Source organism: Fringilla coelebs (genome assembly GCF_963513975.1).
Source record: "Fringilla coelebs genome assembly, chromosome: 16".
NCBI lineage: Eukaryota > Metazoa > Chordata > Aves > Passeriformes > Fringillidae > Fringilla > Fringilla coelebs.
The window spans coordinates 16,056,429-16,118,046 of record NC_140042.1 but is presented as its reverse complement, the minus strand read 5'-3'; the positions used below and the strand labels follow the sequence as shown (position 1 = coordinate 16,118,046).

The following is a 61,618-nucleotide window of genomic DNA, read 5'->3' as shown; positions in this document are numbered from 1 at the left end:
ACTGCATGAAATTTTGAAGAGTCTCAAAAGTGAATAGAATCTGCAAAAATATTTGCTTGTCCCACTCTGTGATGGTCAGTTCTGTTGTGCTCCTCCTGCTGAGCAGTTCTGCCAGCCATTCCAGCCAGGAGCGTGGTCCTCAGCCCATCCTGCTTTGCCTGGGCAGAACACTTTGCAGTGTTAACTCCAGGCTCATAGCCCTGAGTTCTTGTTCTGAGCATCACAAATCTTTTCTTTTTGTCTGTTTTATTCAAGTTTTAAATTAGAACGTGGTTGTTTGGTAATTTTTCTACACATCATTCCCTATAACTGAGCACAATTGAGCTCCCAATAGTTGTTCAGTATTTAAACTACTCCAGACTGCAACAGGAGAATTCCAGTGTGAGGTTAAGACTTTTTTCATGATTTTAATTTTGATTTCTGAACATCAGTGTGGAAGTTGTGACTGTCTATAGGTTGCAGCTACAGCAGGATGGGCACATGATAAATGTTTATATACATGCAAACATAGAATCATGGACTGGTTTGGGTTGCAAGGGACCTTGAAGACCATCTAGTTCGACCCACCCCTGCTTTGGGCAGGGATGCCCACTATTCCCAGGTTGCTTCAAGTCCTGTCCAGCCTGGCCTTGAAGACTTTCAGGGATGGGGCAGCCACAGCTGCTCTGGGCACCCTGTGCCAGGGCCTGCCCACCCTCACAGGGAAGAATTTCTTCCAATCTGAATCTCCCCTTTTGCAATTTAAAGCAAAGATTGTCCCCCCCCTTGTCCTGCCCCTCCAGGCCCTCATCCCAACTCCCTCCCCAGCTCTTCTGGAGCTCCTTTAGGCACTGGAAGATGCTCTTAGTTCTCCTCAGAGCCTTCTCTTCTCCAGGCTGAACATCCCCAGCTCTCTCAGCCTGTCTCCAGAGTCGACATGTAACTGCTGTTGTTTAGACATTGGTGTAAATCAAAGTCCACAATATTTCCTTAAGGTTGGGGTCATTTAGCTCAAGAACTGACCTTTGTGTGTCAGCCTGCTTCTGCTCCTTTCCATCTTCACACAGCTGCTGGAGTCTCTGTTACAGTCACCCCATTCCCAGCGTAATGATGGTTTCCCCTTTCACACTCCCCCTCCTCACATCTCACTTGCCTTCCAGGTGACACAATAACAGCTCTCCTTTTCTTTCCTGTTTCCTGCAGTGAGGCTGTCTGGGAGAACATGGCCCGCATGTGTGTGAAGACTCAGAGGCTTGATGTTGCCAAAATTTGCCTGGGGCACATGGGTCATGCCAGAGGAGCCAAGGCACTGCGGGAAGCTGAGCAGGAGCCAGAGCAGAAGGCCAGGGTGGCTGTGCTGGCCATCCAGCTGGGCATGCTGGTAAATCCCACAGCCAAGCTGTGAATGGTTTATATCAGACTCTGAAAAATTACTCCGTGAAAGAAACTGCTGACTAAAGGAAACATCTTTTAAAGATTTTTTAATGTGTGAAACATTTGACAGAAATCTGCTTTCGTGGAGCATAAGCCTCTTCCGAGCTTAATCATTCTAGGTTTCACTGGATTTTAAAAAGGCTATATTTTATTATAGTTTAAATGCTATAGTTTAAAGGCTATATTTTATTATAGTTTAAATGTTTCAACAAACATGTTTTAAGCTTTGATATGGAGCTCTGATATTTAATTTCTGATATGGAACACAAGTTCCAATTTGAACTTATTTGTTTCTAGAAAGGCTAGAGCTGTGTGCTGTCACAGTGATGGCTGACCTGAGGTTGTTGAAGGAGTTCAGGGAAAATAGACTTTTCCTGTGGGGCTGGAGAGCTCTGGTCAGTCACATTCATTGCCTGTGCTGTCCCAGGGATGCCTAGACACCCAGATTTCTATCCTGATTTCTCCCACTGTGTGAGCAGGAACTTGGCTGGATCCAGCTCAGACAGAGGACAAGATCTGGTGGTTCCACCATCTGGAGCCCAACCTGGCAGCAAATACACCCCAAAGTGGACCTTGTGTCTCATGTCTGTCTTCATTCCCCTTGACTGCCAGTAGAACTGAAATCTAAGCTGGGTTTGAGACCAGCATTGTCATATGGATTGAAAATTGACTGCTGCTGGTTAGAGAGGAATTAGTATTCCACAAATTTAATACTTTTAGCAATGATCCATAAGAAAACCAGAAATATTTCATTTGGGAACCGTCAGAGATCCAGGCATATGATCTGTCAGATGGAAAAATTGGAAAAGAATTTATGAAATAACCCACAGTCTATAGGAAATACTGAATTAGATTAAAAAAAGCTATGACAGCAAAAATCAGTTTGGGGCCATGTTTGAGGAGATGCCAAATCCTGGGGCCTGGATTTGGTAACTCCTGTCTGTGTATTCAGGGCAGCTACCACTGGAATGATGACCTCCAGCCTTTAAGTATCTCATTACAGAAAAAATAGTTGATGAACTGTGAAAGGTTCAGACAAAGTCAATGCAAATTTCTCAGCTCTTGGAAAGATTTCACAGAAAAGGAAGTCTTGAAAATGGCCAAATAATTAGAATTTGGCTGGAAAAGGTATTTAGCAATCTATAGTTACTTGATGACTATGAGAGCAAGAAAGAGAGAGAGAGAAACTATTCTGAGTTAAAGGTAAGGAAAAAAGGAAAATTCAAACGAAATGTTTGTAAAGGTTTCCTGGCAGAGAAAACTATGAGGCTGAAAAGTGTCAGCGTTTCTTCTCTTGCATATTTGGATCTGTTTGGAGACGTGGAAGGGAACTACAGCAAAACAAATGCAGTTCTACTGCTTTTTTTCCATCCGCTGCAGAGTCTTAGGGCAGGCATCTTCCTTTTCCACTTTCTGTGCTTTTTTTAATTTGAAACAATACAAGACAGAAAGCATTTTTCTGTCTTGGACAGATAATCTCAATTTACTAAATATAGTGTTCAGCTGGACAGCAGTTGGGTGGAGCAGGAAAGTGCTCCTTCCACAGGAGTTAGAACCTCTCAGAGAATAAAAATAATAGTTCCAAATTTGCTCGCCCTTGCGTCAGCACCAGCAAAACCCTCCTGTTCTAATTCTGCAATAAATTATTAACATTTATTCCCAGGAATGGAGCTCAGTTGTCCACAAACAGCATTGCTACCTCTGAGATCAGCTGGGAGGCCACGGGGGTTCCCTGGCTTGCAATACCTTAATTCTCAAACCCTGAGTGCCAGGATCTTCACTTAAGCCCCACCCCTGGGTGGGCAGCATGATCATTAGCTGTACCCCCACCTAAGCATGTCTCCATTTTTGGTGATTCACACTCTTGATGACAGCGTTTGATCACTGATGACTTGATTGTGTCACTCCCCTCTCTCCCAGGCAATCCTGTACAATAAATGTCAGGATCTGAGCGATTTCCTTATTTTTACATAACCATCCTGTCTCCCAATAACATGCTATCCCAGGCCACGTATATTTAGCTGGTTAAACCTTCTGACTGAGTGATTGTTGCTTTAATTGCATTGCGATGCCCTGCACCTAATACACTGTTCCAAGGAGTGCCTGGTGTGACTGACATGCAGAGTGGTCAGGGCTGACGGGGATTTCGGGTGTTCCTCTCCCCCCAGGAGGATGCAGAGCAGCTGTACAAGGACTGCAGGCGCTATGACCTCTTGAACAAGTTCTACCAGGCCTCCAACCAGTGGCAGAAAGCCATCGAAACGGCCGAGGCTCACGACCGGGTTCACCTGCGCACCACCCACTACAACTACGCCAAGCACCTGGAGGCAACGGGGCAGCAGAGCCTGGCAGTCACCCAGTAAGCACCAGCTGGGTGTAGCTGGGGGACTGGGAGCTCTTTCTCCTGTGAAGATGGGTGAAGGAGGATGTTTGATGATGACCAGTAAAAATAATTTCATGTCTTTTCCTGTTTCTGGTGCCTTCTATCTCACAGAGTGAAAGCATTCCCAGTGAAACCTCCCAGCACCCTCCCATGCAAATAATGTGTAGTGTCTTAAAAAGTCAAGAGTCTGTCTGGGCCAGTAGTGAAAACCCATCATATCCAGTCCTGTGTTTGTCTCTGGAAGACCACTGCCATCTTTTCCTTTCTTTTCCATGAAAAAACCAATTATTTGCTTTTCCCAAGAGTCCCAGACACAACTGCTGGAGCAGAATTTAGTTTGATTTGGTTGCTTCTGGTGGCTGATGTTCTCCTGTGACTGCCAAGTCCCATGAGAAATTAGGAGAGGGTATTTTTGATGTCTTGTATTTCTTGTTTGAGATCTTGTTTTTATATGAGTTTACCAATATGAAAGTTCCCATCATCACCATCCAATAAGGGCAATTCTGTTCAGAATGAAAGCAGAACTCTGCTGTGCTCAGGCAGACCCACTGATGGCCATGGTGGGCAGTGGGGTTAGGAGACGTGCGTGCTGGGGAAGGGAAGTGACCTCTCAGCAGTGGCACCTGATGTTGCAGTGGGTGGTACAATGTGGAGCCTGGGCCATTTGTGAACTGTCCAGACAGGTGTGCTTGATGCTTGGGGAACTTTCTGGAATACTTCTTTGGGCCATTACTGGCACTTTTAAAGTATTTTGTGTGCTGTGAAGATCATACCTCCCTGCTTCCAAGTGCCTGGCAGTACCGTTGAACTTTTAATTGTTGATGGTGCTGGTGGACTGCAACTGGTCTTACAGTGAACTTGCTTATATAGCTGAAGCAGTTGTTGCCAGTGTTGTCTGTTGATGGCTGGCAAACATGATTAAATAGATTAATAGAGAGCTAATAAGGAGGCTGACATTTCACATGTAGTATGTCCTTCTTCTCTACAGCTATGAAAAGTCAGACACACACAGGTTTGAGGTACCTCGAATGCTCTCTGAAGACTTACAAGCCCTGGAGAACTACATCAACAAGATGAAAGACAAGTCAGTGCTATGCTTGTTCCTTCCACACATGCTCTCAGGTCTGACAATTTGTGACGAGTGCGAGGATGACAGAGTGTGAATCTTCTCAGTCTCATTCTACCCCTGCCTTATCCACTATGATCCTCCAACAGCTTTTCAGGTTTATGCTGCACTTGCATAAGAACTGCCACATTGTTATCCAGGCTAACATCAGTATAGTGCAGATCTTGGCAATGTCACACTTGGGTTGGGGTAAACCATGAACACACTAAGAAGTGTGTTCAGTCTTTAGTTCAGGCTCTCTAGGAGTGACAAACAGCATCTGTCAGTTCTCATTGCTGCAGTTAATATTGTTGCTTTTCCAGGAGCCTGTGGAAGTGGTGGGCACAGTACTTGGAGAGCCAGTCAGACATGGAGTCTGCATTAAAATACTACTCACTGGCTCAGGATTATTTTTCCCTAGTCCGTGTTCACTGCTTTCAAGGCAACATTGAGAAGGTAAGGCAGCCTGCTTCCACCTGCTTCCAGAGCTCTCATTCCTGGGAGGAGCATGGACCTGAAGTAAAGCTGTACAATTCCCTCTGCAGGCTGCTGAAATAGCAAATGAAACGGGGAATGGGGCAGCCTCCTATCACCTGGCACGCCAGTACGAGAGTCAGGAGGACATCAAGCAGGCCGTGCACTTCTACAGCCGGGCCCAGGCGTTCAACAATGCCATCCGCTTGTGCAAGGTGCGCCGAGAGGTGCAGGGTGCCACACCAGCACAGGCTTCTGCCCTTTGGGAGTGTCAGGTGCTTGTGTGCCTGTTCTGTCCCATAAGACACTGCCTGCTCTCGAACAGCCCATGATGAAACTGGTCCTGGTTTCCACTGACCCCTTCTACCAAAGGTGGATCAATAACGCCTTGGTGGTTTGGAAACTTATTTTCTTTAACAGCTCATCGGAAACCCCCTGAAAGAAATAATCATAATCAAAGCTAAAAATCACTTGGGTTGTAGAGGTTTTACACAGAAGGGGGTGAGAGTTTAATACTATGGGACAGCATAAAGACACAGACTTGCCAGAAGTTGGAATTACAAAATTTTTGTGTGCACACCCAGAGCCAAACCTTTGCTTTTGAACAGGCGAATAATTTAAATGATCAGCTGATGAACTTGGCTCTCCTGAGCTCACCAGAAGACATGATAGAGGCAGCCTGCTATTATGAGGAAAAAGGGGATCAAATGGACAGAGCTGTTATGTTATACCACAAGGTAAATGTTTTTTAGTAAAAACTCCCAAACTTTACACTGAAGCAGTTCCTACAGTAAAGGAATGTTAAATCAGCTGTGGTCCTTACTATGTCCTGCTTTTTAGTAACTTTTTCATGGTGAGTAATGCTTTATTAAGCCAGGGAGTCCTGTGAACTGGTAGTGCTGATTCTAGTCTTTGCAGTCTCATTCCTAATTTTGCAGGCAGGACACTTCTCCAAAGCCCTGGAGCTGGCCTTCGCCACGCAGCAGTTCGGGGCCCTACAGCTCATTGCTGAGGACCTGGATGAGAAATCTGACCCAGCCCTGCTCGCCCGCTGCTCCGGGTTCTTCATTGAACATGCTCAGTATGAGAAGGCAATGGAGCTGCTGCTCACAGCCAAGAAGGTGAGCTGAGCCCTCTGTCCCCTCTGCACAGGTAGAGCAGCCTAACAGGTGTGTACCTGCACACAGCCATTCATCTGTGCAGATAAACAGGTATCAGAGACACTTGTAAAGTTTCAAGATTCCTCCTAAGCCAGTGATTCAGAGGCACTGGTAGCTCAGCCTCGACAAAATGCTGGACACCAGACCAGTCTGTGCTCACTCCTCGTTAACAAGCTCCCATGGCAGGCTTTTTTCTACACTTTGCAAGGGTACCATAGCCCTTTTCTGGACTACAAGCTTTTGTATAGCCTACTCAGAATTTGTTCCTATATGGGAAGTACCAAAATATTTAACAAAATCTTTCAATTTATTTGTATTTGCTAAAAATGTTACTATTGATCATGCTTAATAAACCTGACTGGTATGTCTCTGAAAATCTCATGTTCAGAGTCAAAATGGCTGAATCTTTAATGGCATACTTGTGTGAGAGCAATGTCGTCATGGAAGAACAAACATGTTCTTCTTAGCAAACAAGTGGGGCAGTGTGTGCCTGAACAGGGGCTGATGTTTAGACACGTAACTAGAGCCCAGTGTTCCAGACAGAGCATCCTCAGCTACTTGTGTATCTAGCTGATTCCTGTAGATTACACAAGCAAGGGTGAGGTATCATGGTAGTGTTTGCAACATCTCATTGCTCTCTTGCTCCCATCAGTACCACGAGGCTCTGCAGCTCTGCCTGGAGCAGAACCTAACCATCACCGAGGAGCTGGCCGAGAAGATGACAGTCTCCAAGGAATCCCAGGATCTCTCCGAGGAGTCCCGGAGAGAGCTGCTGGAGCAAATTGCTGACTGCTGCATGAGACAAGGCAACTACCACATTGCCACCAAGAAATACACACAAGCAGGCAACAAGTTAAAGGTCAGCCTGGATAGCCTCAAAACAAGGGTGTTTTGAAGAGTAAACCTTGAAGCAGACTTCCTACAGTAGCTACCCAGATGAAACTTCTGAGCCATCTTGGTGGTGTTTTTGCATTCACAATATTTTCCCTCTCTCCCTCTGTGCCACTCTTTCCCTTGCCAGGCTATGAGGGCATTACTGAAATCTGGAGATACTGAGAAAATTATCTTCTTTGCGGGTGTTTCCAGACAGAGAGAAATTTATATCATGGCAGCCAACTACCTGCAGTCACTGGATTGGCGTAAGGACGCAAAGATTATTGCGAATATCATCAGCTTCTACACCAAAGGAGGGGCCCTTGACCTCCTGGCAGGTTTCTATGATGCATGTGCTCAGGTACTGCCCTTTCTGTCACTGCTGAAGGTGTTTGGTTTATTGGCTCTGGAGCAAAACCATCTCCCTTCTCCTCTTGCAGGTAGAAATCGATGAGTATCAGAACTATGAAAAAGCCCACAGAGCACTGACAGAAGCATACAAGTGCCTTTCCAAAGCAAAAGCCAGAAGCCCTGTGGAACAGGAAAGCAAACTTGGTCACCTGCAGAGCAGGATGAGTCTGATGAAGCGGTTCATCCATGCTCAGAGGTGAGCTGCAGCATGGATAGCACAGAAACTATCATACCAGAAGTTGTAACAGCACCTAAAGTTTAACAAATAATTTGCAGCTTGCTGCAAAAAAAAAGCTACTGATACATTTTTCTAGCAGGGAAACCATAATGTGATTTTTAAAAATGCATTTAAAATGTTGCATTAAAGATGAAAAGGAAGGATAATAGACCAAGGGAGGTGTAGCTAGAAAGGTGATTATCATCAAATCACAGAATCAGTGACTGGTTTGGGTGGGAAGGTACTTTATAGATGTCCTGGTTTGAGAGGAAGTGGGTTTTTTGGGATGCTGTGGTCATCCCAATAGGTGCTCAGATTTGAATATTGACACCTGGTGTGGCCACTGAGGACATGGATCCGCCTGTGAGAACACAGCGGGTTAAAAGCTGAGAACTCCGGGAGGAAAACTCTCTTGGTTCTGTTGGTGAAAGAGCTCAGAGCTGCCCTGCCCGGCTCCGAGCTGGGCGGCAGAGGGGAAGCCAGGAGGCCTGAGTGAGGTGGGCCAGGCCTGGACAGAGAAGGGAGGTGAAGGCCCCTGCAGGATGGAAGGGTGGAAGAACCCCGAGAGACATCGGGCAGCCACCTCCAGGAGAGAGAGAGAGAGAGAGAGAGGGCTGGTGTCAGGAGAAGGCAGAGTGCGGTGAGAAGGTGCCGGCAGGGCAGCCGGAGTTCTGCACAGGCCGAGCCTGAGATTTTAACCCTTTTCTTGGATGATGGAAACCTTACAAATGCTGATTCCTCGTGGAGTTGACTGAGAAGAGAGAAAGAGATGGGATCAGAGGAAATGGGCCATGAGAGAAGTTGAGAAGAATCCTAGGTGGGAGGAGGTGATGGAGTGGCCTTTGGCTGGACTTTTCTTGTATAGCCATGGACAGAACCATTTTTCCTGTGACACAGAGACTGCATTTAGGGGGAGGCAATGGCTTGGAGCCAAGAGAGTGCAGTGATGTGATGTGAAGGAGTGGCGTGAACAGAGACAACAGGCGACAAAGGTGGTGGTGGTGCCCTCCATGTTCAGGGAAGAAGAGGATCTCTGTTCTCGAGACCCCTCGGCCCCAGGGGGTGAAATCTGGGGGGGACAGGGGTCCCAAAAGTGAGAGACTGTGCTTTTTTTGGAACTGGGCAAAGCATCCTTGAAAAGGAAAGCCCTGGAAGCAGCTCTGGTCCATGAGCAGTGGTGAGAGCACTGGGCATGGAAGGAAGAGGTCACGCTGGCAGATGATCTCTGGGCAGTGCCACGTGTGACTGGGAAACACAAGAGGTTTCAACTGTGCTTCCAGGGGAAGCCTATGGCACAAGGCTCTCTCCTTGATGAACTGAGAATTGATTATCTAAAGGGTGGTGATGGGCTGAGAGTTGATGATCTGAGGGGTGGATGTATTGGAAATTTGGTGGGGGGAGGAGGAAGAATGTTTTTGAAAGTTTTCATTCAGAGTTCTGTGTGTTTCTCTTTATATAGAGTTGTAGGTTAATAAACTTTTTTCCCCCTTTTATTCCTAAGCTGGAGCCTGCTTTGCTCTATTTCTGATCACATCTCACAGCAGACACCAGGGAGAAAGTGTTTTCATGGGGGGCACTGGCATTGCACCAGGGTCAAACCATGACAACAGACCATCTTGTTCCAAAAGCCTGCCATAGGCAGGAACACCTTCCACCACCCCATGTTCTTCTAAGCCACATCCAACCTGGTCTTGAACACTTCCAGGGAGGGGACAACCACAGCTTCTCTGGGCACCCTGTGCCAGGGCCTCCCCACCCTCCCAGAGAACAACTCCTTCCCAATATTCCATCTGACCGCACCCTCTGGCAGTGGGAAGCTATTCCCCCTTGTCCTGTCCCTCAGGGCCCTTGTCCCCAGTCCCTCTCCAGCTCTCCTGGAGCCTCTTTAGGCCCTGGAAGAGGCTCTAAGGTCTCCCTGGAGCCTTCTCCTCTCCAGGTGAGCACCCCCAGCTCTCCCAGCCTGGGTCCAGAGGGGAGGGCTCCAGTCCTTGGAACACTTTCATGGCCTCCTCTGGACTTGCTCCAGCAACTCCATATCCTGCCTGTGCAGGGACCCCAGGGCTGGAGGGAACTCTGCAGGTGGGGGGTCTCATCTGAGCAGGGCAGGGTAGAATCTCCACCTCCCTTGCTGCCCACACTGGCCAATCAGCCCCAGGACAAGGGGGGTTTCTGGGTTTTGTTTGGACTTCTGTCATGAAACCTTATGCAGTAAAAACTCTTCCCTGTCCTTGGCCGGATAAGCTGAATGCTCTCCCTGGGCTGTGACACTTCCTTTTCCCCTTTCCTAGAGTTTACCCTGAAGACACTGAAGAAGCAGTCAGGCAGTGTGAACTGCTCCTGGGTGAACAGGACTTGGACAATGCCATCCGGCATGGTGACCTCCTGGGATTTTTGGTTCAGCATTATGCACAAGTGGAGGAATTCCATACAGTAAGTAAAGTCTTAATTCTTCTAGCCTACAGAAGCCATATTGTCCACTGGTGCAGCTTGGTGGAGCATGGCTCCCACACAGGAAGATATTCCATGGTAGGAGCCTAAAAGCACAGCAGGGTGAGGTACAGCTCAGGAACTTTACCTCTCTTTTTCATTCTATGGGACAAGCAAAAAGGAAAGCTACAGGACACAGAGTGTAAATGGTGGCAGAATCTTAACCAATCCCAGTAATTCAATGAAAACAGAAGGTAAGTCTGGGTGCCTCAGCAATGCCACCACACTGTGTTTGTGGCCAGAGAAGAAAACTGTAAAATGGCAGTTATTTGAGGAAATAGTGAATTGCTTCTTCAGGGCAGATGTGCCACACACCCCCTGAAAAGGTCCAGTGCTCCAATGAAACATGAGGGTGCCAAGTGCGAGTTCCTCCAGCTGTGCTGATGAACTTCACTTTTAATGTGCAAAGTGCAAGAAATGGTTTACTGGGGCCCCTGTAGCAGTGCTCCCTCTGACAGTGATCTCTGCATTCCTTTAGGCTTATCGCTACCTGGAAGAGATGGAGAAAAGTATTCCAGCCTCGAATCTGAGCTACTACGTGTCCCCACAGACCATGGAGGCTGTGCACCGAGGAGCTGGTGTTCCCATGAGCCGAGCCCAGGCCCCAGCACACTCTGGCCATGGCAGCATGGACAACAGGGAGGAGGAAGAAGTGGCTGATGAAGTGGAAGACCCCTGACAACGATCATTTACCAAATGCAAAGCTGACTTTGTTATCAGCTCATTTATTCCATCCTCATTAGGGGGCCCAGATCAGTCACATACTGTTGCCACACAACTTTTTGGTTATTACCAAGAAATTTATTTTTCCTGCTTGACTGTACAAGCAACAGTATTAGAGTTAATATGTTCTCTCAAGCACGGCATACAGCAATTCACGTGTACATTCTGTTAGAAAGCTGGTTTTAGTATTTTAATAAATATGAGGCAGAAAAACCCAGTAAGAACTGCATATTGTAACTTCACTTTTTCTCAGTACAGAAGAGCTGAGTAACTGAGGTGGAAACTGTGAGTTGCCTTTCAAGTACAGCTGTGATCTGCTAAGGTGCAGATCAGTGATTCCTTAGAAGTGAAACCTTCTGAAAACAATCCCCATCTCATTTGGGTAGGAGCTTGGTTAAAAGTCAAACTACCCACTCCTGCAGGCTGAAGGCAAAAAAAAGCTTCTCTGTTTCAATACATCAGAGGGTCATGTGGACTAGAGCAATTCTTTACAGACATCTGGGGTAAACCTCACAGTCACAGAATGCCTGGGTTGGAAGGGATCCTGGATGCCCCCTAGTCCAATCTCTGCTCAAGCTGGGTCACTGAGTGAGTGAAGCTTCGTTCTTGCTTTGAAGCTCCTTCTCTTCCAGTTACATCAAGACACTCTGTACTAGTCAGATTTTTGGAGGTCAGTTTCTTCCCTGGCACAAGCATGACTAAGAGAAACGAAGCTCAACATAAGAACCAAGGTTCTGCTCACCTCTCTGCCTGTCACCGTGCCCTGCCAAGGAGTAGTTACCAGGTCACTCACATTTCTTACCAACTAGCCCTTACACTTAGAATGATTTTTCATGTTTTGTGACTTGCTTCAAAACTTGGGGGGAACATGAAGTTTCTAAATTGCTTCCAGAGAAGAAGGTTTGGGGAGATTTTAAGGTCAAAATCTCAACATTACTTATTCTTTAGTAGAAACTTACTTCTGTACTAAGATTATACAAAAACAATTCCTTGTCTTATTCCTTCCCAACCACAGCCCAGCTCTAGGTCAGGCTGTTAAAGTCTGGCACATTTTCAGCACTTCAGTATAGTTATCCAGTGCTTGCATCGCATCAGCAGTGCCATTCCTTCCACCCCTTCCAGCAGCTGGCCCCCCAAACTCCAGCTGCTCAGGGACATGGGAGACTTCGTAAGGGACAGGTCACAGTGGCAAGTGGCCCTCCCCAGCCCTCCTGTTTTTTTGACAAGAAGGCTCTGTGAGATCTTCCCTGTATTTTTAGCTGAGTGCTCAGACCTGCCAAGGTTATAAATAGCTGGGGTGGGGGCTGGGGGTGCGGGAGGATGGCAGCGCTCGCCTACCTTCCTGCATCTGTACACGCTGTACCGGATACCCAGAGCTCACTCAATTGGCCTCCACTACAAAGTCCAGATGTCAAGTCAGGCTCGCTGGCTTACAGCTCGGCACCCTTCCCCCTTCTTCCTCTCCTCCAGCCAGGTGACTGCTGAAGAGGCCCCAGCAGTGCCCGAATACATCCAGCTGGCAAGAGCACAAGGTAAAGGTCATTTCTGTTACCCTTCTGCTAGGAAGGAACAGCTTCAAGTTTCTTTTTCAGGTTCTCCATTAGCAGCAAGTTTTGCAGGGCCAGCCTTCTGCAGTCCCCATCAGGGTCTTTCTCCATCACATCTGCAAAAGAAGCAGCCACTGTTAATTGGAGATTGAGAAAAAGTGCCCTTAACACTTCTCACTATTTTACTGACAATCACCGAACTAAACAACAGCATTTGCACCTATGGCTGCGTTGGACATGAGGACTTGCAGGAACTGCATTAGGCCAGAAGGCAGAGATGCACAAACTTGATCATGTAAAGCAGCATGAGATCAGCCAAGCCCTGACTGCCACATGGGGTAGTGCTCCAGTTTTGAGGGAGAAACAAGCAGTCAGTTGGTCTGAAACACTGTAGAAACTGTCTGACCTTGGATCCCATGGGATAATCTCCATGCCAGAATTTGTACTTGTCACCCTGAGCTACAGAAAAGCTTTGTACAGCTGAGCTACAAGCGTGAATGAAGTCTGCAGCTAGAAATCCACTTTCTCCAAAGTCTTGAGTCTCCACTCTGCCATTCTTGCAATCTAAAATAGTCAGTGCTCCTTCCTGAATTTGGGGTCATGATGCCAACAGGGAAAGAAGGAGACAGGCCCCAAGGTTCAGCATATTCTCCACTCTGAGAGATCAGTTTTCTGATCAATGGGTTCCACACTTCCCACAGCACATAAGGGCAGCATGAGGCAGTTCCCAGCAGCTGTTATTCCAGGGGCCCTTCATGGGCCTGCAAAGAAACAACCAGGATGCATGCAGGATGTCTGAGCAGGGGAGCCTGGAAGAGCAGGGAGCCTGTGTGAGGATATCCTGTACGCACGAGTAGTGCTGGGAGCCCGGCACTGTCAGCCCAAACACATGACTCATGTCACTGGAGCACAGCTATATATAATCTAGGAAGAACTGCAGCCTGGTGCTTCCATACTCCCTCTGCAGACGACAAAAAGGAAGGTTATAAAGCAGATTGGAACAAGCTCAAAAGCTCAGAGTGCTGTTGGTGCTGTTTCTGCTCCATGAGCATGGACCTGGAACTGCTGGCACTGCATGGGAGGCACAAGGCACCAAAGTGTCCTGTTGGTCCTGACATAAACCTCACTTACCCATGACATAGCTGCAGAGCACTTGCAAGGGGTGGGGAATTCCCTCAAAGGCAGCTGCTGAGGAATCAAAGGGTTCCTCAGGGAATGCCCTGTCCAAGGGCATTTCCTAGAAGCATTTAGGTATTCCCTCCCTCCCCCAGGAAGGATCAGGCTTTTCAACAGCAAGTCCAGCATGGCAGCTAAGGGTAATGGACAAGTCCAAAGTGGATTCTCGTCTGTCTCCGTAGCTGGTTATGTCCCAAAGCATCCAGTGCAGACAGTGCCAGGGCTGCAGCCAAGAGGTTGATGGGCCACCAGTCAGTCAGAGGAACACACTACAGCAGTTTGCAGAGGTCCACATGTAACAACAAACTGAAAGTCTGTGGATTTCTACTAAGCATTTCATGTGTAACACTTCCTATCCCACTGTTCATCACTGTACTTTGACCATGAGAGAAACACATGGGAGAAACACAGATGCTTTAAGCTAAAACCCAAAGTGGCTAAAAGGCATAGTAGTCAAGGCTCCCATGCAAGACAGCTTGTCATTTCCAGCTACAGCACAGCTAATACGTGACTCCTCTTGCAAATCTTGTATGGAAGAGTCATGAAGCAACAGCCAAGTCCATGACCTGAATCACAGGTCATCAGGCCTGTGATTCAGTCACAGATGCAGGTCTCTGCCAGACTTGACCTGTTGGAGCAGCAGGGAGGGACCAGTACCTCCCTGTGAACTGTTTCCCCAACAGCCTTACAATAAATAGCAAAGGGACAGCCCAAGAAGCTGGTGTGTTTTAGGAAGCAGCTCTAGAAGCCCTTTAAATAGCACTTAAATTGCACCTGACCGTATGTGAAGCTGAATTCTTTAAGGCTTATGAACGACTCCTACAGCAGTTTTCCTTTCTCTGGTATACCCACAAGAGTTATCTTTCCCTGCTCTCATTCCCACCAGGAATAACCATGCAGCTTTCATGCTAAAGCATTAGATGAAAAGACAGGGCTATTACACTACCTACAAGCATGAGAAGATGCTACTGTCTTGGTCATCCTCCTCCTCCCCAAAATAACTCACTGCAAATAGATTATGCAAACCCTCGTGCTGGAAATACATTCCTGAAAGGCTTCACTTGGTAACAGCAGTGTTAAATGCAGAGACAAGCAGATTCCTGAGAGCACATAGTGTCATGGGAAAAGTGAAGTCTTCAGCCCCACATGGCAGCTCTCTTCCGTTCAAAGGGCACAGAGCATCCCAACTGCCAGGATCAGAGGCCAGCTGGGTCAGTGTTGCTTCCTGCTTGCTCCCTGTGGGAAGCGACTCACGGAAAGTGAGAATGGTGAAGGAAACCAGACCAGGGAATCACAAGAATCCCCCTCACAACACAGTGAAGGCTTCAACATTAGTTGTTCTTTTCACTCCAGCTCACTGCAGCACCTGACCAGTGATCTGTGCAGCTCCAACGTGCCAGAACCCACAGACACAGTTTGCATTGATGTAAGGGGTGCTGGATACAGCATTTAAAGTAATTTGCTGTCTTTTGTAGCTTTTTCTTTCCATCGACAATAGGAAACTAGATACTAGGCCATGTTCTTCTTCCTCCTGTTTTTAGCTCTAACAACACCCCCCTCATGAGCACAAGGTGTAAACAGCCTGTAGAAGCTTTGTGTGTTCCTGCTGGCCAAAGTCACTGCCTGGGTGTAACAGGCAACATGACAGCACTTCCTGCAGATTCATGAGGTAGGTGACTGGCTGCTCAGATGGAGAAAGGAGGCCCAGACTATCTCTGGGGATTTTTCTGGGTGGCCTGTGAAGACAGTCACAGTTTGTAATGCCATATCCAGTTCTTGGCTTATGCCTCAGGTGCCCCAGTGCTGTATCTCTACAGCACGGTGCTCCACTTGCTGATCATGCAGATCTCTGATGTACAATGCCAGGACAATACTGCTGCCATCACAATTAAAGAGATGCTACACAAAGACCACACCACTAAGTAGAAAAGCACTGCTGCACCCCACCAGGTCTTACCTCCCAGCCAGGACTGGGTCTCCAACAGTTCTTCTGTCATGTCTTCCAGAATCCGTTCCGTAGGGACACTGAGGAGCAGGGAGGAGATACAGGACAGAAGGCCCTGGCGCACATACCTGTGGACAAGGACTGAACTGCTAATGCAGCTTTATGCTCTGCACTGACTTCCTCACCTCGGGGGCTCTCCAGTTTCAAATGGCATGACATATTCCTGCTGCTTAGGGGTGCAATCTTGCTGTGTATCTCACATACAGAGCCCCTGTCATGCTGTGCAGAGGAGCCTAGCACAATTCAGAGTCCTGGACACATTTGAGAGCAAAACTGAAATTGGATGTTTACAGCCTTTTGGCTACATGTTAATTCCTTTCCAAGACTGAATGCTGGAATTGAATCTAAAGTTTTCTGAGCTCCCTGAGTAAACACAGGGAGGAAACTATCACATGGACAGGTAGTCAGGAAATTTGTCAACCTTTCTATAGGTAATCGCTGTACTGCCACAGCAGAAGACAGCAGTAAAGTTCATATGTTGGGCTGACATTAAACACAGTCATAAGAACACACAGCTGGAGGAGAGCACAAAGTAAATGCATTAAGTCACTGACACTCTGAGCCAGATGCTCGTCTTGGACAAAGACAAACCATGACTGGAGGCTGGCTCACAGCTGATCTTTAAAAATGAGAGCATACAACTACAGTAACTCACGAGTCCGTGTGGAAACGCAGTGCCCAAACAAATTCCAGCAGTGCCTTTCCCATTGCTGTCACTGCCTGCAAAAGAGGATTGTGACAGCAGCACTGAATACCATCCACACTGCCCTGTAGAGCTGGGCCTCAAGACATACTGCTCATGGAATCACAGTATGTCCTGAGCTGTAAGGAACCCACAAGGGTCAGGAATCCAACTCCTGCCCTGCACAGGACACCCCAACAATCCCATCATGAGTCTGGGAGTGTTGTCCAAATGCTTAAACAAGTTTTCTTAAGATCAGATACAACTGAATTTATTTTACAGATGTGGAAACTTTGGCAGTAAAATGAAATAATGTGCCCAATCCCCCCAAGAAGTTGACAAGAAGCAAAAGACAGTGCAGGGGTGCCTTGAATCCCATGTCTATTTTCCAGCTATTTCTTCCCAGCAATTTCACAACTTCTCAGCCCACTTGACTCCAACTTGCTGCCAGTCTCAGTGCAGCAGGCCCTGAAGCACATGGCTAATCCAGAGGATACCTCAAGTTCCCAGGCTGGAAGTCACCCCTTCCCTCTGCCCTTCCTTACCACAGTGTTGACAGCCAAGTACATCAGGACTGCTAAAGTGTGAACCAGTCTTCCAAGGACTAAGTGATCTTCGCCCAGAAGATCAAATGTTGTTAAAGGCCTGCAAGCACAAGACACAGAATTGTGTAGCAGTGAGGATGATCAGTGCCTCTTTGGAACAGTCAGGAGGGTTATGCAGGGGGAATTGTCACCAAAAGCCTGAATCCCTACAACAACAGTCATTATACAGGCACTACCAGGTTAACAGAGATCAGAGCTGTTTACTCTCATCTTTTCTCCCAGACCAGTATCTTGCAGAGCGATATCCTCTACTTGAACAGCAGGTATCACACATTCTACCAACAGGCTTTACCTGTAAAGACCTATAGGCAAAAGCTGCCCCCACTGCCATACCATTACAACTGGTATTATAATAATCTTGGTTATCATGGAACTGATTACTCAACCTTCCTTAGGTTCACAAAGACTTAAGGGACTGACAATAAACTGTGTCCTATGTCCTGTACTGTGGCCTCAAAGACCAGTGCAGGTGATAGGCCAAATCAGAGATGGAGCTAACTTTGGCTCAAGATTGCAGTCCGAGCTCTGTGGTTTGTGTGAACCAGCCCACAGTAGAGGCTCAGCCAAGACAACTGGTGTGGTACTGCCAGAATTACTTGTCTATGTACCTGCTGATGGATCTTCACTTCTGCAGGGTCCTACATACTCCTGCCCCACAAGATTTCAGAAGATAAGTCCAAGAGACCACAACCCACTTCTCCCCAAGCTTTGTGAAGGACCCAAGTGTCAGTGTGGTGTCACTGGGCTCCTGCACAGTTCCTTGGCTGTAGCCTGCTGCTTTGAGGCAAGCAGGACAAGCAGAAAGGTTCACTCTGGCAGTTGCTATGTCCACATCCCACACTCTAAGGCGTTCACACTCACCTGTCAAAGTGCTGAATCAATGGGAAAAAGAAATACCCAGCAACAGAATTGAACTCGTTTGGGCAGGAAGCCAGTTCCACATGAGACTGACCCTGTCCAAGAGAAAAATGAAGTCTAGGTACAAGATACAGCATCCAGCTCTTCAACTTCACTGGACACTGTCAAGACTACAGATTCCTTGCAGCCAGCCCATCGCCAGCTACTGCTTGTACACCTATGGCTACCACGCTTCCGACTGGATGGCTCACTTCCCACTTCAGATCTAAACTCCCACTCCAGACCTAAACATTTCAATACAATATGCCTCAATACTGCTCAGTTAGATATAACAAGAACATGCAAGGGTTAAAGAAGTTTTGAAAGGCAAACTCTCCAGGCTGAACCACAGGGGAATTCTGGAAATTAGGAAACTGGCATCAATTTATCTCCCTGGAAAATAGGAAGGCTGAGACAGTGTAGTCCAGCGGCAGCTAGTCTGATGGATGCCCTGGGATTGCAAGGTGAAGTCACAGCTCCCTGCAGTGGCCACACAAGCTCAGAACAAGCACAGAACAATGATTATCTCTCAAAACCAGGTAAGGAATTTCAGGTTTATCTTCCTCTCCCTGCTGGATAGGGGAAATCCAAACTTTCCTTTGGATTGGGTCCACTTTCACAGGTATTTTGCTCTTTCCAGACAGAGCTTACAGTAACTCCAAGTGTCCCTATTTCTGGTAGATTTTACATTAGTTTGTCTCTTGTCTCACCGTAGCAAATCTCCGAGTCTTGCTTTTGATCCTCTCATCAACAATTCTTCTCCAGCCCTTAGAGCTGTCACTTCCTGGAAGGAGCTGGATACAAGGCTTTTGGACACCAGAATGCTTGGTCTTCCCATGGAACTTGGGACAAGACAGTTCCTGAGCTGCCAAAACCAATACCTAGATAAAACAGAGAGAGGTTCCATTAAAAATGGGTAATTCCTAGGGAACAACAAAAGTGTTACCTGCATCCAAACTGACAGGAGCAACAAGGCAGAAAGGCACAACAATTTTAGAGTGAAGAACAGCCGGAAATTGTCCTCCAACAGCCACCTGACTCTGAGGTACTGACCAAGCACTTGGTCACTTAGGCCTGAAACAGAGTGGTGGCTCCTCCTTCAGACTCAAGTGTGGAAGGAGTCACAGACAGATCACGGTCCTCCAGAAAGGGAAGATAAAATAAACTGATGATGTGAAAGTGAACAGCAGCTTCTCCCAGGCAAGTGCCCAACACATGCTCTGCATTCTGTGGGGAAAGATCCCTGTGTGATGGAGTGTAGCAGGGTTAGGAATGAGAGCGGAATGCCAAACACAAATAGTATTGTAAGAGATTCCCATGCCTCCGCCTTCTCCCATGAGGAATAAAAGGTAATCTCATTACACCTCAGGAAAGTGGAACAGACAGAAGGAAAGTGGGAACTGAGAGCACTCACATCAAGGATGTCCATGCGTTGACGGAGACTGTAGTTCAGAGAGTAGAACTGGGTGGTCAAGTACTTTGCAACCTGTACAGAAAAATCAGGGTAGAATGAACACAGACCCATGCTAGAAACAGCCTTCCCATTAAGTCTAAAAGCATTTAATTTCACAGGTTCTGCTTCCTGTTAGGTAACAGCAAGCCTCCAAGAGATGGGAAGAAACACGCAGTGTAAATGGGAAATTCAGACACTTCCACTTCTAGATTCTCCCAAAAAATCTAAATGACAGATGAGACTGCATCACTCTTCTCTCCCTCCTATGCAGAAGTACCCAAACAACCTCCACAGCAGCTAGGAGACCTCACTGTGGGCTTTCAGTACTTAAAAAACATTATAGGAAAGATGGACGGAGGCTTTTTACTGGGGCCTGGCTAGCATAAAAGATAAAGATGTTAAACTGGCAGAGAATAGATCTAGATTGGATATTGGGAAGGAATTGTTCCCTGTGATGGTGCTGAGGCCCTGGCACAGGATGCCCAGAGAAGCTGTGGCTGCCCCTGGATCTCTGGAAGTGTCCAAGGCCAGGCTGGACAGGGCTTGGAGCACCCTGGGGTAGTGGAAGGTGTCCCAGTCCATGGCAGGGAGTTGGAATGAGATGGGCTTTAAAGACCCTTTCCCACCCAAACCAGTCTCTGATTCCCTGATTACAGCCACCAGTCAGGTCTTTCTCTATAGAAGCCCTCTGTGCCTCAGCTTCCCTTTATGTGAAACCCTTCAGTACAACAAGTTCTATCTGATCTGCCTTGTCAGGTACACTCAAACCAACAGCCTTCAAACAGTTCCTCTGTTTGACAGGGTGTTCTTTTTCCCACTGGTTCAGACATTCCTTGCAGATTCTTAAGAAGCGTAAATGTTGTTAGACCTGAACTACCTGTTTTACCACAGAGACAGCTCCCTCTATCAAATGAGAAAGAGACTTCAGCTGCTTCAATTTTTGCCTGTGCTTCAACTGGAAAAAGGAAAATAGTAGGAGGAACTCACAGGTATTGGGTCTGTGGTTAAAACAGCTACTTGAGCTCTTTGACGGAGCTCCACAAAGCCTTCAATGCAGGTCTTCTCCTCCAGATGCAATAATATTTTTGCCAGCTCCACACTAACCTGCTCAAAGTATGAAAAAAAGAATCAAAACCCGGATGATGTTTGGGTTTTTTCCTCACAGGAATTATGGACCACTTCCAATGGTCAAACAAAGACAAGGAAGTATTTTGTTTAGGTAACGTGTCCATTCCTTAGGAGGGAGAGAAAACACATTAAGCCAAATGCCATCAGACTTATTTCCCAAAACCCTGAACAGATTCTCCACCTGTCAATTCTCTGTCCACATTTCACTAGGACTGTTTTGGAGAAGTAGTAGCATCATGACATTGAATGAACAGTCACTGTAACGGATGTGTTAAAGGGTACAGCAGCACAGCCCTTCTCTTTCTCAGCTGGTGTCTCTGACACTTGCAAGTGTTCAGTAGCAGGTAGTGGCAAGCACTCTTCACACAGTGACCTTATCCCACGTTCCTCTCCCTCAAGCTTTTTATCTTGACCAGTACAATCCAATTACTCCCTCCACAAGACATTATGCTGGTACAAGCAAATAGGGAAAGTGCATTGGATTTTGCCTCCATTTTTCTTGGAGAATAACAATTAAATTGAATTTCAATTCAAAATCCAAAATGGCTGCTCTGTAAGCTCATTTTTTAGTGTTTTTCCTGCCCAGGATAAAGCATGGAAGTTCCTCACACTAGCAAACACTACTTGTAGAATGTTTCACTTTGAGCACTGGAGACAGAAGGGTGCTGCCACCACTTCTTCTGCTTCTCTGTTCCCCTGTACCTCACCTTCAAGGCAACTACTTCCTTCTACTTCCAAGCTGAAAGCTTGTGAATGTGTACCTTTACACATTAGCTAGGCCTTCTGCTCCACTGGCATGTTTAGTCTCCTCATGACAGCAAAGGCAATACAGCCCTCTTGTAACCTAGTTCATATTACTTCACCTCTCTTGTTGCTGCTGGATTCCTCCGAACCAAGCTCTCAAGTGCCTTGACTGTAGCTTCCCATTTGTCGACATCTTCAGAACTTGATCCAGTCAGAACTGAAATCGAAGGACAAACAAAAGTTATTAACAGAATGGCTGTGTTTGGGTATATACCCAGACTTCCTTCTGCCAATCATTTGTCTGGGTACAGACACTTAGCATGACTAGCATGAGGAACTAAACTGAAATTACTCAAAAATTCTATAGCTTCTTTAAAGTAGATCAGAAAAAATAAACCTATGCAAGAGTTCACTCTCCCAAGCTCAGTAAGAAAGAGATAAAGACTCAGCCCAAAATCTCCTACCTTCAATACAGTCTCGGATATACACAGGAGCCTTAATTTTTAGCTCTTTATCCTCAGACATGTCATAAGGGATGAGGTCATCATCACTGCAAAAGAATTAAAGATAGGGATTAGTTTATGGGGTGCAGATGTTCTTGCTTTACTCAGATAGCCAAACAAAGAGAAAGAACCAGTGCATACACTGTCATAACCACATCACTCCTCTATCACTCAGCAGCACTGCTGAAGCCTGGCCTGAGAGGGATCCTTGGGAGTTCTAGGGAAAGAGCAGTTCTGTGATCAGATCTGGAAGTGGACATCCTGGTCAAGGACAGGATACAGATGACCAAGAAACTAGAAACTGACTCTTGAGATTTCATTATAGATTTATATTTTTAAATATATATATATATATACATATATACAAATAAACATATATATAGATAGATATATTTCTTCATATAGTGACAGAATAAAGCAGGTCCACTATTAAAATGGGTAAATACATCCACAATTTTCAAGAAATATATATCTAAGTCAAACAGAAGAAATACAGCGGTTGCACACAACACAGGCCTTGCCTAATTTATTGACTATGCAATTTTCTACACAAAGCCCTGCTCTGCTGCAAACCACTCAGCTGAATAAGGTCAGAAATCACAACAATTGCCAAGAAGTGCATAAGGTACTGACAGATCCTTTTCCTCCACATCTGCCATTTTTTTTCCATTTCCTCCCTGTTTCTTGCCCCGTACCTGTCAAGTTCAGCATCCGACTCCTCATCTGGCGTCACCGGGGCTGCTGTACAGGATTTCTCACTACTCTCTGGTACCAATGGCAGTGCAGCACCTGCTTTCTCACTCCTGCTGAGTGAGGAACAAGAAATTTTAAAATGGATACAGCAATAGTTCTTACAAAGAAGAAACTACCCACCCTACCAACACCTGCTGCCTAAACAGAACAGCAGATAATTATTCCTGCTGCAGTTTCACACCTAGCTTGGCTGACACAAAGAACAAAGTACTGGGAAGGAGAATGGAATAAGGGGAGAAAAGAAGCAGAATCTTCTAATAGCAGAGCAATGGATTAAAAAAATTAAATTGGCTAGTTTGCTGTGTTCCCCTGCATAATACCTGGGACTGTTAAGGAAAGACTCCAATAACCAGATCACATTGGCTTGCACCAGATTTGAAACTGTGAATGAAACTGAACTGAAAGTAGGTTTAGATTGGATATTAGGAAGAAATTCTTCCCTATGAGGGTGGGCAGGCCCTGGCACAGGGTGCCCAGAGAAGCTGTGGCTGCTCCTGGATCCCTGGAAATGTTCAAGGCCAGGTTGGACAGGGCTGGGAGCAACCTGCTCTTAATGGAAGATGTTCCTGCCCATGGCAGGGTGTGGAATGGAATGGACTTTAAGGTCTCTTCCAACACAAACCATTCCATGACTCTTCAAAATGGGGAAAAAACATTTTAAATAATTTCTAGGTCTTGCATAGGATGAATACAATAATTGAGAATATTTTTTCTGTCTCAAGCTATTTCTGTGGACTTTAGCATTGTCCTTTCATCTGATTCTCAAAACCAGTCTCTAACTGCTGTCTATGTTGATCATGCCCCTAAAATGAGAGCAATAAATCTTTTGTACTTCCCTGGAGTGCTGGACAGCTTCATCTGCTAATAACATAAGGTACTTCACTCCTCTGCTGTTCAAAAAGTGCTCCAAAGAGCCTCAGCAGATGCTCTGGAAGTTAAGAGCACTGAACAGCCAGTCTTCAGAGTGATAGACACAGTAGATTTTAGTCATGGGTGAATGGGCTGGGGGCATACAAAACAAACACCAGCGTTCCAAGAAGCAAACAGAAATGTCCATTTGATTGTACCAGAGGGCACACAAGACCCCTACACCACAGTTTCACCACATGCAGCTATCAACAGGCAATTTTAATACACACTACCAATTGAATTATGAATGTAACTAAATCACATTGTAAGAAGGTGGTGCATTATGATGTTTAAGAACACATAAAACATCTTGTTTACTGTACATGGTTCTTGTGTGTAATGGGAAAAAGGCATGGAGAAGGGCAAAAAGACAGCATGAATAGTAGTAACAACTTACTCATCATCTGGAAGGCTGGGGACAACACAGAACGATGGATTCTGCACCAAAAGGGACTTCAATTCTCTTGTTTCATGGTCCTCTTCATACTAGACATTCAGAATAACTGTTGCTGCACTCTATTACCTACTGCAAATATGCCCAGCATTCAACAAACATTTCACCCTTGTAGTGCACATGGACTAAATCATGAGCAGATGAACCCTCACCAATCCTGTTTCAATCCCTGTGCTGACAGCAGCAGGCAGCTGTAATCTCTGTCCTTATATTTAAGAGTAGTACATGATGACACCTTGTCTGAATGTTATTTCCATATTTCAAACATTTAATAAATGGCAATGTGACAGGAGCAATGTGACAGGCTTTTAAAGAATTAATGTGATTTATTCAGATAAGTCACATAAATTCTACTGGAAAGAGCAGAGCAAATATCTCCATGTCAGCCTTGAAAATCCCAGCTCAGAACAGATATTTCCACCATGTCAGGTACTAAATGCTCACCACTGCTTTAGGTTTGAAGCTCCCTCTCAACTCCTATGAATCAGATTTTGATCCCCTCACACAATAAGATAAACTTTAATTACCAAGTTTATCCTAACCTCTGCCAGTAGACTGCACTCCTGAAGTAACTCTCAGCCACCTGACCATTACATACAATTGTTTTTTTTTAAACAGATTCTCTTTTTTTAAAGGTGTGACTGCCTCTCCTTATTTACAGATAAAAAAGTGCTATAATGCCCTGAATCATCTGGTTTTAAAGCCTAGCACACCAGTCATAAGTTTCAGTGAAACCTTCACCTCAAACTTCAGGACAGGCCCCTCAGTGTTTATGCTCAAGCTGATGCTCTCTGCCACCACCATGCCCAGACGCCGTAGTTGGGGCAGACTGCTCTCCAAGTGGCATTTCACACCCTCCATCATGCTTGTCAGAAGCTCTGAAACAAACAACCAGGACACAGTGCATGTTTGAAATTCTAAAATAGTGGCAAAAACACTCACAATCTTTAGTGCTTGCCTGAGGGCAGCTTTACCCACTCACCACACAATAATGGATAGAAAGGGTCCCTGAACTGTGGCTTCCTTCCCTGCAGTGTCAGTGGTGTGCTTCAGCACCAACACAGCAAACCCACACCCTTCCACGGGGGTACAAAATCAAAACATTACAATATATTCTAAATTTGCAATATTTTGGTTTTCACTGAAACAAAAAAGGATGGCAAGCCAATCTTTAGTTTGGCTTCAGAGCGTTTCAGAGTCACTTAAATAAATGTTGTCTTTTGAGGACATTACAAGTTCTGACCACTACAACAATCACATATAGACAGATATTTGCCTAACTTTGGATCAGCTCAAACAGGCAGAAAACAAGTATTTCTCAGCCCTCAGGGAATACTGGTTGCCAGCTTCACCAGGCAGGCTTATTGCAGTTTGACTGACCTCCTTCATCTCAGAAAGCTTATCTCTCCAACAGCTGTCAGACAAAAAAACTGACTATAAAACTACAGAACTGGTAATACATATCAAGGCACTTATTCACTTAAAGAATAATTAATTCTAGAATGAAACAGATGAGCAAGTCTTGAAGTGGACCTTCACATCCCCCATAAGTCACACACACACATAAGTAATTCTAGACATTTTACAGATTTTTTTTTTTTTAATTTCAACAGAAACAGATATGTTAGGCCAGGACCCCAGTGTGCTATGCACTGTGTGAGCACAGAACTGGAGGTCCATGCCAGTGACTAACCTGCTCACTTCACACTGAGGAATGCCCATGGACTGTCAGACACCAAGCTAACAGCTTTTTACACCCAGTTACTTTCCCTGCCTGTCTGGAGCTGCACCCGTGCTCCAAGGTTAAGCCTATAAGTGACAAATCATACCATTCCTCTCACTGGTCCCAGAGTCAGTCCTTGTTTTCCTGTGACAAAACTTCAGGGTTTTTAAACCACAAGGTTTAAAAGGTTTTAACAATTCTTGTTAAAAATTTTCTTCTTTAAACCACAAATTTTTTTCCTCAGGTAAAAACCTTAAGGCAAAGATAGACCACCTTCAATTCCATAACCTAAAATTATGCACTTGGAATTCTATCATAGCAATGCTAAAGAGGACTCCAGCAGGTTACCCCAAGGTGAATATGGGACAATTCTGCTTATCCACAGATCAAAACAAGATATTTTTCTACACGTAGTAAGACACTCTGCTAAACAGATCTAAGCCCCGCTTCTCATATAGCCCCACCTTGTCTGCAGCTTGCAATTTCAGGCTCCTTCAGGTTGGAGAGGCAGATGAGGATGGCCTTGCTAATGTACAGCTGCTGCTCAACTGGGGAGTGTTTCACAGCACTGCTGCTGCTCCACGTCTCCAACAGGTCCTGCAGCACCTACACCAGAGAACTCATGTTGGCCTGAAATGGATCTTTTCTACACAGAGGTAATTTTTGAAGCACATTTTTACTCTCCCTACAAAGAGGGAAAAAAATACAAATTTTGTATTTCAGAGCCCAAAACGTACTGTGTTTGACCACCCAAGAACTGCACTTTCATTTAAGATATTGTTAAATATATTGGGTTTTTAAATTTAAAAGTGAAGTTTATTTCTCCTTAATATTATATGCAAAGCATATAATGCAAAGTATTATTATGAAAAACCAGTATGATAAGTTTTTATCTGAGTTTAGTCCAATTTTAGATAACTGTCAGTCCTTCCATATCATCTTAGAACATGTAAACAGTGAAAAAAAATAAAAATTGACAAAATGGTAGGGATTTCCAGATATACAGATTTCTTAAAAGTTTCATCACACTGCTGACTTGGAGAGGCAGAATATCTGCCATCCCCACTGAGGATAATGTGCATGAGAGAGATTATGAAACATCAACCATTTGGTAAACAGGCAACTGTCCACCAATTTGATCCCTTGTTGCCATGTGCACAGGCACATAAACAGGGTTACTGAGGAAGCTGAGAAGGACAGAGGATACGGGACATCTGTCAGAAACCAAGCCACACTAGTTTTGCTACTTGTAAGAAAATTTACTAATTAAATACAAAAAATTAATGCCAGCAGTGCAGAAAGCTTTGGTTCATTTATCACAGCTCACTTGCGATATACCTGGGCTTCCCTCATTCTCATCAACAGCAACCAGAAAGTCTGAGAGAAGAAACAAAATTGTGCTCCCCCAGACACACACAGAGCAGAATGTTCCCCATCAGACACCTCATCAGCCACTCAGTGAACCTTACTCTGAGCAACAAGGGGCGCCGGCCGCTGTCCAGGGCCAGGTAGCCAAGGAGGTTCTGCAGCACTGCCGTCTGCAAGGAAAACCACAACTCCTGCTTCAACTGGTTATAAAGCTGTCATCCAGCAATGACAAGTGTCTGTTTTTATTTAATACATTAAACTTCTTTCTAAGGGACTGGTTGACAACATTCAGAGACAGAAAAGTAAACAAATTTTAAAAAACAAGCAAGCACACATATGCAGTTGCTGATGAAATACATGGAAAACCATAACAGAAATACAGTACAGTGTTTTACCAACAAAACCAGCACAGTCCCAGGCAAACATAGAACTCATGCAGTCTAAAGAACATCTCTCACAACAGCATCACAAGCCACAGTACAGTTCCTAATATCCCATGACAAAATTAGGTGCACAGGAAAAAACCTAACAGTCCTTGTCTCATGTCTTTAATATAATTCTTATCCCCAAGGTCAATCCTGGCTGTTTCAATCTCCTCTTTCAGATTCTAAAATAATTTATTGCCTTCAGCTCTCCAAAATTCTGAAACTTTGTGCAAATAATCACTTGGTTCCAGAGGAGTACAGCAATTTCGCTAATCACCATTAACCCTGAGAGAGCACATGAATCCCATGATTTCAAAGCTACTGTTCACCACTCCCACTCTGTTACAGCTGCACAAGCGTAGGGAGACTGAGGACTCATTTTGGAATGACGAGTTAAACCTTACTCAGTCAGCGTAAGAGCTCAGTTAAAAACAACATTGGTACCAGGGAAAAGCTGGCACTACTACACTGCTGTTCCCCACAGAGTCCTCACCGTGTGGCCATATTGCAAGAGCAGCATCTTCTGTGCCACCACAAACTGAGCCTTCTTGTTCTTCACAACCAGGTTACCCAGCAATCTGGACAAGACATCTGCCCTAACAAGACAACAATAAAACATCAGGAATCCATGTTATTGCTGCCATGTTGCTCCTAATCATAGGAAAATCTGAGAGCAGCTATTTGCAACTAAGTCCCTAGAAAACTTCTAAACTCAGGTAGTGATCCAGTAATGGCAAAGAATGCTTTCCCTTGTTTTTCTTCTTTTTCCACTGCATGTCAAGGTGAAGATACTCAAGAAATGGTGTAGGTTCTCCTTAAGAGGCAACAATCAACTACTTTACTCCTCAAGTCTTTTAGGAAATAGCAGTGTAAAAAACCACCTACACAGAGCACCTATCAGAGACCAATTCTGCAAGTATTTGTGACAATTCCTGCCTTTGCTGTGGATCAGGGATTAAGCAGAGTTCTTACCCGGGTGCTCTCTGCACAAAACCAAGGACCACTGCTTCCATACAGCGGTCTGGCACACGTTCCACCAACTGCCAGCATATCCTCTGCCAGATGCAGTCTGACTTGGTGAGGTCTGTCAGGTGGGGCACCAGAACTCCCAGAATTTCCTCTGAAGCACAAAACAGCAAAAACCCCAGATGGGCAGGACTGGTACAATGGCATTTGAGACTAACCTGAGAATTTCAAGATCTTCACAACATGAAAAAAATACAATGTACAGTTTGAAGTTCTAAATTTTTCCTGCAGTACAAATACGACTAGAATCATGGAATCATTTAGGTTGGAAAAGCTCTCTAAGACCATTGAGTCCAACTGTAACCCAGCACTGCCACGGCCAACACTAAACCAGGTCCCCAAATGCCAGATCCACATGACTTTTACAACTCTCCGTGGATTCAGTGACTTCACCACTACACTGGGCAGCCTGTTCCAATGCCTGACCACACTTTCCGCAAAGAACTTTTCCTTAATATCTGATCTAAATCTCCCCGGCACAGTCTGAGGCCGTTTCTTCTTGACCTGTCCCTTGTTCCCTAGGAGCAGAGCCTGACCAGCACCCTCCTGTCAGGGAGTTGTGGAGTGAGAAGGTTGCCCCCAAGACTCCCTTTCTCCATGTTCAGCACCCCCAGCTGCTCTTCCTCTGACTATGCTTCAGATCCTTCCCCAACTCTGTTGCTCCTCTTTGTTCATGCTCAAAACAGAAATGGAGAACTGACTAGTAAGAACCATCCTAAGCAGCCTGGAACTGGCCACAATTCTTCATCACAGTAAAGAGCCAGAAAATCTTCCTTATTCTTCTTCCCCAGCCCTGTTAACTACTGCATTCAGTAGCTTTGAAGTTCTTAGCAGTGCCAGACCCACAGCTGCTCCCACAAGACATATCTACCAGACACAGCTGAGCAGCCTCAGAGAGCAGTCTGTGCAGCTCCGCTCAAAACAGCTCCAAATCAAATTATTGGCCTCCCATTCCTTCCGTTGATCATAACAGTCATCCTCCCATGTTAATACACTAAAACACTTCCCTCCCTCTCCAAAAGAGCATAGTAAAACACTCACTTTGCCATCCATGAACACACACCTTCCCCAAGACATGAGAAACAAAAGAGATGGAGCAGTCCAAGCCACCTGGGATAAAACAGACATGAGCTTATGTAAGCGTGGCACCAGTATGTTCCAATCAACCTTCAGCAGAAGGTGCAGACTTCTAAAAGTGCTGAACTCTGAAAACACACTGACTGTCTCTTCAAGCATCATCTCTTTCTCCCTCCACTACCCACCTTCAGGCATAAACCAGCATTCAGTATTAGTTACAGTGACAGGCAGAAGGATAGAGCAACTCAGTCCCACTTTAACAGCATGGGTATGGCATGGGTAGCAATGCCACCGGTTGATTCGGTATCACTCACATCTCCCAAATAATTCCTTCAGAATATACCAAGTGACCACAACAAAGTTTTAGCAACAGGTGATGCTGTTTAATTGCTTGGAAGATTAAGGCTTTCAGTGGATTCCAAAAGGCCTCAGTTATCATCTGTATTTCAAGCAGCAGACATGGGGTCCATGCTCAAAACACTTCTTCAGAAAATACAACCTTACAGTACAGTCAGCCTTTCAGCCTTACCCCGCAGAGAGTCAGAGATCTTCTCTAGCACCTGGAGAACTGCATCACCCAGGAGAGGGAAGTAGTTCTGTGGGAAGAACACTGGTGGGTTCTTCCCCTGGAGTTTATTGCTCACATGCTCGGGCAAACAGACGATCTTGTTGAGCAGGTCGCCCTGCAGTTCCAGGCAGCCTGCCTGTGCCTGTGGCTGACAGACCTCCCACAGTAACGCTGACATCCGGCCCTGCTGCAGGAACTGCTCCAGGACCCCAACTACCTCCCTCGGGTCAAGGCCAGAGCTGGAAGAAAATAACTGTAAGTTCCTGCCTCTTTTAAATGGTAAAAATGAGATTTGCACGCTACTGCTTTTCTATTGTGGTATCACTACTGAAATGCCTCTGCTCTGCTACACTGGATGAAAAAGTAAAAAAAAAAAAAAAAAAAAGAGAAAAGCGATTTTAATATTTTATCTGCAGCGTCCTCGACTGCAAACATTCAGGACCTTCAACAACCACGACTGCTAAAGCTCTGTGTCTGCGGGACGCACAGCACGGTATAGGGTCCGAAGGCACTCAGGGCGGGGCACAGGCTGCCCGCGCTCACACATCCCCGTCCCCTGCGCACTGCAGCCCAGCTGAAAGGCACCCCCAGACATCCCGACTGCGCGCCGAGACCAGCCCCGGGAACCCCCGCCCGCCGGCCCCGGGGAGCCGCACTGACCCCGCAGAGCCAAGGGCCTCCAGCAGGACGCAGAGGACAAGGCCGGGCGGGCCCTCCAGGAAGCAGTGCTGCCACAGGCCCTCGGGCCGCGCCGCGCCAGGCGCCCGGGCCAGCCTGCGCAGGAAGGCGCCGAACAGCGCCCGCTCCCGCTCCCCAAGGGCGGCTGGGCCGCCCGCTGCCGCCAGAGCGGCGCGTACCGCGCCCAGCGCCACCACCAACCCCTCCCCAGCCCGGCCCAGAGCCGCCACGGCCTCCTGCAGGGCGGACTCCAGCCCCGGCTCGGGATCGAGAGCGAGTCCCGGCCCCAGTGGCGCCAGTGCCGCCGCCATGGCGCTGAGGGGAGTGCGCGGCGGCCCCGCTTCCGCCCGCCCTGCGCGGCAGCCAATGAGCGGCGGCAGCCGGCGGAAGGGGCACGAGCACCGCCCCCAAGCAGCCCCGCCCCGCGCACCGTGAGGCAGCGAGCGGCACAGCGCTTCTCAACCCTACGGCTTTATTCAGCAACTGCTTGTCCTACACAAGTACAAACACAACATGGCCCGAAAGGATACAAAGTTATACAAAACAAAACAAAACAAAAAAATTCTGAATAGTATTGACTGTACAACAGGTGGTAAATTCTTTGCCTTTCCCTGTGTGAACCCGTTAATCCAGCCAGCATCATGGCTTCAAGCCTCCCTCTCTGCTTTGCAGTTTCCAAGGGGTTGGTGCTTAGTCGCTCATTTGGGATTTGTAAAAGCACACTGTTTCACTGTGGGCTGAGTAGGAAGTTTTTACCAATACCCTCAACGAAAAGGTGAAAACAATCATTTAAGGGGGCAGCTACAGAACATTTCTTAGGCTTTTCAGCTTCTTCTCTATAGTGTCATGCTCACTGGGCTGGACCATTGTTTCTGTGGTGATTGCCTGGTGTAAGCATTACTCAGAGCTTACTCTGCAGAAACTAACCATCCAGGGGCACTGGAAAAAAGCAACAATTCTGTATTGAATTAAGTCTCAGGCAGGTCTGGGCTCCAGCTGCCCTGATAAAATCCTGGGCTGGCACCTGGAGATCAAGGTATGCGGCTCACTGTCTTACTCACTGGGGTTCTGAACTAGCTCAAGATTTACATGCTGGTCTGTACAGCGTGCTAAACGTTTACAATCACCAAGCAGCAGCTGCTAACTGGAGAAAGGGAGGCTGAAACATCTTTCCCTCCCTCTATCTGGAAAAGATGTTTTTGCAACCTTTAAAATCAAAGCCATTTTGAAATTATTTCAATTCAATGCCAGGAATCCAGAAGCCTCACAGTAAAGGTTACTGGCCAGGAACTGGTGTTCTCTCCTCTTACACTGCCTTCACTGCCAGGATTATCTCTCACTCCTCCTCACCCAGACTCATTATAAAAAAAAGGTACAATATTCCATCAGATGGGATTTAAGTTAAAAAGTAAAAAGCTGTCCAGTCCTTTTGCTTTATCTTGAGGAGTTTGAGCTGGAGCGGCTGCGATGGCGCCTTCGCCCAGGAGACCTGGATCGGGATCGCCGGCGAACAGGGGACCTGCGCCGAGGAGAGCGAGACCTGGCAGGGAACGAGGAGAAGTTTCCGTCAGGAGACAAGCAACAGGTTCAAGTAATTGGTCAGCTCAGCTACCAACTTTTTAAAAACACTTCCCTGCCTCCTGCCAAAATCCCTCACACACCATGGGAAAAGAGCCTGAGCAAAACACAGCTCCATAGAGGACACAGAAGGACGATTCCAGCTATCCTCCCTCTGCTTAAGGAACCGGAAAAAATTATTAATACCCGAACAACAGACAAGAAACTTATCTTCTTCCTCAAAGAAAATGAGCTCAGATCCTACATGAGATCCTCCTTCACCTGAAGTCATCTTTGACTCCCAAAAGAGTGATATTCAGGGCAAGGATTTACCCAAATCCTTTCAAATTACAAGGACGCTCCTTAGAAGAAGCTTACTCCAGAAGTAGCTTAGCTTCAAGCTTCTCACTACTACAACCAACAGTCATATCAGTATAGCTACTGCTATGACAGGTTCCAGGCACAGAATACTAGCAGAGCTAACAGGACAGTAAAAGTTGGAGTAGGAAAGATAACAAAGGAGGCAAACATGCATCTGTGAGATCTCAGCAAAAGGTGTGTTTAAAGGAGCACCAAGAAGCCTCCTGGATCTTATGCCACAGTAACTACTGCTCATTTTTAAACCTTTTGCTGAAAGCTGTTCAGCAATCAAGTTACTACTGACAAGTAAGATATGTTGAACACATATGTAAACACCAAAGACTCAGAGCTTACCTGAGCACAATCAGCTCCAAGTTGCACAACTGTCAGATCACACCTCAGGGCCAGTGTACTCCACCCACCTGACACAGGACTGCTTTTTGGTCATGTACCCATTCAGAAATAAGAAAGGGAGGGAGGGAGGGAGGGAGGGAGGGAGGGAGGGAGGGAGGGAGGTACAAGGGGCTTCCAAAAAACAAGAAGCTGGCACAGCCTGCCACAAGTGTTCTATCAGCCAAAGTCTGTTCCCACTTCATCTTGAAGCCTTTATGCAGAACGCACTCCACAGAACAGGCTGGGAAGGGTGAGACCTCTCCCAGAGACTGTGCTCAGGGTGCAGACCAGAGCAGGTCACGCTGGAGCTAATGAGTTAGGAACTGCAACCCAGGTTCGACCAATGCCCAAAATGTGTTACTGTCACTTGGCAGGAGAAAGTGGAGTCCAACAGGATTGTCCCCATGCCAAGTCTTTCAGCGATAATGAGCTGCTACTGAGAAAGAAAAGCCTTGTCCCAGCTCTCACCTCCTCCTCATGCGAGGGGGGGACCTGCGCCACATCGGCGGCGGTGGCAGCATCCTCCTGGGGGGGCTGAAGCGTCTGGGAGGTGGTCGAGGCCGTGGTGCCAGCACAGCTGTGGCTGTGATCTCCTGACCGTCAATCTGGCCTTTTTAGGGCATCACAGAAACAGGGAGAAGTAAGTATTTTTCAACCTAACATATACACATCATATTACTGCAACTCACTGTTTTGTCACAAGCAACTGAAGTGGGATCAGCCCAAGGAACTCCACACCCTGCTCAGGGGTTATTCTGACAAAGTCCACAAACCTACTAGACTTTTTTTACTAATCCCACCAAACTGCAGTTTGTAAGATGTAAACCTGGAAAGGTTTTCATATAAGCTTAAAATTATTTTTTCACTGTTTTGAAAAAAAGATTCGTTTTAATAGTTCTGTGATTTCTTGCATCTGTCCTGAACCTCACAAAAGCCATTTGGGCTGAAAACTGACAGTACTTTACATCTGCCCAACAAAGACATCCCTATCACCTCTAACTCATTTTCTGATCAAATCCATTTACTCTGAAGCTTTAAAAAAGCCCACAGGCTCCTTGCAGGTCAGTACCTACCTCCATCCATGTGTTTCAAGGCTTTCTCAGCATCATCTGGGTTTTCAAACTCCACATAAGCATAACCTTTGGAGAGGTGTGGGTTTAGCCTGTCAACTGGCATGTCAATCATTTTAATCTTTCCATAAGTGGAAAAAATTTCCATGATGTGATCCTGCAGAGAGAGACCGAGCCTTATGAAAACAGAGCACACTCACCAGCCAGGCCTGGCTGGCACAGAGCAGTAAATCCACAGCACATCATTTTTTCAGGAGCCTAAACCTTTTATCCCCGAAGACCTTTAAACTACATTCTAGCAAACACAACTCAAGCCAGCCCAGCTCTCTGCAGATCCTTTATCAAGAACTGCCCAATATCCTTTATGCCTCCAAGGAAATTTCAGCTGTTGTCCCAAGTTCTATGGTTTTTTCCTCGTAGAGCAGGATATAAGGTCTGGAATACTGACAAAACAGGCACACTTCTTACGCACTACAGTTTCTCAGAAGGCTTCATGGTACCTGACTCAGTAAAATCATATGAAAATTTTCCTCACTGATCAACCTGGACACAAAGAAACAATATCCAACAGCAACACCTTGGCAACTTCCTAGCAACCAAGGTTCAGAGAGCTTTGAAAGAGCAACTCACACATTCTTACAGAAGAACACAATGCTTGACTGCAAGGGAACATGCCATTATTACCTTTGTCACATTTCTAGTGAGCCTTCCAACATGCACTTTTGTGGGTCTGGGTGATGGGCTCCGCCTCTTCCGCTCCTTTTCATCTCTCTTGGGTGGTTTGGACCTGATTTGGACAACAGAAAACATTTACAGTTTTCAGGGAACACGCAGGACAAAACCAAAGCCGGTCATTATCACACGATTAAGAATACCCTTTTTATTGAAGGGTATCTTTGTTCTGAAGAAGTTACAGTGTTGGGGTGGTGGTGAAGGTGTTCTACTCAGAAACACCTCAGGACTTGCATTTGTCTTGTCTGCTTTTGTTTTAGAATCTTTTGAAATTTGAGAACTTTTTTTTTGCAACTTTTCAACTTCACTGCAACTAGGGTAACAAACATAAAATTTAGCAAGCACTTCTATGAAGTTGTGGTCATAGCTAAAACATTTCCCAGCTGCAAACACAAAAACATCCCTTGCCTCAACAAGTGAAGAGGCAAAATAAGGCCATAAAGATCACAGCATACCACAATCAGGCAAATGAACAGATTCAACTATTTGTATTTCTGTATCTTCCATTTACTACAGAGGTCAAAAAACATAAACAAATCTATTTAAAATTAGCTGCATATCACAGTGCCTTCGCAGTTAAAAAAAAAAAAATCTGGAATCTAAAAAAAACCAAAACAAACCAGTATGTAGAAAATTTATCTTTATGCTTCTTCCTAATCTTAAAGTCCATCAATTGAGTGATACTAAAACCCCACACAGTCTTACACAGTTTTTTATCAGCCTTCATCACCTTACGCAAAGGAAAAATTGTACAGACATTGAGATAGCTTGATTCCCATGTTACCTTTACAGGGGCTTCCTCTGCCCTCCTTCCTATTTTATTTTTCATAAATAAGAATATAAATACACATATGTACACATATCTGCCGGTTTTAGCCCTGACTTTTCTGTTAGTGCTGGCTGTAGTTTACAGGAATTGAACAACTTTACTCTGATCCAGACCCATACTACTAAGGAAACACTGATTAAAACCATATTTAAATTTAAATACGGTTTTTAATATGGGTATTTAAAATTTTTAAACTATTAGAAATTAGGTTTTTAATCTCTGTTCCTACAGGGCATATGTTTGAATTCTAAGGAAACCGAGCACATCCACTCTAACAAAATTCACATATCTAAGTTATGGAGAAAGCAAATGGTCTTCAGAGAACAATCTGTTCTGATCACAATCTTGCATTCTACATGGAATTAACATGACATCCGGCAATTCCTTGAAGACAAATAAAACTCACTTGGAACGGGACCGTCTCCTGTTGTCATGTCTCCTTCGAGAAGGACTGGGAGAGCCAGAAGAGCTGCTTGAACTGGAACTGCGCGAGGTGCTGGAGCTCCCAGAGCGGCTAGAGGCAGAAGAGGAACTTGAGCCACTGCTAGAACCAGTACTGGAACTGGACCCTGAGCTGGAAGTTGAGCTGGAACGGGATCTGTTTCAAGGGGGAGAAGAATAAAAATTAGTGGAATACCTAGAAAAACAATGGCTGAGAAACTTCTGACAATTACAAGAGAGTAACTGTGACTGTAACTCCACAGCTCACCAGAGAACCTAAGAAATTCATACCTACAATATAAACCCTCTCAAGTTAGACAAACTCGCACAGTGACTAACACAACAGAAACTTTCAACAGGCCCAAGACTACCACAAAGCTCCTGATTTCTGAAAATGCTGTCATTTGATACTGCCATAAAAGTACCCACCTGGTACTGCTGCTCCCACTGGAGGCACTGCGTCTCTTGCGTGTTTTGTCCCGACCACGATCCTTTTCACTCGGTTCCTTAGCAGCTGCTTTATCCTTGGACCGGTCCTTTGATTTCTCTTCTGACCTGTCCTTGCGCTTGGTTGGTGAGGGAGCCCTTTAACAGCAAATTGCAGAAAGCATTGCTTAATTAAAGAAAAGCCAAAGACAACAAAAGCCTCACACCCAAATAAAGAACAGGACAGCAACAAAAAACACTGAACTTTGAACATAATTCAGGATTACTGAAACTGTGGAGTTAAAGCATTAGGCAATTCCAGATACTTCAGAAAAAGTTTTAGCAAACTCTTCTTTTTTAATCCTGGTAACTCCTTTTCCCCTTCAGAGATATCCATAACAGCAGAATGGGCCCCAAGTCTCACATCTCACTTCTAACTCCTGGATTCAGAGAACCAGTTCTCTCTTTGCTCTAGATCCAAAAGGAGACAAATTTAACACCTCTCTATTTAGCACTGAAATGCTGGGCATTAGTTGACCTCCTGATGTTTACTATATAAGGGCTGCATCCATCACAAAATTTGCAACATCTATAAACATGTAGCATTTTGATTATTCCATGGGGATTGTTTAAAACCTGCATTACAGACCTGCCTCTAATATTTTAATAACCTCTAAAGGAATGTGAAACCCTCAACTAGCAAGGAAATAAACATTCAGGGAATGAGTAGAAGTGTGTTGGAGCTGCCAGCCTTATCTGTAGCGGCACCAAACATGCACTGTAATGCGAGATGTTGGAAACATCTCCATCCCCACGCCCATCACAGGCAAACTCAGTGAACAAGGAAAAAACAGCTCACAGCATCCAACAATCTTTCTGCTTCTCTGCTTCTGGCAAGCAATTACTTTATTCTCTGAATTGCAATCAAACGTATGGTTGGGAAGAGATTACTTCTTAACAGCCAAACTTGCTTTCCTGATTTTCAGCTTCACAGTTTTCCCTAATAGACCAACTGCAAGAAACAAATGAATATTCACAAACCCAGCTCCCTGCAGAAACCAAGAAACACCCGTGGCCTTTCTGCATGGAGGACAGGAAACCCACACCACAGATGTGCCACTGGCAGAGGTTGCTGGGAAAGGAAATGTCTCCTCTAGCACCAGTGGCAGGAAGAAAGCAGACTGTCCCATGGGCATTGCAAAGGGAGCCAAGACAAGCAAACCTGTGTATGTCACTCAGCTTTAGGACATTTCTATCCAGCTCTGTGCCTCTCCAGTGCAAGGTCTAAGGGGCATGCAGTTCATAAAGCCACTGCATGAGACCAGCTGGGTGGTACAGAACAGACAGGTTCCTGGTTTCACAAGACCAGAAAACCTAAGATTTTCCTTTCATAAAAATCACAGAATCACTGACTGGTGTGGGATGGTGTGAAATTAAAACTCATCACTTTCCAATGCCCCAGCTATGGCCTTAGCTACACCAGGTTGCTCCAACCTGGCTTTGAACATTTCAAGGGATGGGCCATGCTGGGCCAGGACCTCACTACCCTCACAGGGAAGAATGTTTTTCTAATCTCTAATGTAAACCTGCCCTCTGTCAGTGGGAAGCTATTCCCCCTTCTCCAGGCACTCTGGGCCCTTGTAAAACGTCTCTCTCCATCTTTCTTATAGGTTCACTTCAGGTATTGGAAGGCTGCAATTAGGTCACTCCAGAGCCCATTTTTCTTCTTCTTAATATCCCATAGCCAGATTTGGCTTATCTCTGCCTACACATCAGCTCCTTCTGCACCTACAGACTATCAAAGTCATAATGTTATCAGCATATAAAACTACTGGTTAGTGCTCAAGAGTCAGATCTGGTTTTACCCCTTTTGGGAGAAGGGAAGAGGAAACACAGATAAAGACCAGCATATTTGCTGTTACCCAGCCTGCTGCTGAGGCAGGAAATAGAATCACAGAATCAATAACATTGGGACAGACCTCTGAGACCATCAAGTCCAACCTCTGACCCAACACCACCATGTCAACTAGACCAGAGCACACAGTGCTGCATCCAGTTTTTCTATAAACACCTCCACAGATGGTGACTCCACATCCTCCCTGGGCATCCCCTTCCAGGGGCCCAATTGCCCTTTCTGTGAAGACAATCTTCCTTATGTCTGACCTAAACCTCCCCTGTGCATCTTAAGACTGTGTCCTCTTGTCCTCTTGCCCATTGTCTGGGAGAAGAGCCTGACCCCCACCTGGATACAATCTCCTTTCAGGTTTCACCGCTTACTGCTCCTTGAGACAGGCACTTACCAGGCAGATCAGCTACATGGCTTTGGAACATTCACTGAATGATGCACCAAATAAGCAGTCTCCAAACGAACTAGTGGTTTTAATCCTTTCTCAGGAATGCCACTGGCCAAACTCACTTTAGTTGGAAACCTCACCCTACCTTGTGGGCATTTTCACCTGCACAAGTTCAGGCATTCACTAGAAAATGTGGAAAGAATAAATCATAGTCCTCACACAAGGCTAAACAACATTGCATTTCTAAGGGACATGCTTCTTCCTTACAATGAAAAGCCTCTCACTCTCTAAAAAATAGCTGGTTTAGGGGCATCCACCCCAAACCAGGAAGTCTAAAGAGCAATCGACACAAACCAAACGTCCATCTCACACACGCTTCTGCTTCAGAGACAGAATCTACACACTCAGAGCAGCAGTTCTACGGCAAAGGAAGCAAACTCGCCCTCAGGCTTTCCGTAAAGCTATAGGCGAGTCCTTTACTGACAGTTTGCTCCAGGTCTTCAGCTGCAAACCGGCAGAATTTCTGCAGGGTTCGGCGCCCGGCACTTGTCTGCCCTCTAAAGCCGCTCGGCCCAGCTCCGCGGCCGGCGAAGCGCGGGGCAGCCAGGTCCGCACGCCGTGGCTCCGCTATAGCGCCCCTGGGGCAGGGGGCCGCGAGATCAGCACAGCAACCCGTCCCTCGGGCCCGCACAACGCTCCTCCCGCAGGCCGGCCCGCGGCGGCGCCGGCACCCGGGCCCAGTTCGCCGGCCGGCCCCGCCCCGGCCCTCCCTTCCCTGCCCTCCCCGCCTCCGGCCGCGGGAGGCCGCGGCTCCGAGGCCCCATCCCTGACCCTCGCGCCGCCATCGCCTCTCGCCGGCCCCAGCGCGCTCCCCCCGGCGCCCCGCGCGGCGGAGGGGCCGGTCGGGCCGCGGGCCGGCCGGATGGACGCGGATGGCGCAGCCCCCGCCCCGCACTTACATCTTCGGCGCCGCCGCCGCTCCGCGCCCGTCGCGCTAGATTGACGCCAGCGGGCGGGAAGGGGCAGCGCCGGCGCGCGGTGATGGCGTCATAGCGGGGCGGGACAGGCGGAGGGGCCCAAAGCGAGCAGGAGCGGGCCGGGGAAGGGCGCTCGTACCGCAGCGCTGGAATAAAGGGCCCTGCAAACCCTGTCCTGCATAGCAGGGCTGATGGCGGCTGGGGCTTCGGCTCTGCTTTTAAGAGCTTGACAGCCCTGCGGCTCTCACACGTGAATTCTCGCCCATCCTGTCTGAGGTGCAGGTTCACAGCACACCGACTCTGATCGGAGGTGGTGGCGGGTGTAGGGACGGCACTGTTCTGAGGGGGTTTGCCCTCTTAACTGCAAGAAAATTGGGAAGAGGAGAATGAAAGACTTTAGATGGAGCACATACATTGCCATTTGATGTCGTGGGACGGATATCCTCTCTCTCCCTGCCAAATGTGTTTGTGAACTTAAAGGAAATTTGCCGCTGCACACTGAACCTCTGACCTTCTCACCACACTGGCTGACTTTTGACTTCAGATGAACAAAGTCAGAAGTGTATTTTGACCTCATCTCTAATGCAGGGCCTTGAAAGAGACAGATCTTTCTGAGAAGCAGGTGTGACGATCAGCTTTTGTGTATGGCCACAGGCATGTCTGTTAAATTTCTAATGACGGAAGCTTCACCTCTTGAATGCGGTGGAAGGATATGTCCTGTCCACCTCCATCACAGGACATGAGCAAGACCAGGGCAGGTTTCTGTAAATTCGTGTGTGGCAAGAAGAAAAACAGGCTTATTTTCTGTTCTGCTGCAAAACCAAGGGGTATTACATAAAACCTGGTATGAAACAGGTTCAGAAAACAAACAAAACCCCAAAGAAAGCAAAAAGGAAGTTGTTCTTCTGTCCACAGCATCTTGTTAAAGGGCAGATTTCTCTCACAGGAGATTTTGTAGTCTACTAAAAGTTCACATGGGTTCAATGAGAAACTGCATTATGTCAAATGAGGACTATTAGTAGACTGTCATGATGAGCTTAGAATCATGGAATCATTTAGGTTGGAAAAGTCCTCTAAGATCATTGAATCTTATTCCAATGCCATTCCCACAGTGCAGCCAAGGTTGCCACTAAACCATATCCCCAGATGCCACATCTACATATTTTTTTGAATCTTTCCAGAGATGGTGATTCTTCCACTGTCCTGGACAGCCTCTTCTAGTGCCTGACTACCCATTCTGTGAGGAGTATATCCCTAATGTCTGTAAAAAACGAGGTTCACTTTCCTGGTAAAATTAAAACAGTTTAATAAAAAGACAGTAGGAGACAGAAATAAAGCAAAGGGTTAAAAATGGCCGGATGCTTGGCATTCAGCCAAGAGCACACTTATCTTTCAAGATATCCCTTAAATACCTTTTCCAGTACATCAGCCTGTTGCATATTCATAGACTCTTATGCATATTCATATTTCTCCATAAACTAGTTTACCTTTTCCAGGAACTCTTTTGCATGGCCCCTGCTTGAGTCCACCTTTTTAGAGCAGGCATGTTTCTTGGCTGTGGTTTTGGTCCATTCTCTTTACCACTTCTAGCTTGGGCCTTGGTCCATACTTTCTTCATGTTATAAATGAGAAGCTTGACTAGGCCAATATTCAAGCAGCAATCAATTTATTAATTAATATGGTAATGTATGAGCAAAACAGCACTGGGTAAGTGGGGGAAGTTTTCCCTCCAACTGCACACCGATGGTTGGGGCTCACAGGTATTTATAGGGGAAGCCATAAGCTTTCTCAGCAGTTTCTGTTTCCAGTTTTTACTCATCAGCAGTTTCTATTCCAAATTTTTTACGTCACAATTCTATACACTATTGTGATTTAGTTTTTCTCAGGATGTGTCCCAGAAAAAACAGTGTCCCAGGTGGTGGTTCGGTTTCCGAAAGAAGGAAGAAGTCTCCCAGGTGGTGAGGGCTAGTCTCCAGATGTGGGTCCACCTTTTGATTGCAAGGACTATAAAGCTCAGAACAGTGATGTCCAGCTTCCCTTGGTCAAAACTATTAATCCTTGAGTTGATGGCCACCTTCCTTTCTCAAGCTGCATGTTTCCTTTTTATATATTCTAAAGCTATAGTTTCAAAGATCCTTACTACAAGAAATATTCTAAAATTATACTTCAAAAGGTTATTATTGCAAAACTCTTTAAGGCTTAACTACAAGCAGAAAGTTCCTGTCAAAAAAAACAACATCCTTAAAGCTTTAATTCAAATGCTCCTAAATCAGCTTAAAACTTATAAAGGTTAATTGCAAACAAAGGATAGGTTCAAAGGCCTTCTTCTTACTTTTCTCAGTTATTATTAGAATTTGTCTTTATAACTGTCCCATGGTTGGTTTCCACACATATTACAATCACAAATACACACTTTGCCTGTATGTACCTGACACGAAACACAGCTTTGTATTTCACATGCAGATGGCAGATGCTGATAGCTGGCATATCAATAGTAGGGTCCTCATTACATGTTCACTGGATGTTATCCTGACCAAACAGACAGTTCACTCCTAACTATATCAGCTACCTCTACTACTAAGTTTTTGTTAATAGCAGAAATAAAAGCAAAGTTATTTTAACATTGTACATGTAGCATCCATCTTAATATTTGCGAAAAGCCAACAATATAATATGTATTTATAGCATATCCAAACAAAACCACCCCTGGTGCAACATGAGGCCATTTCCCCTTATCCTGTCCTGCGTTCGCTGCGAGCAGAGCCTAACGCCCACCTGTCTGCACTCAGTGTTTAACTTTTCTCTCTGTTATGGCAAAGCCATAAAGGCTAACTGATCCCAAAATCCTGCACACCCTTTTTCTCATAATAGCTATCATCTCTCCAGGGGTGGGCAGGTAAGGTCGCTGACCCAGCAATAAAATAATAGTAGTGTAAAAGAGGTTTGCTGCCAGCTGTTAGCTGAAGCAGGTTCCCGCAGAGCTGCGAGCGGCAGGGCCAGCCCCAGGGCGGTGGCAGCGTGTGGGGGTTCTGATCCGCTTCCAGATGCTGGCAGCAGCTGGCAGGACTGAGCCTTTAAGCCAAGCCTCAACGAAGAGAGACAATTTAACATCTCATTTGGGGGCACTAGCAGAGATGAGAACAGCTCAAAGCACGTATCTGGCTCAGTTTCAGAGCGAATGGCCCCGCCGCGGCCTCTGCCCGCTGCCAGCAGCGCGGCTGGCACGGCGCAGCACCATCCATCCCCCCACAGGCACCGAGCCGGTGCTTCCAGGCCCGGAGGGGACCTGTAGGGACGGCAGCGCTGCCTCCTGTGAGGCTTCTCCTCCATCCTCTGGCACGTGTGACCAGCCACACCTGGGCTGTGCTCCGGGACGGGACACACGGGGCTGTGCCCTAAGGTGACGAGGCTCCCGGCCCTGGAGCGCGGCTGCCTCGAAAGGGTTACGCGGAGGGCTCCGCCCTTCCTGTACATCGCTGTCCTCCTGGGTGACCTTCCCGGCAGCCCTTGCTGGCTCTGCCCCAGCCAAACAAAGACGACGGGAGGTTTTCAAACAGCCGCTTCCTTGAAAGTTGGCTGCGGTGGAGCTGGGCTGCGCTGGCACCTGGCTGGTCCCGGCCACCGGAGAACGCGGCAGCGAGTTGGTGCCGTCGCCTGAGAGGACCCCGGCAGCCGTCGGGAGTCCCTGTACGTGGGTGCTCTGCCCATTTGCTTCTGTGCATTGAGCTGGTTTGGGTGCTGGGAGTGGAGCGGGGAAGGATGAGAGGATCTCCCGGCAGTGGTGCGAGCACAGGGAGGGTGCAGCAGGACAGGGCTCCGAGGCCCGCGGCCGTGCGGAGGCTTGTGCGGTGCTGAGGTTCCGTGTCGGAGCTGGGAGTGGCATGCCCGATCTGAAGTGCTGCCTCCAGCCGCTTCTTGAACTCAGAAGCCTGCCCAGCAATTTTCCAGCGAAGTGCAGATTCCTTTAGACACTGCTCATGTGTTGGTGGACGAGCAGGAGATGAAATAACAGAGCTGTGTGAGTGCTGCTTTTGGCTCTTACTTCAGTGCTTTTCTATCCCTTCCTTCCTGCACTCCCAGGCTTCTGCTGAGGCCAGGCCATTTACAGCCACCTCCGCAGGTGAGCTGCTCTGCTCCGTTGCCAGCGGGGTTGGGGCTAATTGTCTCTAAACGCTGCCTGAGGCCGAGGGCGCTTGTCCTGTGTGTTGCGCCGACTTGAAACTGGCGCTTCATTTGTCCTTCTTTTTATTAATTGGCTTTGGGTTGTGATGTGGCGACTACAGAGAGCTCTCCTTGAGGCCCCGGAGATCCAGGTGATCAGTGGGTCATTCTGCCCACAACAACACTGGCATTCCTTTATCATGGTGAGGTGTGAGCACCCTGTACCAGGCATTGCTTAGCATTTGTGGGGATTGCACTGCAGCACTGGCTCAGCCCACAGCCTCTGGATGCGGGTGTTTCCCCTGTGCTGGGAGATCCACAGCCTCTGGATGTGGGTGTTTCCCCTGTGCTGGGAGATCCACAGCCTCTGGATGCGGGTGTTTCCCCTGTGCTGGGAGATCCACACCCTCTGGATGCGGGTGTTTCCCCTGTGCTGGGAGATCACAGCCTCTGGATGCGGGTGTTTCCCCTGTGCTGGGACATCCACAGCCTCTGGATGCGGGTGTTTCCCCTGTGCTGGGAGATCCACACCCTCTGGATGCGGGTGTTTCCCCTGTGCTGGGACATCCACAGCCTCTGGATGCGGGTGTTTCCCCTGTGCTGGGAGATCCACACCCTCTGGATGCGGGTGTTTCCCCTGTGCTGGGACATCCACAGCCTCTGGATGCGGGTGTTTCCCCTGTGCTGGGAGATCCACACCCTCTGGATGCGGGTGTTTCCCCTGTGCTGGGAGATCCACACCCTCTGGATGCGGGTGTTTCCCCTGTGCTGGGAGATCCACAGCCTCTGGATGTGGGTGTTTCCCCTGTGCTGGGAGATCCACAGCCTCTGGATGCGGGTGTTTTCCCTGTGCTGGCAGATCTGTGGTCTGCCTCCTGTTCAGTCTGCCACTCCTGCACTTCTATGAGAGTAGGGGTAGATGTGTGTGTGTGGCTTCAGAGGATACAGCCTGTGTGGCTTCCTTAGAGGAATTGCAGGGTGGGACATTTATCTTCTAAGGACTTGGAAACTTTTCATCCAAATGTGTAGAAACAGCCTTAATTGGAGGGAATTGAGAGAGTTTCCAATGGCTGCATTGTTGAGTAGCTACATAGATTTGGAACAACAAAAATAGGAGATTTTGGGATTTCTCTATGATCTGCAGAAGGGTGTGAATTTAGCTGATATAGGTTTATTAAGCCATCTGCCATAGTTTCTGAACAACTGGCCCTCTCTTGAGGTCTAAGGCTATTCTTGCAGTGCACACTGGTATCTCGGCCATGAAACTGTTTAGGACTTCATGACTGTCTGCCCCTGGATGTGTCAGTGCATACATTTGTATATTTCAGGGCTTTTAGCTTAAAAACTGTGCCTTGATGCTCATTTTCCTGCAACGCTTTCTGTCCCAATGCTGTAGGAATCTACCTGCTCAATGCTAAACTTAGGCAAACGTCTTGGTTTCACCACAAGGAATAAATACTATGTTACACTTTGCAGTGATTTATTTGTTTCTTATCCAGGCATGTAAAAGACTGTGCTGGTGGCATAGCCAGTGTAGCTCTCTCTGCTGGAAGGGCTGTGTCTGTGGAGAGCAGTGATTCAAAGTACATAATGCTTTACAGAGAGGCACAGGTAAAGGCAGGACAGTGAGATACTTGGTATTTAATGTTCTTGTCTGAATACCAAAGTTCACCTTGATGAATTTGTTTAGTGTGAGGACAAAGATAGATTTTGGAGCCAGAATGTGAAATCTAGCCTGCTCCTCTCCCTCAGCCCTCCAGGTGCTCTGTGAAAGCATCTTGTTCCTTCAAGCTGTGGTTCCACAGGTCTTAATATCATGTTTGGATGCTCCAAGTAATTTCTTGATACATACCCGACCTCTACCAGACACAGCATCACAACCATGCTCAATTTGTCAGACCAGGTAAAAATGTTGAGGGTGACCTCTGGGTTTTGGGCTGTGGGACAGTTGATCCAGTGCAAAGCCTTTTGTTCAAGGCTATCAAAGTGTGATTTTATACAGTGTCTCTCCTCTGTGGTGTACTTTCTGTACTGCTCTGGGACCCTTTCACTAATAGGGGAGGATTTTCCAGTATTCCTGATGCTGTTCCCTTTCTCCCCCTCAAAGGTAACAGTACTAACAACACTAATACAGTATTACCCTGTGTTCTTAAACATCCCAACACACTCCTCTTTATCTTTTCACCATATTTCTATATCCTATTTCCCAATGAGCTCCAGGCTGTAGTAGCATTGTCTGAGACAAGGGCAAACTATGTGTACCATTGTACTCACAATTTTTTTTTCAACCCCCAAAACAAGGTCAAAGAAACCTTGTGGAGATCCAACTTTCTTCAGTCTTCACATTCTGCAAATCTTAAGGTATAACCATAAATTTTTATGTTTTCCATATGAGAATCAGATTTTTAAAGTGTGGCCAGGCAGGGGCAGCTCCTCAACTGCTCTGAAAGCACAGCCTAAACATATGAAGCAGTTGTCAGAGCAGGTGATAGAGCAAACTGAGCTATGGGCTCTAAACAGCTCACTTCAAATCCTGGGCCAGACCCAACCCTTTCCCTCTGCCATTCTGATGTCTGAAGTACAACTTGATTAAAATCTTCTTCTGAGGTTATCCCTTCAGAGGGGAGCCAGCATGGCTCAGGTAGCAGCAGCACCATCTAAATTCATCTGACCCATCACCTTTTGATAAAACCTGTAACAGAACCGCTCCTTCACCAATTTTACAAAGAAAGGGTAAGGTACACAGGCAAGGTGGGACGCTGCCTCACTACACTCAGTGCTGCTAGATAATGTTATTGCTTCCATAAGGCTTGGCAAATCCCACAGAACAGTGGCACTGAGTAAAATTGCAGCCTAGGAGAAATTACTGTTTTTCCCTGGCACAGATCTTTCTGCTTTGGCAACATTTCAGCTTTGGACACCTAATACTGTTCATCTTTTTCCGGGCTAAGTTTCACTGAACCACCTTGGCCAGCTCATTGACATTCTTGGGGCTGTCCTGTGCAGGGCCAAGAGTTGGACAAAGAACTATCCATGTCCCTTCCAAGCTGTGCCAGGCAGGCTCTGGAACAGGACATGGAGGGCAGGAAGCCCAGGGGAGGATTGTCCTCCCCATGGACACATGACTGTGTTCAGAGCACAGTTCTCTGCAGGGTGAGGATTTGGGCATCCCTACCAAGCTCACTCCTTCTACAATTCCTTTGCTCTACTTGATACATTTCTTGCTGTCTGAATCTATATCTGAATCCCATGTAAACCAGCACTATCTTCCCTGTGCTTCTGGGAGGTGTTTATAATAATTATTTTCCCCTCCAAGCTCATGCAGAGTGAAAAAGGACTCGTCTTGCCAGGTTTTGCAGCAGCTATTCAGAACACTGCAGGAAAGCAAGAAAACTAAACAAGATGGATGAGTGTCCCTCCCCAGCTGCAGCTGCTCCAGCTTCCCAGGCTGTGCTGGGGGTCTGAGAAGGAGGTCTGGAAATCAGACACAAAGGAAAGTAAGACAAGTGAGACAAGTGACAAGAGAACCTTGTCAAGATGTTGCTAATCACAAGGCCCAGATCTGACAGATTTGGTTTGTGTCTCCTTACAAGGTCCATGAGGATCAGTGTTGCCAAAAGGTCCCTTTTGGCAACACTGAATCCATTGTGAATGAGGTAAACTGTTTCCCATGCCTTGGAAAACCGGCCTTGCACCGTACAAGGAACATTGAAAGGAAAGAGACATAGCCACATCCAACTTTGCTCTACATGATCTCACATGGACCTTCTTAGGGCAGGAGTATTTTGCACTCTGTGCAGCACAGCACACAGCAAGCCCTTAAGCTCAGCATGCTTTGGGATGTTAACAACATGAACTGTCTGTTTTCAATTGCTGAGACCAGACAATGAGCTGTATTTTCTTGCTCTGCATCTTCATGCTCCCTGTGGGTCACAGCTTTTGCTTCTCTCCTTCCTCCCCTTTAATCACATCTGTTGTCAGCATCAGCAGTTTGTCTCTCTGTTGCTCCATCTCTGTACCTGCTGCCTCATGACTTTGCTGTTCCTGAAATAGTGAATGGGAGCTTGTTGCTCTGATTAAGACCATCTGTACCTAAATGCCTACATGTCTCCAAGGCTGTTCCATCTTGTGGTCCAGGCTGGCCACAGGCATGCTGTTGGTGCAGCTGAAACAGCCATTGAGAAAACAGCCTCAGGGTAGCAGAGTGACCTGTGCCATGTCTGAAGGATTAACTCTTCCTTGCTTCACCTCAGCATGAATTCTAGAAGCAGCTTTGCTTGTACCTCCCAAGGATAAAAACTGCCTGTGTCCAAGAGCAGCTGTGAGACAAAAGGGAGAAGTTAATCTTCCCAGAGATGAGTCAGCTCCATGGTCACACAACTGATGTTTCACTCTTGGGGAATTTGGGATTCAAAGCCAGGCAATCAGGGCTTCAGAAGAACTGTGGGAGAGACAGGTGGCAGTGGCTGGGGTGGATGTGTGGCCAGGCAGGCTCTACCCCAAGGACTTGCAGGATGGGGAGGTCCTCTCTCCCAGGTCCTTCACCTCCTGGAGTGGGGGCTTTTACAAGCACAGGAGCAAGTTGTGCAGAGGAAGAGCCTGCTTGGCTTAAGGCTAGTGGTTACACCACTTGGTTTGTAGGAAGACTGAATTCATGCTCTTCCTCTTTTTTAGACTTTAAATCCATTCTGCTCTGAAAGGAAGCCGGAGTATGCTGTCTTCTTTCTCCTCCTCTCCCGAGGCTGTTTCATTTTGTATGTAGCATTATCTGGGCCAGAGCGTAGGGGAACTAAGGAAACAATTGTGGTGATGGGAAGGCTGCTCCAGGCTCTAGGCTGTGTTTCTGTGGATATAGCTGCATGCGGAGTTATGGAATAGAGCATTATCAGTAGTAATACCGGGGTAAAGGGCCTTTCTCAGCTACAGCTAAGTACATAAAGATTTCAGGCATTGCAAGCATTCAGCAGCAGCTGAAGAAAGGGTGGCTAATCTGAAATTTGGACAAATACCTAAACTGGCAGGCTGGAGTAAAATTCCTATTTCAGGTGTGGTGGTGTAACAAGGCAAATGTGTATGTCCAGCTGGCTGTGTAAGGTCTCAAAAACCAACCCACTAAAGGGAAAAACTTGGAGACTGTGGTGCTGCATGAGAGCCCTCTCTGATTGGAACTAAGTAAACTGAGTGATCCGGTCACTGCATCTTCCCCTGGGATCCTCATTCCACTGCAAAACACAAGGGGTGTGGGGGAAAGACACTTTCATACCATGAGAAGCCGTTGCAGCTTGCAGGGGAATAATCTGTGGCTGCAGAATCTGGGTTTGCCAAAGGACTTGCAGCTATAGCTGGAACACAGTGTGACAGCCAGGGAGGCTGAGGCAGGCAGGATTTCAGAACAGGGGACTTTTATTGCCCACACTCAACTCATGGCACCTGGTCTTTGTATGGAAATGCCAGCCAAGCCAACTTTGTGGTGCTGCTCTATTTTAGAAATAGCAAAGGTTGAGTCAGTCCAGATGAGACTGTTTCAGGATTTTCTGGAGGAGATGAACCGTCTCTGTATTCCTGACATCCACAGAAAGGGAAAGTTTTAGACGCAGAGGGTGAGCTCACACAATTGCTGTGAATTTTCTTACACAGGTGGGCTCCCTTTTCCTATCCTCCTGCAAAACCACCACTGGAATTAATTTTTCCCAAGTGGTGTAAGAAACCATTAGAGGAAACATGTCACTCCCAGCCTGGCCCTGGAAAGCGAAGGGAACCTCATCAGTCACAGGTCTAGGAAAATCCTTGAATCTTTCCCTCTCATTGAATTGATTTTTGTTTTTCCTTGTGCAAAAATTATTGGAGAGTAACAAACACCTTGAAGGCCAGGTGAGTGTAAAGATCTCTTTTGTGAATGTGTACGTTGATAAGGTGTGTGCATAGCACAGGCAGCAGCTCCCTGGGGAAAATACCCTCTGGAGAGGGAGAAAGAGGAGAAGGTGATGGACTCAGTGTGGAAATGGGGAGCACATTTAGTACAGGAAAACTGTACTAAGTTTGCAGCAAGGCCTGGATAAATCAAGTTATAAGTAGAGATGGAGCCAGGCCAGGCTGTTGCAAGGGCTGACTGTGGGATCTTATGAGTAGGCCTTCCAGTAGTTGAAGGGAGCTTACAAGGAACATGAAGAGATGCTTTTTACAAGGCCATCTAGAGATAGGACAAGGGGGAATGGCTTCAAACTGTCAGAGAGTAGGTTTAGGTTAAATATTAGGAAGAAAGTCTTCCCTGTGAGGGTGGTGAGGCCTTAGCACAGGTTGACTGGAGAAGCTGTGGCTGCCCCTGGAAGTGTTCAAGGCCAGGTGGATGTGGCTTAGATAAACCTGGGATAGTGGAAGGTGTCCCTGCCCATGGCAGGGGAGTGGAACAAGATGAACTGTAAGGTCCCTTTCTACCCAAAGCATTCTGGATTCCTCAAATCAGGAGAGATAATGAGGTGCTGGAGTGAATCCAGAGAATGCAGTGAAGCTGGGGAAGGCTCTAGAGGGTAAATCTTATGAGGAATGCCTGAGGGAGCTGGGGTTGTTTAGCCTGTAGAAAAAGAGGCTCAGGGGAACCTTACCACTCTGTACAACTACCTGAAAGGCTTATTTTCTCAGTGAACTAGTGACAGCACAAGGATATAGCTTCAGGCTGAGCCAGGGGAAGAGTCTGGTTGGACATCAGGAAAAATTTCTAATTTCTTCACAGGAAGGGTTGTCAGGCATTGGAATAGGCTGCCCACGGACATGATGGAGTCACCATCCCTGGAGGTGTTTAAGAAAAGACTGGATGTGGCACTTAGTGCCATGGTCTAATTGACAAGGTGTTGATCAGTCAAAGGTTGCACTCAGAGGTCTTTTCCAACCTAGTTGATTTCTGTGATTCTGTGATCTTGGAGGAAGTTGCTGGAATACTGTGTTTTATGGAATAGACTCATGTTGCTTTCAGAGGTAACCCTTTATCCCCTACCTGACAGGGGTGGAGTAGCTGTTGTGCACTTTGTCCACCCTCAAGGTGTAAGTGAGCAGGGTTGGAGCTGGTTTTTGACCTGCACTTATGCCTGCGCTTGCCCCTTGCATCTCCTGCTCACCTGCTGGATTCTGACCCCCAGCCTGCTTTGCAGTGTCTTCTCTGAAATGGCTTTTCAGGTCTTGGTCTACCTCTGATCAGTAAACAGATTATTTCAAAGCCCTGCTGCAGAGGCAAGTGCTGTTCTTGAAGGGTTAGGGTAAAGCCTTGAGTATTGATGGTATCTCCATGGACATATATATATATGGACATAGAGCTGTCCATAGACATGCTCTGCTGCCCTGAAGCCATCCTGGCCAAACTCCTCATCCTTCTGCTCCGCCAGCAAATGAAGGGTTCTGAGGGAACACTGTGAATTGGGAATGCTGAGCTTATGTGGGGTCAGCAGGGCAGGGTCTCCCATGAACTTTCCCCAAGCCCAGGAAAGCAGGGTAGGGCAGTGGGATCTCAGTTGAGGGCTGGGGAAGGACTGAAGGGGATGAGCATGTGATGAAGGAGGGATTTGGGATGTGGGCATGGTACACAGAGAGGAACACCTTCAGTGGAGAGGAAGCTGGAGGAGATGCATTGTGGAGTTGGTGCTCCTCCAAGTAGTCTCCTCATCTTCCATGTGGAAGCTGGGTGAAGGCTGCAGCCATGGCTGTTGGCTTTCCTGGCATTTATCTAAATGATGTTTCTGTCACCAGCTGCTCAAATACTCCAGTGTCCTCTGGCCGTGCCTGGAGACACTGTGAGAGGAGGGCAGAGTATATTGCCAGGGCTCAAACACCTCATACCTGTTGTTTTAAGGGGGTGGTCTCTTTGGAGCATCTTCCTTTGATGTGGGGAAGGTCAAGAATTTCTGATCTTTTGCTCTTGCTCTGCAATTGTACTGTCCACATCCAAGGATGTCTGTTTTCCAATATCCACTGCCCCAGCTCTTATCTACAAGGTCCCTAATGCACACAAGCATTGCATGGGGTAGCCTCTAGACATAAAGAGAGATGGATCAACGTAGAGCCTATATCTCTGGAGCTAATGTGTCTTTCTTTTGCCATGGAACAAGTAAGATGCAGAGGGGCAAAACTCCTCTATCAAATTGACTCAATTTCTCCCTGAGGCTGATGTCCAATAGTCTCTGTGCCTTCCTGGCGAACATAACACATTATTGTCTTTTTTAAGATCCACATGTACCTTGGGAAATGTGGTTTGGAAAACGTTCTTATATCACATCTGCTTGGCAGCAGCCACTTGAGGTAGTCTCTAATTGGAAGTGTTTTGCTGCCTTCTGGGAATTCCTGGAAGATATTTATTTTAGTGAAGTGAAACCTAAAAGTATGTCCTTTAGCAGCTGCAGCACAGAGGGTCCAAGAAATGCCTGCAGATTAAGGAATTTGGTAGAAAGTGGAAAATACTGTCCACCATAGTTGTGCAGACAGTGGTACAGGCACGTACCTGGTGTGAGAGGGGAAGCACAGGAAGTGCAGCCATTATATTTACAGTTGTATCTTCTTTTTGAGTGTATTAGTAGTTGCGTTTGCTTCTCCCAAAGGTACAGGACGGTGTTATCTCCAGACCCAAGAGCAGGCTCTGCAGCACCAGCAGTTCCCACATGGAGTTTCTACAGTTCTGCTTGCTGTGACCTTCTGAGCCACCAGGGAAACACAGTGGAGTCCTGCCAGCCTCATGTGATGAACTGTCACTTGCCAGGACTCTCTCCAGGCTTCCCGAGACACTGAGTTGCTGCTTGAGGTGCTGACTGCTTCTGATTCCTCACTGTGCTGCTGGCAGGGGGGGATTGTTGTCCATTTTGGGACACTGGGCAGAGCCAAGCCCATCAGCATCCTCTGTGCCCTTGGCAGACTGGGGGACCAAGCTGGATCCCTCTCTCTAAAGGGGCTCCATGTGAGCAAGGGACAGGCTTGGGGCTGTCCATATTCACTCTGGTGGGAAGAGCCACCTCCTTCACCCTTTCCACTTGTAACCGTGTCACTGCTGGGGATGGCACCACATGGATGCAGAGCAAGGGCCAGCAGCGTGGCAGCAAGGCACTAGCTGAGCCTGATCACCACCACAGGGCACAGAGCTGCCTGGGGGGTGCCAGCATCCCCACCACAGACACACCCCAGGGATGTAGGTGCCGGGCGTGGGAGGAGTCCCGGCAGGATGGGCCGGCTGGATGACCATGCCAAGAGGAGGATCGTGGAGCTGCGCAGGGCTGGGCTGAGCTTCCGCAAGATCAAGAAGGTGCTGGAGCTGGATGACATCCGGGTGACGCCGCAGGCCGTGTACCTCTTCCTCAAGAGGAAGAGTGTGGAGCCGGGCTCAGCGGCAGCTGGCTGGGATGGGGACCAGCCCTGGCCCCCGCTGCAGGGGCATGAGGCTGAGCCCCCCAGGCTGCTGGACACCCGGCACCCTGCACTGCCCACCGGGGATCCTGTGGGCAGCCAGGACAACAAGGAAGGCATCCAGATTGTCAGTGTGGCCTCACTCTGCAAGGACGGTGGGCAGCTTGGGGACACTTTGGCTATGGGGCTGGCCTCTAGGAATGGTAAGGCCTGGCCCCACTGGGGTTTACCATGGCCACTTCCTGGCACTGCTGGGCTCATGAAAGGGCCCTGTTCCCCACTGGAGACCCCCCAGGGGTCTTTTTTTGAGGTGTTTCTCTCTCTGTTGTTGTAGGTGATGACAGCTCCATAGGCACAGTCCTGGCTCCAGGGACTGCTCTGAGGGGCCTTGCCCACCTGCCCCAGCCACTGCCCAGCCGAGGGCAGCTGGTCACACCCCCCACCCAGAACTCAGCTCTGATAGTGAAAAAGAAGACAGTGGACAGGGCTATCCTCCTGCAGAAAAAGGTAGGATGGCAGGATGGGAGAGTCCATGTGCTCCAGCCAGGAGCTGCTGTCATCTGGCCAGCCCTGCACAGAACCCTGCTGCATCTACACCATGTGGTGGGGCAGGCTTCTGAGGGTGAAAGGCTCCCAGAGTGCCCCCAACCTCTGCTAGTTGCACTCCCCAGCATTGCTAACCCTGGCATTTGGCGAATATATCTGGGAAGCCCGTCTGGGTGGGGGTGAGGCCATGCACCCACCCGCCTCCAGCCAGCACTCACTGCTAGCCATGGAGATGCCAGTCACGCCAGGCATGGCCTCCAACTGGCAGCTCCAAAACCTATTTTTAAGGCTTGGTGCCAGCACCATCTCAGGAGGTTCTACAAGCCACCCAAGACTATAAAGCAAAATCCAGGGTATGTTGTTTCTGTCTGTGCAGAGAGCAAACACAAGCCTGGCATCAGCATGGGCAGCCCCGCTGCTGTACAGCAGCACTCACCCAGGATGGATCAGCATGTGCTAACAATATGGTGCACCACGGGCTCTCATGGAGCAGCAGCTTAGGGGCTGGCTGGGGCTGAAGAGCAGCACATGGTGAGGTCTAGAGGTCTCCAGCAAGGTGATGCCTTTCTCTGAGAGCTCTTCTCTGAGCTTTGTAGCTACGTGCAGAATAAATCCCTTGTTAAATGCCATTGAATGGGCAGCTGATAATATTTCCCTTCTCTCCTGCCTCCCACTATTCCAGGTCAAAGACGCCAGCACTCAGACTGCCTTGCCAAACTCTGTGGGTCCAGGAAATCACAGCCTTACTTGCAGCGGACCAGTGCCCCCCAGTGCTCCCAGCTGCCCTGCCATCACCGAGAAGCTGGATGCTGTACAGATGGAGGTGCAGAAGCTGAGCCAGGCCCTGCAGGCAGTGCTGGAACGGCAGAGCCGCCTGGAGCGCCAGCAGGAGCAGCAGCAGCGGCTGCAGCAGGAGGTGCTGATGACACTGCAGCAGCTCAGCTCCACCGTGAGCCACGGCACTGTGCCAGCCACCCAGCCGTGTGGCCCCTTCAGCAGCATGGCCGAGCCCTTGCCCAGCATGCCAAACTTCAGCCAGTTCAAGATGGAGCTGATCTGAGCTCGCACAAGGCCTGTGTGTGCCAGCAGTACTGTGCTAACGGAGCCAGGAGGAAGAACCATCTCTCAGAGGCTGCCCAAGGATTACATGCAGCGCCCAGCAGATAAGGTCCCTTGGTGCCTCATGTTCCCAGCCCTGCTGACTGGAAGGGGCTGCCTGGCACAAGAGGCTGGACAGTGGAAGGCTGAGGCCTTTCTGCAACTATGCTGCTGATCCTGGCTGGCACTGGAGCTGGCTGGGGCCCATGGACCTCAGGAGAAGGCAGTTGCCTCCAAGGAGAAGATGCAGCTAACATGGACACAGCAGGGAGGTGGGACTCCAAGGATACAGGAGGCTTCCTTCTCCTAAGGGTCAATGCCATGATCATCAATCTTGCCCTCCTCTCCACAGAAGCTTGTTCAGTTAAAATCTGTCTACGCCATGGTTCAGAACCAGTGTGGGATCAGTATCTGTGTATTCCCTACCCCTCACCTGGCCAGTGAGCAGGCTGGATCTGTCTGGGTCACTGTCACAATGCATGGAATTGCACAGGGTGCAGAAACCCGTGAGGTGAGACCAGCGCTCCACACACACACAATGTTGCTGGAGCCTGTATCAGCTGCTGCACCATTAGGGATAGATCAGGCTTGTAGGAAACAATCTTTTACTGAGCAGATTCTGCCCTCCTCACTCCACAAACCCAGCAGATCTGGAGTCTGGTATTGCTGCTGCCCGCTGTCTGGCAAGATATGGGCAGGACCATACCAGTAAGAGTTGCACCTGGGCAGGAGCTGATTAACTGTGTGTTCAGCTCTCCTCTAACCGATTTTCCTGGGCAGGATACCCCCCTGGTTGTGATCCCCAGTTGCAAGGGCTCTCCCTAGAGCAGGCTGCTGGTGGTGCAGTGCTGCTCTAGCAGAGCAGGTCATGATGCTGAGAACCCCCTTGCCTAGACCAGAAGGGCACGGAGGAGGCTGATGGGCCCTCACTGAGCAGTGGAGTCCAGAAGGATCAGAGACTGGCCTTGCCTGCCAGCAGGAAAGGTCTGATGGGGGTGGCCTTGGCTCAGCACCCAGTAGTGAATCCCAAGAGGAGGCAGAGCATGTGTCCTTGCTCCACATCAGCCAGGCAGGCTTCTGTCTGCGTGGGCACCACACCGGGGACAACTTGTGCCTATGAGAAGTCCTCAGCCTGTTTCTGAGGTCTCTTTGAGTCCAAGGTCAAAACTGAGAAGGGTAAAAACCAATTGAGGTGTTTGTACATAGAGGCACACACACAGAGCTGTACACGTGTGCACAGATGCAGATGCATGTGGCAGGTCTGTGCAGCAGCCCCAGTGCCTGGGGGAGCTGGACACCTGCTCTGCTGCCCCAAGACACATTGCTGGCCCCAGGGCTGGCAGATCCAGCTGTGCCCAGGAGAACTAGAAGTCTGCTGCCATCTGCCTGCGGTCATTTCATTTGGGTGTTGGTGTAAGTTTGGGGATGTCTGAAAAGCAACAGATGAAGAAAAACCCATGATCAGTTGCTCTGTTCTTTTGCAGAAGGCAGCTAATCTGCACCTCAGGTTTGAAAAGAAGAGGCTGGATGACCAGCACTCAGCAGGCACGGTTCCCTAATGTCTGTTAACGCTTCGGAGAAAAAAGGGAGCAGAGCAACTGCTATTCCCTGGCACATGTACTTAAAACCATGCTGGTTTCTGAAAGAGCTTCCCTAAGTCCGACTTGGGCTATTTCTTAAATTAATAAAAAAAACCCAACCAACCAACCAAAAAAAAAAAATATATGTATACTGGGTTTTCTATTCCTCAAATGTATTCTAAGAACTTTCTTCATTTCTAACTCTTGCACATCAGCACATCCAGTGCTAAAAAAACCCCAGCAAAAATTAATAAAAATAAATCACTTGGGCTGGTTAAATAACCTATCCACTGTAACATTTATTTCAGACAGACGTACAGCCTGAGTGTTCAGCTGCTGTTTGCCTCCTGACCACATTAGGGAACACCAAGTTAGTATTTAATGTGGTGTCATGTTATAACATGGAAGGTGTTTCCCACCAAGGTAATCCTAAAGTGTCTCTCGTTTCCATCCTGCTCCAAGGAAGAGCTCTTCCCTGTGGCCACAGCATCATCTGTTGTGTGCCACATGCCTTCAGCTTTCTGCTCTCCCACCACAGCATGTTGTCAGTACCACTGATGGCCTTTACTCTGCACCTGCTGACATTCCCAGCATCATCCAGGATCTACTGGTGTTATCTCAGCCTCCTGCAGAACCTGCAGTCTGCTCTGTCAGAAACAGAGGCTTTGTGAAAAGGAAGGGACTTCGCTGCAAGAATGAGGAGCAGCATGTTGAACAGTCTGAAGGCAGTGCAGGTGTTCAGCTGAGTAAAAGGAGCAGGTCTCTGTGCAGCAGTTAGAGAGGAGGCCCTGTGGAAGGAGATGGTGGGGGATACACAGCAGATACAACAGTGGTTTCTCACCTTTTGATGAAATAAAAAGCTGGGCCAACAAACAATAACAGGAGCAGGAGAGATCCCATAACAAACAGGGAAATTTCCCAGCCCTGGAAGGAAGCTGAGGGAACAAAGGCAGGTCAGGCATTATAGCCATGACCTTTCCCAGTATGGGGAGCCCTAGGACGTCACACGATCAGAGTCACAGAATGGGTTGGATTGGGCCAGGTTGGGTTGGGTTAAAAGGAACCTTTAAAGGCCATCTAGTCCAGTCCCCTCCCATGGACAGGAACATCTTCCACTGTCCTAGGTTGCTCCAAGCCCTACCCAGCCTGGTCTGGAACACTTTCAAGGATGGAGCAGCCACAGTTTCTCCGGGCAACAACAGGTTGGGCTGTCTCAGCTTCCCACTCTTTTTCCACTGCTACAGCCCTTGTGACACCCCACCTCTAGACAGTTCCAGCCTGGGTGCCAGTAGCTGCTCCCAGCAACTGAGCCTCTGTGTGAGCAACAGGTCCAAAAGCAAGGGCCTCTCCACTGAAGCCCAGTGGCTTGCCCACATGTGCCCTCTCCTGTGGAGATGTCACCTGACCCTGGTCCCAGCCCCACTCACTGTGCAGAAGCAGAGTGCCTCCTACTTACCACCACTGTGTGACATGAATGGCATATTTTTGCGGGTGACACACTCAGGACTGGTTTTCAGAACTCTCCCATCCAAGGAGAAGGGATGGGGGCTGGCCAGGAAACCCTGGAGACAGGTATTGATGGAGTGCTTCTGCTCTGGCTGTGGAGCCCCAGACCTGGCCCCAGACCTTCACCAGTGAGCCCACACGTCATGTGAAGCTCTGCCAAGAAACAACAGTTCATTTTGGGTGGTCAGAAACCCTCTGGTGTCAGGGATCACACTGCTCCCATGACTTTGTGCCCTCCTGCTCCAGTGCTCTTCACCTTTCTCTTCACCCACTGCTCTGAAATCATGCTGCCATGCAGCATCACAGGTAACTTGAGCACATGCTCAGCCTTTCTTTTGGTGACAAAAGGGATTTGGGGTTGTCACCCCACCCAACAGAATACTTTTTACTACACTTTGTACCTCTACCCACTGCTCAGAATTGACTGAAATTGTTCAACTGGTCAAAAAGACATTTGTGTTAGGGAGACAGAGCATGGCAGCAAAGTCTTCTCTTCTTTACAAGAGCCAAAACCCAGAAAACATTTTTCCTCTCTCTCAAAAGCTGTAGTCCCTAAGGCTTCCGGAAGTGACTATTTGGTCTGGGTACTTGGAATAAATGTAGGAGTTGGGAACCAGATTCCTCTGGACTGCAAAGGCTGTTTGCTTTGTGGGTTCAGCTTTGTCTGGCAGACAGCACAAGGATCAGCAGAGACTGCCTGCCATTCCTCACGGGGCCCTCCAGCTTGGCCTCACAAGCAGCTCAGGTCAGATTGTCTCCTGCTCCCCTCATTTAAATCTCAGTGCCCACCACTGTTCCTTGAGGTGCCCTCACTCCAGTGCCAGCCTGCAGGGTTGGCTGGAGCAGGGGCTGTCCTGATAAGGCAGCAGGGGATGAGCAATTACAAGGGAAGAGAGCACTTGAACTGGACACAAGGAGATGGGCACCAGCCTTGCAGGTAGAGGTCAAAGACACTGCAGGAGCACTCCTCCTCCAAGGAGTTCACCAAGACCCTCTCCAAACTTTCCAGCATCCTCCTGTGGTGCAGGGACCACATGGAACAGTCTAGGGGAAGAGGATATGTGGTTTTCTTGGGTGCATTTCAGGACTGCTAGTAAGCTCCTGGCTATGTGCCCCTTCCAAAACACTTGGCTTCATCCTCTCCTCCTCTGCCTCCCACCCTCCTCTGCCCTCCTCTGTCAGGTGACTCTTGACTTCCGCTCTTCTGTCACTATACACCAGCTTGTCTTCTTTGGCAGCCTCCCAGGGAAGTGGGGAAGGGGCATGTCCCACATCTCACCACAAGGGCCAGTACAGAGCAGCCTCTCATGCTGGGAGAGGAGGGAGAGACCCACTCTTGCCCCTCTCAGGAGGATGGAAGAGGAATTTCCATTTTGCCAGATCTTGGCATGCTGATCCAATTGTGGTCTTTACAGAGGCTGGAGACCCCCCTGTACATTTCCTTGCTGACTCTGGGTCAGCACTGAGACACAGGAATTGGTTTACACAGATGGGCTGAGATTGGAGGGTGTGCTGGCAGTTTCCCTGACTGTGCCCTCACCACCATGAGAGACTTGGAGCAGGGGGCTCCTGGCATTGCTGCAAGTCTAACCCTGCAGAAAGAAATCCTGATCAGGGCTCAGCCCGGCCTGAGCAGAGACAACTCAAATGAAATATGAGGCCACCTTCAGATCATAGAATCATCATAGAATGGCTTGGGTTGAAAGGGACTTTAAAGCTCATCTTGTCCCACCCACTGCCATGGGCAGGGACACCTTCCACTATCCCAGGTTCCTCCAAGCCCCTCCAACTTGGCCTTGGATACTTCCAGGGATGGGGCTGCCACAGCTTCTCTGGGCAGCCTGTTCCAAGTCTGTACAAGCCCACGCTGGAGCTGTAGGTGCAGGTGTTCTCTTGGGCTGGCAGCCCCACATCCACACATTGGTGTGTGCACCAGTTCTCTCCCAGTGTGTCCCCTTTCCCAACAGCCCCCCTCCCACACCATGGAAAGCTGAGGTCAGCCCCTGTCCCAGCCTGCCCCCACCAGCCTGCTGGGATGCCTCACACCCCTGCCTGGTGTGGGAGCAGGGAGCCATCCCTGGCGCAGCCCAAGAGGGCAAACTGCAGGGCTGTGCTGGCACTGCCACGGCGGCTCAGGACACAGGGCTGTGCCCAGAAGAGTCAAAACTCACCGACATGTCACACACCTATCTTCCCACCTCTAAATCCCACCCTGGGCCCCAGTTCCTGGCGCTGGATGATGGAGAGTTGGTGAGAGCTGGAGCTGGAACTGAAGCTGGAGCTGAAGCCAGCTTTCACAGACCCATCGTAGAGATGGGTTCAGCCAAATCCTCCAGCTGGAGGATATGTGAGCTTGGCCAGAGCAAACTTACTTTGTCTGACTGGCTTCTGCAGGAGTAAGATCGCTGCCTCATTACAGCCAGACTCCCACACCTAAGAGTTTTCCAAGCTACTTAATACCTGCCCCTGCATTTCATTAACCTATTGCTCCCTCTTCACACCAGGAACCTTCCTAGAGAAGTAGCCTCACCTGGCACCTTTGCAGGGCACAGTGTAAGATGGCCCAAGGAAGCTCAAGTGTCCTCCAGCTGTGCCAGGCTCACACGTGTAAAACAAGGCATCCACCAAGTTCTCTGGCATTGCCTTCCCACTAGCAGGAATCCCAGCTATAGTGCTGGAGCCTTCACTAGTAACAGAGATGTTCTCAGAGGTCAGGTTTGTCCCATCTGGAAATGTCAGGGAAATAGATGAGCTTAATATCTAGATAGTGATAGGCTGAACTTAGAGCCTGACAGGACAAACTGGCAACAAGGAGGACTCCAAGAAGAGAAATGAGAAACACAGTAATGGTCGTGACTGGGGCCAAGTAAAGCTGCACAGGAGCTGCTTGCTGTGAACATGTTCCCAAAAAGATCAAGGTTCCTCTGAGATGCAGTTGTCTGCATGCAGCCCAGACAGAAATTAAGGTGAACATGAGTAAGAATGTGAATGTGTTAAGGTGAACGAGATAAAGGAATGTGCTGACAAAGCACCAGCTGAGGATCAGGAGGAGGCAGCACCACTGCAGGATTCAGTGAGCATCAGTGAACACGACATGAGGGAGCAACCCACAGCCCTGGGGGGCCCTGCTTCTCATGAAATCCCCTTGTCTTGGTACCAGCAAGAGGAACTTTTGGTCCTCCCACTCTCCTGCATTAGCAGAGGCACCAGGGTAGGATTTATCACCTTCTCAACTGGAGTATGACAGAACAAATAGAGGAAAAACCAGGAATGAAGGACAGGAAAAGCTAGGCAGAATTGTTC

General features: G+C 47.7%; 4 protein-coding genes across 6 annotated transcripts; 2 read left to right on the top strand and 2 right to left on the bottom strand.

The window, feature by feature from the left end:
• Nucleotides 1-1,200: 1,200 nt before the first annotated feature.
• On the top strand, nt 1,201-11,288 carry LOC311159808 (intraflagellar transport protein 140 homolog). Its single transcript, XM_084216154.1, has 12 exons — nt 1,201-1,360; nt 3,582-3,772; nt 4,785-4,880; nt 5,225-5,357; nt 5,447-5,590; nt 5,984-6,112; nt 6,314-6,496; nt 7,188-7,394; nt 7,557-7,769; nt 7,849-8,015; nt 10,325-10,466; nt 11,002-11,288. Exons 1-12 carry the CDS (start codon nt 1,202-1,204, stop codon nt 11,200-11,202), a joined length of 1,965 nt encoding a protein of 654 aa, XP_084072280.1. The 5' UTR covers nt 1,201; the 3' UTR covers nt 11,203-11,288.
• A 6-nt stretch (nt 11,289-11,294) lies between these two features.
• TELO2 (telomere maintenance 2) lies at nt 11,295-31,330 on the bottom strand. Of its 2 annotated transcripts, none has more exons than XM_084216153.1 (20): nt 30,950-31,330; nt 30,251-30,528; nt 29,686-29,754; nt 28,591-28,738; nt 28,112-28,214; nt 27,295-27,363; nt 26,290-26,431; nt 24,844-24,980; nt 24,046-24,134; nt 22,682-22,789; nt 21,948-22,033; nt 21,603-21,700; nt 20,599-20,715; nt 19,573-19,644; nt 18,869-19,039; nt 18,123-18,214; nt 17,202-17,301; nt 16,630-16,694; nt 15,927-16,042; nt 11,295-12,909 (listed from the first exon to the last, which is right to left on the bottom strand). In XM_084216153.1, exons 1-20 carry the CDS (start codon nt 31,276-31,278, stop codon nt 12,806-12,808), a joined length of 2,493 nt encoding a protein of 830 aa, XP_084072279.1. In that variant the 5' UTR covers nt 31,279-31,330; the 3' UTR covers nt 11,295-12,805. The 2 variants fall into 2 exon arrangements, with proteins under 2 accessions (XP_084072279.1, XP_084072278.1); XM_084216152.1 differs by having other exon boundaries at nt 11,296-12,909; nt 22,682-22,792; nt 30,950-31,329.
• Nucleotides 31,331-31,417: 87 nt separating this feature from the next.
• Nucleotides 31,418-40,084, bottom strand: RNPS1 (RNA binding protein with serine rich domain 1). 2 transcript variants are annotated; one of them, XM_084216156.1, is made up of 7 exons: nt 40,029-40,084; nt 36,779-36,934; nt 36,315-36,506; nt 35,032-35,134; nt 34,351-34,504; nt 33,746-33,887; nt 31,418-32,507 (listed from the first exon to the last, which is right to left on the bottom strand). In XM_084216156.1, coding segments are annotated over exons 1-7 (855 nt in total). In that variant the 5' UTR covers nt 40,031-40,084; the 3' UTR covers nt 31,418-32,401. The 2 variants fall into 2 exon arrangements, with proteins under 2 accessions (XP_084072282.1, XP_084072281.1); XM_084216155.1 differs by lacking the exon at nt 40,029-40,084 and adding an exon at nt 39,901-39,975.
• A 3,516-nt stretch (nt 40,085-43,600) lies between these two features.
• LOC311159990 (uncharacterized protein) lies at nt 43,601-57,310 on the top strand. The gene is made up of 4 exons (XM_084216409.1): nt 43,601-43,733; nt 52,790-53,788; nt 53,920-54,092; nt 54,814-57,310. Exons 2-4 carry the CDS (start codon nt 53,404-53,406, stop codon nt 55,189-55,191), a joined length of 936 nt encoding a protein of 311 aa, XP_084072535.1. The 5' UTR covers nt 43,601-43,733; nt 52,790-53,403; the 3' UTR covers nt 55,192-57,310.
• Nucleotides 57,311-61,618: the final 4,308 nt, after the last annotated feature.

What these genes read in the sequence shown, in the direction of transcription:
- TELO2 (XM_084216152.1), bottom strand. Translation starts at nt 31,278, where the DNA reads ATGGCGGCGGCACTGGCGCCACTGGGGCCGGGACTCGCTCTCGATCCC. An exon ending in TATCCGAGACTGTATTGAAG is followed by an intron (nt 21,701 to 21,947) that starts GTAGGAGATTTT and finishes CTTCGATTTCAG; the next exon opens with TTCTGACTGGATCAAGTTCT. An exon ending in GACCCAGTCCTGGCTGGGAG is followed by an intron (nt 12,910 to 15,926) that starts GTAAGACCTGGT and finishes CTTCTTTTGCAG; the next exon opens with ATGTGATGGAGAAAGACCCT.
- LOC311159808 (XM_084216154.1), top strand. Translation starts at nt 1,202, where the DNA reads ATGGCCCGCATGTGTGTGAAGACTCAGAGGCTTGATGTTGCCAAAATT. An exon ending in CAGAGCCTGGCAGTCACCCA is followed by an intron (nt 3,773 to 4,784) that starts GTAAGCACCAGC and finishes TCTTCTCTACAG; the next exon opens with CTATGAAAAGTCAGACACAC. An exon ending in ATGCCATCCGCTTGTGCAAG is followed by an intron (nt 5,591 to 5,983) that starts GTGCGCCGAGAG and finishes GCTTTTGAACAG; the next exon opens with GCGAATAATTTAAATGATCA.
- LOC311159990 (XM_084216409.1), top strand. Translation starts at nt 53,404, where the DNA reads ATGGGCCGGCTGGATGACCATGCCAAGAGGAGGATCGTGGAGCTGCGC. An exon ending in GGGGCTGGCCTCTAGGAATG is followed by an intron (nt 53,789 to 53,919) that starts GTAAGGCCTGGC and finishes CTGTTGTTGTAG; the next exon opens with GTGATGACAGCTCCATAGGC. An exon ending in CTATCCTCCTGCAGAAAAAG is followed by an intron (nt 54,093 to 54,813) that starts GTAGGATGGCAG and finishes CCACTATTCCAG; the next exon opens with GTCAAAGACGCCAGCACTCA.
- RNPS1 (XM_084216155.1), bottom strand. An exon ending in AGTGGGAGCAGCAGTACCAG is followed by an intron (nt 36,507 to 36,778) that starts GTGGGTACTTTT and finishes CCCTTGAAACAG; the next exon opens with ATCCCGTTCCAGCTCAACTT. An exon ending in TCACTAGAAATGTGACAAAG is followed by an intron (nt 34,505 to 35,031) that starts GTAATAATGGCA and finishes CTCTCTCTGCAG; the next exon opens with GATCACATCATGGAAATTTT.